Source organism: Triticum aestivum, chromosome 3D (genome assembly GCF_018294505.1).
Source record: "Triticum aestivum cultivar Chinese Spring chromosome 3D, IWGSC CS RefSeq v2.1, whole genome shotgun sequence".
Classification (NCBI taxonomy): domain Eukaryota; kingdom Viridiplantae; phylum Streptophyta; class Magnoliopsida; order Poales; family Poaceae; genus Triticum; species Triticum aestivum.
Window position 1 is genome coordinate 510,084,003 of NC_057802.1, and position 72,089 is coordinate 510,156,091.

A 72,089-nucleotide genomic window follows, 5' to 3' on the forward strand; every position below is an offset into this window, starting at 1 on the left:
CTGCTGCCCATGAGCAAAGGATGAGTCTTAGGCACGCCCGCCAATCTCCACGCCAGGCCGTGGGGGAGGGGTGGCCAAGTCACGGGCTCGGTACGCCGCGAAGGCAGAGACGCTCCCCCAACCGACCCCTCTCCAGGGGCGGCAGGCGGGCCAGGAACGCTCAAGGCTGATGATGAAGTTGGAGAAGGAGGAGGCTGCTTCTCAGGAGTCGCAACAGCTTCGATGGGAGGAGCCCTGGAGAACCAATGTCAGGATAAGGAAACGGCATGGAGGAAGCCATGACAATAAGATACTTACACGTCAATGGCGATGTACTTTCGCCGCTTCAATGGCCCGAAGAGATTGCTGCTGCCAGGGGATCCTTTCCTCTTACGGAGCTCCACGAAGTCCACGCAAAGACGACCGAAGCGCTAGACGTGACGACCGGTGCGTAGAGGGGCCGAAGAAGAGCTCGGAAGGATATCTTCAGGGGTGCCCAATTGCGGCAAACAGCCGGGCACCGCTTCACCACGAACTCCCGAGGCTACTGGAGCCTTGGCCTCGGGAGTCGCATGCGGCGTCTCCTCAACAACCGACGCCTCAGGAGGGGGGTGGCAGGCTCCTGAGGACGATGCCCCAGGATCCCCACTCGGCACTTGCTCCTCAGCACTCAAGCCACCGGCCTCCGCCGGAGCTCGCCCACCTGCACCGTCGCTTGGGGCGAGCTCAGCACCAGGGGCAAGGAAGGGAACCACAACGACGGGGTTCTCGCGAGGCCCCTCCAGGCCGATCGGCCGCGGCCCCCACTCGTCAAAAGGAGGCATGTTCTCTGCAAATTCATCCTTGTTCTTGCAGCGGTACAGTAAGCAATTCTTCCCAGGCAGTTCGGCCGGCAAAGGGACACCCGTCAGGACCTTGAGCACTGTCTGCCGCGTCTCGAGAAGGAGCCCAAACTCCTGAAACCTCATGTGGTCCTGGCTGTGAAGCAAGTTCCACATTGGGCGAGAATGGCGCTGAAGCGGAGCAACCCGGCGCTTGACGAATTCCTTCACCACCATCGGCGCGGTCACGCCGCGATCCTTCAGCAACCTCAACCTGAGCCAGACGTGGGCAAGGCCGGGGCTCGTGAGCCGCTGATGGCTCCAGCCGGGGTTAGGAACAGCGGGCCCCGACGGAGCCTGAAGCAGAGGGCTGAGCACGCCGGCATCGACGAACACCCATCGTGTCCGAAACTCGCTCGAGGATGGAGGAAGCTCGAAGTCGATCCCCTCGCCCGCCATCGCAGCCACGGCGCGGAAGCTCACGCATCCCGAGCTTTGTTGGGGGTCGATCAGATGCAATGAGAAGAAATGGCGAAGGAGGGCCACAGAAGGGGCTATGCCAGCCATGGCTTCACACACGAAGGCGAAGACGGCGAGAAGAGTCACAGACTGAGGATCGAGATGCAGCATGTGGATCTGATAATGCTCAAGCACCGCGTTGAAGAAGGCGGAAAAGTGGGGAATCAGGCCAGCCCAGAGGGCATCTATGAAGATTGGGACTTCGGTGGCCGCCTGAGCCGTGCGGTGCGAGACGCGGGCCAAGCCACCGTCTCCCCCCACTCGTTGAAGCTGGAGGCAAGCATTGGGCGCACCTTGTCCATGGCCTCGTCGTTGAGCACCCGAGACCGGCCGAGCGCCGGCGCAAAGGATGGAGGCGCAGCTGGCAGAGGCAGAGGCCCCTTCCCTTTTCAGCTTGTTTCGGCGCCATGGCGATGGAGCAGGCGGAGCGCAAGACAGATTGGAGAAGAGGAACAGAGTCTCGAGGAAGCAGAGGGATTGGGGAAGCAAGGCGCAGGCGACGGGGAATAACTGTGTAGGCCGCGGGGGCCGCACAGCTAGGCGGATTCAAAGGCAGCGTGGGGAAGCGGAGACGCCCACGTCCAATCAACCGCCACGCGTCAACCGAGGCCGCAGGCTTTTGGGGCCCGCGGTGCTCCGAACTTGACCCTTGGCTTCGCCGTGAAGCCAAGCCCGAGCGCACCTTGGGCCCGGGGGCTACTGTCGGCGTTCTGGGAATGGGGGTCCCCAGACTTGCCTGCCTGCGGCCCACAGCGTGGCTGAGCCAGCAGGCCGTACGGCCCATCTTCATCAACAAGGCATCCAAGACCCTCGCGAGGGTCCAAGCCTCGCGAGGTGGACGACGCAAGACCTCCTCTGGAGTAGCCTAACCAGGCAGGCTCACGAGGAGCGGAGATATCAAGGCGGGGCAAAACCTCACGAGGCCCTCGTGACGTGAGCCATAACGAACGACACCAGGCGGGCGCCAGCGCGCGCAGCGTCCTTATTTCCTCTTTGGTGCTAAGGAGGCCAGCGCAGGCGAAGAGTACCGAGGCATCAGGCAAAGGTTGCTATATTGGTGCAACGAGACCAAGACCAGGAGGACGGCAAGACGGAGGTCATCGTGGAGCCCAAGACGGCGTCACCACCAGAGCTTTTCGCAGGCGAAGACCGCTTTTGTCAGGATAGCTTGTACTAGCTGTCCCCCTTCAAATTCGCCCGCCATTGTTGGCTCCCTTCCCGCTCGATATTTGGGAAGAGGACCAGGGCCTCTATAAATAGGTCTAGCCACCACAGTAGGAGGCATCGAATCCTCACCCGCACAAGTTCGACAAGCACAAGAACACCTCAACCTCAGGAGGTTGTTCTTCCTTTGTACTGTTCATCATCAGCCCAAGAGGCAATCCACCACCACCACACTGGAGTAGGGTATTACACCACAACGGTGGCCCGAACCAGTATAAACCTCGTGTCTCTCTCTGTTGCGAGTTCGTCGAGTTTGTCCGCGAGATCTTTGCGAGCTAGGGCGTAGATCGATAGGAGGGAAAGACTTCGCGCGCACCCCAGTGTTCGAACCTCAAGGGTTTGCCGGAACCCCACATCCGACACTACCCTGCATGGCGCCTCCTAGCTAATAAAAAAGGGGGATGCGTGGCGGCACCTAAATGGTAAATAGAATGCCCACGATTTCAATAATACTTTTGTTTCCGATTGCAACGTGACATCACTTGTTCCAAAATGACTTTGTTGATTGTTAATGTGTGCGCCTTCGCAAATCGGACAGCAAAATTACCACAGCATGTTGGTGCCATGTCATGACACCAAGCCATGTTTCATGATTTTCATGCATGTTTCGGATTTACAGGAATTAAAAAACCAAGTTTCTCAATGTTTCCAGCCGAGCCATGATGCCCAGATGTTTGAATTTCATTCCCATTTCTGGCATGGGACCTAGAAATTTACCCGAGGACGGACATGTGATTTTTCAACCAGCTTTGCTGCACTGGAGCATGTGCTTGTATTTAAAATTTGAATTATGCACACAAAGGTGACACGTCCCCTCTCAGAACCATGAGCCTTCTTGAGAGAAGGTCCGGTTTGCAAGAAACTTTTACCAAAACTTGTTCCTATTCTGCAAATCTTTTTACCACAACATGGTAGTACCATGACATGACACCATGCCATGTTTCATGATTTTCAGGCGTGTTTTGGATTTACAACAATTTTAAAACCAAGCTTATCAATGTTCTCGGCCGAACCACGATGCCCAGATGTTTGAATTTCATTCCCATTTCTTGCATGGGACCTAGAAATTCACCCGAGGACACACATGTGATTTTTCAATCAACTTTGGTGCACTGGAGCATGTGCTTGTAGTTAAAATTTGAATTATGCACATTAAATGACCAGAAACTCAATTAATGTATAAAAAGGCCAAACGAACCCGGAATAATTCCAAAATTTAACAGGGCACTCATATAGTTCTATGTTGCCTCTGTAAAGAAAATCTGGGGGGAGGCAGCGTATATTGTTTCGCACACAAAGGTATAAAGAAATAAAGAAATTAGCATACCTATTTAATTCTTGGGTTCTTATTATTTATGCCACTAGTTGTGTATCACTACTCAGTTTTGCCATTAGAAGTTACAACTACTCAAAAAATGCCATCGATCCATGTGATGCCTCCTCAAAAATGCAATTAGATATCTAAAAATGCCATCGTTAAGTTAGATGTTTGCTCAGAAATGCCATTAGACATTGTTATTTTCACGTCAAACCCGTTGACCATGTTACATGACAAAAATAAGCCGATTCTCACAATGATAAGTTAATGGTGTCCAGCACAACACACCCCTCAAATAAAACTAAGCACCCTGGAATTCTTTGACAAAACTAAGCACCCTGGAATTCTTTGACAACTAAACTGCTGGCTATATGATGTTGGCCATATATAGTGTACGTATATAAGGTGAAGAAACGAGTGGTAGTACTATAACAACTAAAAGATGAAATGTACGAAATATAACGAGAAGAAACATAACATAGTTCTGCTGGGGGCTCAGCACAACACACCCCTCAAATAAAACTAAGCACACCAGAAATTAAACTAAGCAACTAATCCGGTAGACACTGCATTAGAACCACCATGAGCAATGACACTACCACCTTACTATGAGTCCTCCTCCACGTCCACGTCCTCGACTTTGTCCTTGTCCCTCTTCCTCTTGGGTGATACTTCTTTGCTTGAACCGCACACTTGGCTCTTGCTCTTCATCCATTGCAGCGTAGTGGATGTGGTCTATATCTAGTACAGTCCACTGCCATGCATGATGAAACATGTGCAGAGGTTTCTTCAGTTCACCGTACGAAGGATGAACCATGGCTCCTGCCAGGGTCAGCATTGAAGGCTGATCAAGGGAGGGCACCGACCCTTCCTTCTGGAGGTCGAAGGGGTCGCCTACAACGAGGCCTATCCGACCCAGGATTTCCTTGTCGTCCCTAAAGTCTACAGTAACGAATTTGACTCGGCCGCCCTTGAGGAGCTTCTTAAATTCCTTGCACTCAACATCGACATGGCATATGTGGTAGACCAAGCATAAGTCATGCACGCAAACCTGGATCACGGCGGGCTTCTTCTACTCTGCCTCCTTTAGTTTCTTCTCGCTACCGAGGACTATGGTGTACTCAACATCTAGCCCAGTGACCCACTCATCATTTGAGTTTTCGAACATGCGTTTGAAGCGAGCAAGGCATTCTTTCACCGTTGCAGAAGAACGGGTGTAGATGACGTCGAACTCATCGCCGGTGATGGTTCTAACCTTGTACTCACCGCCGATCATGGAGATTTGGGACGCCATGGATTTGGGAGGAGGGTTCGAATTAGTGGAACTGCCATAATGTGAAAGGACAGGACGGCTAGGAGCGGTTTATCGATTGTAAAAATGTCAAGTGGGGGGGGGGGCATGTGAATGGCAAGGTAGTGGCTTTCCTGGTGGATAAATGGATTCATGCAAGGTACTATGGGGGCTGATGACCCACAAGTATAGGGGATCTATCATAGTCCTTTCGATAAGTAAGAGTGTCGAACCAACGAGGAGCAGAAGGAAATGATAAGCGGTTTTCAGCAAGGTATTCTCTGCAAGCACTAAAATTATAGGTAACAGATAGTTTTGTGATAAGATAATTTGTAACGAGCAACAAGTAACAAAAGTAAATAAAGTGCAGCAAGGTGGCCCAATCCTTTTTGTAGCAAAGGACAAGCCTGGACAAACTCTTATATAGAGAAAAGCGCTCCCCAGGACACATGGGAATTATCATTAAGCTAGTTTTCATCACCCTCATATGATTCGCGTTCGGTACTTTGATAATTTGATATGAGGGTGGACCGGTGCTCGGGTGCTGTCCTTACTTGGACAAGCAACCCACTTATGATTAGCTCCTATTGGAAGCATCCGCAACTACAAAAGAAGTATTAAGCTAAACCTAACCATAGCATGAAACATATGGAACCAAATCAGCCCCTTACGAAGCAACGCATAAACTAGGGTTTAAGCTTCTGTCACTCTAGCAACCCATCATCTACTTATTACTTCCCAATGCCTTCCTCTAGGCCCAAATAATGGTGAAGTGCCATGTAGTCGACGTTCACATAACACCACTAGAAGAAAGACAACATACATCTCATCAAAATATCGAACGAATACCAAATTCACATGACTACTAATAGCAAGACTTCTCCCATGTCCTCAGGAACAAACGTAACTAATCACAAAGCATATTCATGTTCATAATCAGAGGAGTATTAATATGCATAAAGGATCTGAACATATGATCTTCCACCAAATAAACCAACTAGCATCAACTACAAGGAGTAATCAACACTACTAGCAACCTACAGGTACCAATCCCAGACTTGGAGACAAGAATGGGATACAAGAGATGAACTAGGGTTTGAGAGGAGATGCTGCTGGTGAAGATGTTGATGGAGATTGGCCCTCTCCCGATGAGAGGAGCGTTGGTGATGACGATGGCGATGATTTCCCCCTCCCGGAGGGAAGTGTCCCCGGCAGAACAGCTCCGCCAGAGCCCTACATTGGTTCCGCCAAGGTTCCGCCTCGTGGCGGCGGAGTCTCGTCCCAAAAGCTTGCTTATGATTTTTCTTCGGACGAAAGACTTCATATAGCAGAGGATGGGCATCGGAGGGCCGCCAGGGAGCCCACGAGGCAGGGGGCGCGCCCAGGGGGGTAGGGCGCGCCCCCTGTGACACCCCAAAGTTTTGACCTTGTTTTATTGATTTAAAATTTTGCCAGGAAATAAAACTTTTCCATTTGTCAAGATTTGCCCTTTTGTTATTGTGGATTTTTTTACTTCAAGTGGAAAACTTTCAAAAGGTATTGTGGGACCTGAATACTCTCTATGACAAAACAATTCTTATTCAATGGATTTAAATTACAAGATTTGTTTTCTCAGAGCTTTACTCTTTTAAAATGATTCCTTTTGAATTTGGAGCCTGATTTACACTACAACCATTTGACAAATGCATTTAAAATTTCCACCAAAATTTGGGGATGTCATGTGATGTTTCCACATCACTTTTATGCAAAAATACCTTTTGGCCATTGGAGATTTTGAGCTCTACACCAACTTTTCCAATCTGGTCCAGTAGGCACTTTTGTACTACAACCCATTTAAATATTTCTTGAAAAAAATTTCCAAGTGTTTGGAGATGTCAGTGGATGCATACAATTCATCTTCATGCAAAAACCCAGTGATGTTCTTTGAAAAATTTGAGTAAAACAACCTCTTTTGCAATCTGGGCCAATTTGGTGATTAGTACGGCAACCTCATTTTATTTTACTCTAGTGACCCTGAGCTTTTTCCTACTTGTAGCCCTCCCTTCAAAACCCTTAAGCCCAGGAGAGTGGACTCATTGGAAGTTTTTAAGTGCATGCTTTAAACCCTTTTTCTTTCTGTCCAAAACTGGAGTTTTGCAAAACTTGCACTGAAAAGTTTCTGGTTTTTCCCTTATGACCTTACCATCTTCTCCTACACCTAAAGAGACCCTGATCTGGAGATCTTGGCCACTCCAAGAGTTGCCTAAGTGCACTTGGCATTCTGTCGAGCACTTGGCGTGCACAGTCAGCTTTGGGCATGTTTCCTAGTTTGCACTGTGAACTTGCTCCAATGACCCAGCAACCTTGTCCACTGAACTCCTAGATGCCTCTATCCCAGTCCTGTTAACTGCCAGCCCCGCCCTCGCGCTCTAGGCCGCGCTGGCATTTCGTCGAGCGGGTACCGTGTGTGCTCTGGGCGCGCCCAGAGCGCACGTTTTGCACGCGCGCGCACTGAGCCGCTGCGCCGCACCGCGGCACTCGACGTGACCCGTCCCTGGCCCCTGCTCCACCGCTGAACCACGCACTAGCTCACCCCCTCTCCACGTCATCTCTGGCGCCCTGCAGCGCCGCTGGCAGCGCCCTTGGCGGCACGCCGGTGTCGGCAGCGGCCTCTGCCACGTTCGGCACCGCCTAAACCACACCAGCGCGCCAGCTGCCCCTGTGAATAGCTCGATCTTATCCCGAAGCTCGTCCGCACGCGCTCGTCGCCACCACGTCGCCCTGCGTCTACAGCGCGCCTGTCGCCGGCGATCTTATCCTCAGCCGCCACGGCCCAACCTCGAGCGCCTATTTAAAGGGTCCCCGAACTCGTTCAAGACCTCGCGCAACCTCAGACTTCCCTCCTAGCGCTCCCCAAGAAGTGGATCGACCCGTAGTGGCCATCTTCCCCAACTCCGGCTGGTTCGGCCGCCGCCAAGCTCCAGTGAAATACATCGCAGCCAGCCACTCTTTCGCCCAACCAGCGCCACCAGTAACTTCCGCTGGTCCTTGCGGAGCTGCCCAACTACCCAACCCCGATTGGAGACCACCGTAGGCCCCTCCGCCGCGGAGCTCGCCGCCGGCGACTCCTTCCACCTCCGACGACCCAGCGACCACCAAGAAGACTGCCTCGGTCTGGCCGTTCCATCCCTGCCCTTGGATGCCCGTGACGCGCTGCCGTTCATCGACGGCGATCGCCGGAGCCCTGCTCCCGTCGGGTAGAAGAGAGGAGGAGGAGGGAAGAACGGTCAAACCTGACCAGTGGGCCCTCTGGACCCACTATCAGTGACCCACGCGCCGTCTCCCCCGTTTAAATGAAGGCCCAGACGTCCCGTTTACGTTTCCTCTGCTGCGAAAGCGTATTTCTCCCGAAACGTTTTCTTTTCTGGTTTTATTTAAAAAACAGAGATTTGACCAAACTTTGACTGGCTATAACTTCTAAAATAAAACTCCAAATGAGTTGATTCTTTTTCCTACATCTCTCGAATTTCATCTAGTTTATTTTAAGATTTATTTCAAAAAAAATTGAGACAACTTTTGTACTGTGTTTGAAATAATTGTTATTTGGATATTTTGCAAATAGGGATAATGGAGAGAAGAGAAAGCTTTCAAAAAGTGCATCCTTTGCATGCTCTTGAAGGCAAGCATTTCTGAACTCTGGCATAATATTTTGTTGTGGTGTTTTGATACGATTCCAACACCATTTGACTTGGAGTATGCGTCATCTTTGTGTAACGATAAAGTCTTGTGCCTGAGTGCACTTTGGAGTTGTTTTGTGGTCAGCATTGGATACGCTAGTGTTTTGGATCGTCCTCGTAAGCTCCTCATGCATACCGGAAGGAAGCCGGGAAAGTCGTGGTCTTGGGTAGGCGGAATTAGTCCCGATGGACTAAGTAAATCCGTTACTCGTGGGAAAATAATACTCCCTCTGCAGAGGATATATCCTGTTGGATAGCCATGTTCTTGAGTAAGGACCACAGTCAGAGTTGAATCTAGTAACGGTTTTCGGATGGAGACATGGCTAACTGGATCATAGTAATGGTATTCGGATGGAGAACGAATTAGCTAGAACTCAGTGACGGTATTCGGATGGAGAAACGGCTAGACTAGTCTTATGTTTATGACCTGTGGCATCTGAGGATCATGTTTTAATTTTGTTATTATTATGATGGACTAACCATTTACATTATGTATTTTATTCAGTATCCCTGGGATGGTTTTACCTCCTGGATACTCACTGTTATTTATCTTTTATAAGCCCTTTATGTGGTGTCGCTCAGACGCCCGACTGTGGCATGGTTACTCTTGCCTTTTTCCTCTCGAGGAGTCCTTCAGACCCTCGTTTGGCACCGGCATTACCATTCTTGCAGTTTCCTCTCGAGGAGTCATTCAGACCCTCGCTTGGCACCCAGTATTTTTATTTTGGTTATTTTTAACCACATGTGTGCATCCTGGTTTTTCGTGACAGACGTTGTGATCATAAAATAATCCGGAGCATGTTTGATATATTATCCCCGTGTTCTTAATGTTTGCGAGTACATTCAAACGTACTCACCGGCTTGTCCCTGGCTATTGTCTTGGCCAGATTTCTGCGCATGGAGATAAGCATCGCGGTGACAACCTCGGAGCCTACGTGTAGGCGATAGCAGCCTCGCGAAGATAGGAGTTATCCTGGTCAGCTATTCCTGTGGGAAATGGAGTCCCATAGACGCAGATGTATCCAACTGCTTCCACCCTCAACCATTAGAAACCAAGTGTTGTACCCCTAGGCCTCAATGGTCTTGTACTACAAATTCTTGTACCTTGCTTGGAATTCTTGTATCAAGTTGGTGCCTCAACAGCTAACAGTAATCCTGGGGCTGGTGAGCACAAAGGCCGTTTTCTGGGAAATTATATCCCGAAAATCCGGTCGTGACAGACTTGGTATCAGAGCCATGCTGACCATTGGCTAATCCTATCTTAGCCAGGTCAATAAACTTAGGTTAACCAAACAACCAGACCTTAGCCTAACCCCGGGCAAGCTTCCCGCGTAAGATAGCTCCACAGTGACCCGACGCCTTTCGGCGGACGGTGCCCAACCTATCAGCTTAGCCCGTCGATCACGCGCCAGTGACCGACGCCCAACCCGTCCCTATCGCAAGCGTGCGGAGGAAGACTTCGTCCCCTTTCCCTATAAAAAGGGCACGCTAGCCACAGCACATCACAACCTCCTTCCCCAAACCAAGCCACGATGCCTGGCCCCATTGTTCACAATGAGACCACAGCAACCAACCTTGGAGGTTTTGTGACCGTGCTCGCAAACCTCACCCGCCGTGCCTATGCGTTAGAGGAGCCTCCTGAATATGTTGTGTACCAGGGACCCATGTACGGTGAGAGCCGCCAGTACTGGGCCACTGTGCACATCTACGGTAGGGGTCTGCCGCCAGAACGCCCCTACAGGTTCACTGGAAGGACAACTTCCTTTGAGCCACAAGCCATCCAGCTGGCAGCCCGAGAAGCTATAGTTCATCTCCGGCACTTGTCGCCCAGAGTTAACTGTCGCTCGTTCTACTACTACCCCAGCCGTGACGGGTATGGCAGGCCGCCCCAGGTTGCCAACGGAGACCACGAGACAGATCCTGCGCTGTTACATCTGGTGCGCTATGTAAGCGCACTAGAGCAACTATTCGATCAGGTCACCCTCGATCTGATCGCAGCTCGTGGAGAACTGGTTCGCCGAGACCCGGCGAGAAGAGAAGCGGAGCCCGACGCCGACAACCCAGTCGTGCTGTTCGGACACCCGATCGATCCCTTGAGGTCTGCGCCAGCCATCAACCAGAGTGCTTTGGTGACCCCAGAAGCGCTTCGTCGCCTTTTGGGAACCCATTCCAACGGGATTGCGGTCAACAACCCCCGCGATGGTCATCACCTCTACCCCGACTCTGCAGCCCCTCAGCCTCAACCAGCAAATCCCGACGGCGAAACCCGTGGAGAAACCTCGGCACCCGCCAGGCCAGCTCACTTAGACATTAACATAGTATACTAAGTCAATCGAATGGTATCGAGCCTTAGTTTTCCTACGCTTTGTAGTGGTGTGGTCTTGTATCACTTTTATTGCATGCTGTCTGCTTGAGCGCCCCTGTTTTGGAGTGGTAGCTATGCATGTGTACGTTAGCGTACAGTTGCATTTTTTAAATTTCAGGCGCAGCTACCAAGACCAACCCCGAAGGCACCTACAGTAATGCGTCACATTTATGTGATGCGTATACCTGTGGCTTTGACCCAAGTACAGGATCGGCAACCAGTCACCTTTTCCCCAGTGACTAATCCCAGCCCCGGTGTTATATAAAGGACACTTCGTGACCTTGCCGAGTGCCCCTTGCTTTGTGCACTACTCTCTCAGCCATTCCTTTGCCATGCCGACCCCCAGTATTTATCTGAGAACCCCAGACGCAACCCCAGGCAGTTTTGTTAAATTATTGTGGGACTTTACCTGCAGTACCATGAGTGCCACCCGTCCACCCCAGTACGAGTTGCTCAAATCGAGGATCACCCCTTCCACCTCTAAATATTGGGCAGTGGTGCACATCCCTCCCGCTTACCCAAACCAAGACCCAACGGAAGTGTCCTTCGTGGGGAAATCCATGCCGACTCCGCATATGGCCATAGAAGCTGCGGCCTATGAGGCGCTCACTCGTCTTCGATTCGCGGTACCCTATGCCAGCGAGCGAGGATACTATTATTTTCCGTGCAGCACCCGGAGAAGTTGCATCTTTTCCCGGTGGACGTATTGAGAGAGATCCAGTACTGGCCAACCTTGCCCTGTACGTTATTGCCCAGCAGCGTTTGACTCAGCGGGTAATGGGTTATCTCCAGAGCCTCGCTGATTTAAATCCCCGGATCGCTATTGGCAGACCACTGAGGCCTGACCAGGAGAGGCGCATTCATCGACTGGTCAACCCGCTTCCCCCGATAGAAGAGGAGTGTGCCCCAGTGCCAGAGGCGTTTTCTCAGGACCCTGTCTTTTTGCCGTTTTCCTTGTAAACGCCTCCGCTTTGTTTATTATCCCAGTATTTAATTATGTGTTGTAACTTGTGCGTGGTACCCAAAATTTGTGCTACGGATCAGATTTTTGTTCCTATTATGTGGGCAATTTTGATGCTATTGATTTTGTTTTAACAGAATTTTCTTTCACTCGCGATAAAATTTTCATAATGAGTTTTCTTTCCCCGAGTTGCTGCAGCGTATATATCTTCGCGACATAGATTTTTATTCGCACATCACCGTAACAGCCGGCTCACAACTACAACCACTCGACCTCGGGCACTGCTACAAATCCTTGAGCACTTTGTCGCGCCTAACTATCCACACTCGAGGACACCACAGTCTCAGTAAGAGAGATTTGTGAGTGTTTGTTCGAGCGCGAGTTGCCCCAGCACAACGACAACAGTCCACCCCGATGCCGCGCCTAATCCACGTGATCGCCGCCGCCGCGGAGAGCCAACACTCGAGCGGCAGCATCACGACGATCATCCAGGATCATCGCGCACAAGAGTACGGAGAACCCCAGCAGCACCGCCAAACCTCCACACACCAGGACCACATACCAGTCCGGCATCGCCTCCGCCATTAGAGCCTCGTCTCGAGCTCCTGCTAGCAGCAATGGAGGAGAAGGAAGGAGGAGTAGGAGCGAGGCCAGATGTGAGGAAGAAGAGAGGAGCACCGCGATCGTTTTATAGCCCGAGATCGGTGTAAGGTGGGCGAGGTCCACCGGCGCCACTCGTCGCTCAACCGCCGGTGTTCGGAGGCGAGTCCGCGAGCAGTGCCGACAGCGCACTGGCCCGCGAGGTGAGTGCACGCTGCACCGGCAGCTAGCACGCCGCGCACTACCACGGTACGGCCTCGATGCCCTACAAGCTAGGCATCGCCGGTGGAAGAAGCGCGGGAGAGCGCGCGAGAGAGAAGAGAGAGCCAGAGGTAGAAGAAGAGGCCGACAGTGGGCCCTGGGTCCATCTGTCAGCCAGAGAGAGCACTGTGCTCTCGGGTACGACCAGCGTATTTTAGTAATTTAGAATTTATTCTAAATTACTGTATCTGCGTAGTAATATCTCGTTTTCCCCTGACCGTGGATTTTTCCACACTACGCCAGTGCAACACACTGTGGTTTTACACCACTTATTGCCTCCTCACTGTAGCCGCCTTGTTTTTGTGCAGTTGAATGTTTTCTTTTGATAAAAACAGTTTTTGTTCAAAACAGCTTTTAACAAATCTCGAGGACGAGATTTTTCTTAAGGGGGGTAGTGTTGTGACACCCCAAAGTTTTGACCTTGTTTTATTGATTTAAAATTTTGCCAGGAAATAAAACTTTTCCATTTGTCAAGATTTGCCCTTTTGTTATTGTGGATTTTTTTACTTCAAGTGGAAAACTTTCAAAAGGTATTGTTGGACTTGAATACTCTCTATGACAAAACAATTCTTATTCAGTGGATTTAAATTACAAGATTTGTTTTCTCAGAGCTTTACTCTTTTAAAATGATTCCTTTTGAATTTGGAGCCTGATTTACACTACAACCATTTGACAAATGCATTTAAAATTTCCACCAAAATTTGGGGATGTCATATGATGTTTCCACATCACTTTTATGCAAAAATACCTTTTGGCCATTGGAGATTTTGAGCTCTACACCAACTTTTCCAATCTGGTCCAGTAGGCACTTTTGTACTACAACCCATTTAAATATTTCTTTAAAAAAAATTCCAAGTGTTTCGAGATGTCAGTGGATGCATACAATTCATCTTCATGCAAAAACCGAGTGATGTTCTTTGAAAAATTTGAGTAAAACAACCTCTTTTGCAATCTGGGCCAATTTGGTGATTAGTACTGCAACCTCATTTTATTTTACTCTAGTGACCCTGAGCTTTTTCCTACTTGTAGCCCTCCCTTCAAAACCCTTAAGCCCAGGAGAGTGGACTCATTGGAAGTTTTTAAGTGCATGCTTTAAACCCTTTTTCTTTCTGTCCAAAACTGGAGTTTTGCAAAACTTGCACTGACAAGTTTCGGGTTTTCCCTTCTGACCTTACCATCTTCTCCTACACCAAAAGAGACCCTGATCTGGAGATCTTGGCCACTCCAAGAGTTGCCTAAGTGCACTTGGCATTCTGTCGAGCACTTGGCGTGCACAGTCAGCTTTGGGCATGTTTCCTAGTTTGCACTGTGAACTTGCTCCAATGACCCAGCAACCTTGTCCACTGAACTCCTAGCTGCCTCTATCCTAGTCCTGTTAACTGCCAGCCCCGCCCTCGCGCTCTAGGCCGCCCTGGCATTTCATCGAGCGGGTACCGTGCGTGCTCTGGGCGCACCCAGAGCGCACATTTTGCACGCGCGCGCACTGAGCCGCCGCGCCGCACCGCCGCACTCGACGTGACCCGTCCCTGGCCCCTGCTCCACCGCTGAACCACGCACTAGCTCACCCCCCTCTCCACGCCATCTCTGGCGCCCTGCAGCGCTGCTGGCAGCGCCCTTGGCGGCACGCCGGCGTCGGCAGCGGCCTCTGCCATGTTCGGCACCGCCCAAACCACACCAGCGCGCCAGCTGCCCCTGTGAATAGCTCGATCTTATCCCGAAGCTCGTCGGCACGCGCTCGTCGCCGCCACGTCGCCCTGCGGCTACAGCGCGGCTGTCGCCGGTGATCTTATCCTCAGCCGCCGCGGCCCAACCTCGAGCGCCTATTTAAAGGGTCCCCGAACTCGTTCAAGACCTCGGGCAACCTCAGACTTCCCTCCTAGCGCTCCCCAAGAAGTGGATCGACCCGTAGTGGCCATCTTCCCCAACTCCGGCCGGTTCGGCCGCCGCCAAGCTCCGGTGAAATACATCGCAGCCAGCCACTCTTTCGCCCAACCAGCGCCACCAGTAACTTCCCCTGGTCCTTGCGGAGCTGCCCAACTACCCAACCCCGATCGGAGACCACCGGAGCCCAAAAACCACTTCACCACCGTAGCCCCCTCCGCCGCGGAGCTCGCCGCCGGCGACTCCTTCCACCTCCGACGACCCAGCGACCACCAAGAAGACCGCCTCGGTCTGGCCGTTCCATCCCCGCCCTTGGATGCCTGTGAGGCGCTGCCGTTCATCGACGGCGATCGCCGGAGCCCCGCTCCCGTCGGGTAGAAGAGAGGAGGAGGAGGGAAGAACGGTCAAACCTGACCAGTGGGCCCTCTGGACCCACTGTCAGTGACCCACGCGCCGTCTCCCCCGTTTAAGTGAAGGCGCAGACGTCCCGTGTATGTTTCCTCTGCTGCGAAAGCGTATTTGTCCCGAAACGTTTTCTTTTCTGGTTTTATTTAAAAAACAGAGATTTGACCAAACTTTGACTGGCTATAACTTTTAAAATAAAACTCCAAATGAGTTGATTCTTTTTCCTACATCTCTCAAATTTCATCTAGTTTATTTTAAGATTTATTTCAAAAAAATTTGAGACAACATTTTTACTGTGTTTGAAATAATTGTTATTTGGATATTTTGCAAATAGGGATAATGGAGAGAAGAGAAAGCTTTCAAAAAGTGCATCCTTTGCATGCTCTTGAAGGCAAGCATTTCTGAACTCTGGCATAATATTTTGTTGTGGTGTTTTGATACGATTGCAACACCATTTGACTTGGAGTATGCGTCATCTTTGTGTAACGATAAAGTCTCGTGCCTGAGTGCACTTTGGAGTTGTTTTGTGGTCAGCATTGGATACGCTAGTGTTTTGGATCGTCCTCGTAAGCTCCTCATGCATACCGGAAGGAAGCCGGGAAAGTCGTGGTCTTGGGTAGACACGAGCTTGTCCCTAGTCCCTCGTCGAGACGAGTATGTCCGGTATGGCATGGTGAAGCTTGATGAGTGGTGATCTGTCCCATTAAGGGTAATAGTGTTGGAGGATACTTGGACCACCTGAGTCGGTCGTAGGTCGAGTCTTGGTCAGTAGGTTCCCTATAGGTTGGTACCACCACTTGTCCCTGTCGCAGACGGGGTATGGTTCAGTAAGTTGTCAACCCCTTACCAAAGCACACACCGTACAGAGAGGCCATAGTGGAAGATACCGGAGGCCTCCGGTAGGCATGCCACTTGCTCCGGGGGCATGGGTGTTTCCAGTTGGGACCGAGAGGGGGGCACCCCTTAGAGCGCGCGTACAGAAATTTCGATCCCATGCTACGTCGAGGTTGTAGCCTCCCCACTTAGAGTTTTGCTTGGCAGGTGTCGTGGGTGATTCCAGACATCGGTGAGTTAAGCTGGTGTGTGCAGGTCAGGCGTGTTTTCAATTAAAAGGCCGTAGGCGGAATTAGTCCCGATGGACTAAGTAAATCCGTTACTCGTGGGAAAATAGTACTCCCTCTGCAGAGGATGTATCCTGTTGGATAGCCATGTTCTTGAGTAAGGACCACAGTCTGAGTTGAATCTAGTAACGGTTTTCGGATGGAGACACGGCTAACTGGATCATAGTAACGGTATTCAGATGGAGAACAAATTAGCTAGAACTCAGTGACGGTATTCGGATGGAGAAACGGCTAGACTAGTCTTATGTTTATGACCTGTGGCATCTGAGGATCATGTTTTAATTTTGTTATTATTATGATGGACTAACCATTTACATTATGTATTTTATTGAGTATCCCTGGGATGGTTTTACCTCCTGGATACTCACTGTGATTATTCTTTTATAAGCCATTTATGTGGTGTCGCTCAGACGCCCGACTGCGGCATGCTTGTTATTTATTTATCTTTTATAAGCCCTTTATGTGGTGTCGCTCAGACGCCCGACTGTGGCATGGTTACTCTTGCATTTTTCCTCTCGAGGAGTCCTTCAGACCCTCGTTTGGCACCGGCATTACCATTCTTGCAGTTTCCTCTCGAGGAGTCATTCAGACCCTCGCTTGGCACCCAGTATTTTTATTTTGGTTATTTTTAACCACATGTGTGCATCCTGGTTTTTCGTGACAGACGTTCTGATCATAAAAGAATCCGGAGCATGTTTGATATATTATCCCCGTGTTCTTAATGTTTGCGAGTACATTCAAACGTACTCACCGGCTTGTCCCTGGCTATTGTCTTGGCCAGATTTCTGCGCATGGAGATAAGCATCACGGTGACAACCTCGGAGCCTACGTGTAGGCGATAGCAGCCTCGCGAAGATAGGAGTTATCCTGGTCAGCTGTTCTTGTGGGAAATGGAGTCCCATAGACGCAGATGTATCCAACCGCTTCCGCCCTCAACCATTAGAAACCAAGTGTTGTACCCCTAGGCCTCAATGGTCTTGTACTACATATTCTTGTACCTTGCTTGGAATTCTTGTATCAAGTTGGTGCCTCAACAGCTAACAGTAATCCTGGGGCTGGTGAGCACAAAGGCCGTTTTCTGGGAAATTATATCCCGAAAATCCGGTCGTGACACCCCCCACCCTCGTGCCTGGTGGGTGGCCCCCCTCTGGTATTTCTTCCACTCAATATTTTTTATATATTCTGAAAATAACTTCCGTGGAGTTTCAGGAATTTTGGAGATGTGCAAAATAGGTCTCTAATATTTGCTCCTTTTCCAGCCCAGAATTCCAGCTGCCGGCATTCTCCCTCTTCATGTAAACCTTGTAAAATAAGAGAGAATAGGCATAAGTATTGTGACATAATGTGTAATAACAGCCCATAATGGAATAAATATCGATCTAAAAGCATGATGCAAAATGGACGTATCAGGGGCCCAATTAGATGTCATGTCTACTCGACGCCCAATTAAATGGCTTCCGATGTCATGTCAAGTGTCGGGAAAATTACAGGTGATTAGAAGCTTTCCATTCTCCCATCATACGGGCTTCCGAGAGCCCTTGGATCTGAGATCGAACGGTTGCATGGCGTGATTCTAGACCTATGGGTGAATATCCTATCCTGGAGGGTTATTCTGCAAATTTTCAGCAACTTAGCATGCGACCGTTCGATCTCAGATCCAAGGGCTGCCAGCAGCCCGTATCATAGTCGCGCCTACCACGACCGTCGCCTCGCTCGCGTGGTCGTGCCCTTGGAGATTTAACAAGGTGCGTTAGGCTATCTGATGTTGGCATGTCATACATAGTCATGACTTAGTCACTCATACAACAAGGTTAGCTATAAGAGTATTTTTTGTTTACTTCTCTCTATCTCTTTCTTCGTAGTATTTATTGCATTTGCCAAGGAGTGACCTCTTCCAATGAAATGGTGCTTAGATGAGATGCTATGGGCATTAAATGGCTTGGCAACTCAAGTCCCCAATGCATAGGTGCTTAGTTTTTTGTTGCTAAGTTTGGTTCATCTAGGTACATGTGCTTATCACCGTTTCTTCCTGGGCTCACCAAACTAGTCTCTCTCTTCTTAATTAACTTTCCACATCAGACTTTATGCCTATGTGGCAGGCTTAGCACCTGTAGGATTAGGTACAATAGTGGGCTATAAGCCCGCTTTACATGGCATTTTTGCATATGTGGGGGGAAGAGGCAAGGAAGAAGTGGAGGAGTGGGCTCTCAAGCAAGAGCCAGCCTCTACATGGTGGAGCATCGGGAGAGGGACCTGTATGGAGGTGGTCAGGAATCGGGAGACTCACGCCAGTCGTAGCGCCGCAGTTAAAATGATAATGGCAAGTCAAATCACCGGGCCCCACCTGTCCAGCAGTAACTCACTGTCAAATCACACAGCCCTACATTTACAGCAGCCTACTCCCTCATCTTCTTGCGTCTCTGTCGAACCGACTAGGCGGAACTGCCCCGCCTACCGTGCGGGAAAAGCCCCGCCCTCGACTTTTAAATAGTACAGTATACTAATTTTGTATCCATGGATTGCGCCATGGAGCAAAGCCTCAAGAAACTGGCGGTACACATGTACGGAGTATACAGCACGCCCGTCCCGTTCGCTTCACACCCCAGACGGTCAGTTGGTCTGGCGCGCCGCTCTCCGAATGGAACGCGCGTCATATTGCGTTTGCACACACATGCGGGACCGCAATTGAGAACCGACCATAGGCACACTCCCCGGCCCCGCAAATCGGGTGAGTTAATGGAAGAGAGAGACGAGTGATAGTACTACTAGAGAAGTGTTGTAGGAGTACATACGTTGGTACCTGGACGATCCCTGCAAGACACGGAAGGTCAGTTCATCCATGCATGTGACCAGACTCCAGCAGACACGCTTGGATTGGCTATCGTCTACATATCGTGCAGGCTGTGTTGTACAGTGCGGTAGTTCTGGTGAGAAATCTAAAAAAAGGTTTCTTGTCATCTCGCAAAATTAGGTGTCATGTGCTTCAGATCACTTCGAGGGTTAAACAGCGACAACTGAGTTGGGCTAGTCATTGGAGGCACATGCACGAAGACTACTCGGCTGCCATCTAGGTCAAGCCGGCTATGTTAATTAGGACATCTATCGACGGACCCCTTTTCTACGAGTTCATCTTTAATTTGAGCTTTGATCCTCGTCTACTTTGTCCGTCGGGATTATTCTTGTCTCCTTTGGGCAGTGAGGTTATGATTTCTTGTCATGTGGCATTTTTTCGTGTTATATGTTATAATCCGGTGCTTCAGATCAAAATGACGACAACTGCGTCTCTGGGGCACGTGCATGAAGACTTCTCGACAGTCATTGCCGAGGTCAAGCCGGCTCCGGCCGGTAGACAAAAGAAAACTAGTACTCCACTATATAGGCAGGAGCCTCCACGCTTGCTTGCTAATGTTGCTCTCTTCACACTGTCTCGTCCACTCTAGATCTAAACACGATAGCGGTGGCCACACACTCTCTCTCTACTCACCGCTGGTCACAGATCCAGTCGGATCCTCTCCGCCGGGGAAGGTGAGAAGGTGCAACATTCTCGCGGTCGTCCTCGGCGATGGCTCTTACCCACTGTCGGCGCGTCCCGATCAGCGTGCCTTGCCGTTCTCTCCCAAGCATCGCTGGTGAGGGAGGGCCTCCCACCCCTTCTTCCTCGCTGCCGTAGTGTGAGCAAACCCAACCTCCCGCCGCCCACCTAGCGACATCCCGGCGACCCTCAGGTATAACTTCCTTCGAAACCGGCCTTGCTCTACTTCCAGAGCTCCTGACGTCGCTGCATTTGTATCTTTTACCATTTCTCAGGCCCCCTCGTCGATAGGATCGATCGGCTGTTCGAAACCACCTAATTTTTTTACTGTTAAGAGGTAAAACTAGTTCATGCACTCGAATCTAGTAGTACTTGGTTCAAACAAGGAAGAAATGGAGTGGGGGTGGGGGAAGATTTGTTACCTGAATCTAGGACTTGGTCGAAAGAGGAAATAATGGGGGCGAAAAGTAGCAGAGACTGGCTATCCAACTGGTCTCTAGGTTTAATAGCGAAATAAAGGGAATGCAGTACACACTCAATATAAACCCGATCTATTGGTTGAAAAAAGAAAGAAAGTGGGAACCGGGGGGACAAGTCAACAGAGTAAGTCCGGCACTAGATTTGCTAGCCTCACACAGTATAAGGTGGCTATATACCGAACAAAAATGGGACCAACCCAGATATCCTCTTCTGATGTTTGTTGCCCCAAGCCGCTCTTATATAATGCCACAGGTAAAATGTAGCAGTCGCACTGTTAAAAGTAAGGACATGTTAAACCAATGTTGTTTTCAATGTAATGCCTTCAGTAATATGAATCAATGGCACTTTTTTCATGTCCTGCTAAATTTCCCATTAAGATAAGTTGCTTCTTTTCGTTAAAGATGCAATTGTCCTGGTCCGCCTACTCTCCCGTGCCCAAATACCGACTCTATAGCAGCTGTTAATGTAATGTTGCTGGTAAAATGAAGCAATGGCACCATTAAAGTAATGCCGTATTTAACGGTTGTCATTGTTAATCCTAATGCCCACACTAATATCTAGCAATGCTGCTAGAAATTGCTACTGTCCTTGTATGATTGCCATTCAGATAAGGAACATGCTTTTTTTCATTTGATGCATGTTTCATCACTTATTAGTCACCCTCCTTTCCACCTTTTTTGTGCAAACAGAGATATACATTTCACGCTTGATCATAGTTGAACTGCACAAATGATATCCAAATTATAGTTGAACATTCCAGGAGCTTCACGACCAACCTTGATGTTGCTCAATTTTATTGCAACTAATGAAGAAGAAGCTCTGTGGGTTTCGTTTTCTGATGGAAATGGAACCGGGGCTGGAGCCCTTTTCTTAGAAACAAGAAGAAGAAGAAGCTGCTAGCTCATGGGACATTGCTTCATTTTAGGTGAACTGCACCAAAAGGTCCCATGAATTGAATCATCCATGTTGGTGACTAGTGTCATTCCTTCTACGATGGCGTTGACTACAGATATGGTTCCCATCATGAGGTATGTTCCTTTTTGGTCTGACCGTTTGCCAAAGATCCTGCATGTTGATCCTGCTCTTGTGCTACTGTTTTGGCACTGCCATGTTAAAGCAGTAATGTTATTATTTTGCACCTTAATCTAGTGGCACTATTAATTTGAGGCAATGTTTTGGCACCGCTAGTGCCACTATTTTTTTTATATATCGAAAGAGGGGGTTCCCTCCGATTTCATTAAAGAAACCCTACCATAGAGAACCATTATCCGACAACATCTCGCTGTAAACGGGCAGTTATGCAACTACTACTAGAATGGACTAAATACTAGCAGGAGACAAAAATAGAGATTTGAATGTCTCAAGGCCCCTCCTTGTACTATCGTTGTACACTGATGTTCATCACTTGCAGAAGGTGTATCGGGGAGACTTGGGACGATTTCCAGTGTGAGGCGTGGCGTACCGTATGAGGCGTCGCAGGGCCCATCTCGCCCTCGTAGCATGGCATACTATGATACTATCGCAATATTTTCTTATATTTATTTTGCGTGTTTCATCAGCTAGTACCACTATAATGTAATCACGCTTTTTCATTATCTGTGCAAACAGGGTTATTCAGCTGCATTTTGGTGGAACTGCACAAATGTACGGATGGAACCGGCATATATGCAGAGTGCGAGGTGTGCCAAGTAAAAATTACCGACACCAACCATGCTCCATGCACGCATTGGCATCCACCACCACCAGTGGGATGTGTGGCGCTCTCTGTGGACAGATCTTTCTCGGCAACAAATCCTCTAACCAAATACTAGTAGCTTATATGGCAGTTTTATAGGGAGTACTCTTTTCTGAAAGAAGAACCAACCTATTTTTCTTTATTTGTACACAGTGTCAAAACTTTGACCCAAAGGTCCAGAGCTATTTAAGGGTGATTGGCATAGTACTCGGAGACTGATAGTAACCATGATTTTCATTAGCTGTCACGCTGATTGTAAGCATGAGCAGGTGGAAGATTAGGTTAGTGCGAAGCTTACCTTAAACCCTACCGCCGCCGTTGAAACGAGGTGAGCGTCGAGGGAACCATGGAGAACGGCGGGGAAGCGACGTCGCGCCATCCGGCCTCCTCTTGCGGTGGGAGAACGAATACTCCTGTGGCTCCGGCTGGCTCTGCACCCTCACGAACGGCACACCGTACTCGATCGATTCGTTATCCTCTAGGTGCTTGACCTTCGACCTGTACGCCCACCACCTCCGCCTGACCTTCGCCTCGGGCGAATCTGTCTGCTCCATCGCCCAGAGGAGATACTCGATGAACTCGAAGGATTGTGGCGTGACTGCCGCCGAGGAGTACCTGTACATCGCCGCCCTCATCGCCGTCGTCTCGCTCTTTTGCATACATTGCCACATGGCCCTCACTGTCCTTGAAATCTCCCACTCATTGTCAAACCAAGTAATGATCTCCTTCAACCTGGCTAACTTTGCCTGGTCGCCGTCGGCGATCTGCCTGATTCACTGCTGCATCCTCTCCATAAATGTCCTTCTGAGTGGTCCGGTGCTAGCTTTGGAAGATGGGAGGAGAGACGGTGGTCTTGTAATAGAGAAGAGGGAGAGGCGAGACGGTGGTTTTGGAATGGAAATGATGGAGAGGAGAGGAGGTGGTTTTGCAATGGAGAAGAGGGAGAGGCGACACGGTGGTTTTGGAATGGAGATGATGGAGAGGAGAGGAGGTGGTTTTACAATGGAGAAGAGGGAGAGGCGAGATAGTGGTTTTTGAATTGAGATGATGGCGAGGAGAGGAGAGGAGGTGGTTTTGCAATGGAGAAGAGGGAGAGGAGCGTGCAGCAGCGATTTAGGATTGGACGAGAGGGTCGGCGCGCTGTGACTGGATCAAAATCAAAATCATTTTACCCTTCAATTAAGAAAGCGACCCCACATTAACTAGTCTCCCTTTTATTCTCGATCATAATTGACCATGATTTTCGCAAATAAAATATATGTTATACGTTGCAAAAATAATATAATTTGAAAGTACATTCAGATACGAACCAAACGATACAATTTTTGGTGACATGCATTCACATTTTGCTTGTCAAATACAGTACGTGGTCAATCTTTGACCCAAAATACGCAAAACAAAAAAATACTTCCAAGACCATCGCCGTTCGTCCGCTCCTCTCCTCTTAAACCACCGCCGCTCCTCTCCTGTTCCAATCTAAGTCCAGCGCCGCTCCTCTCCTCTTCCATTTCAAAACCACCGCCCCTCCTCCCCTGTTCCAATCGAAAACCAGCATCACTCCTCTCCCGTTCTAATCCAAAACCAGCGCTGCTCCTCTCCTCTTCCATTCAAAAACCACCGCCGGCGAGTGAAGGTGCTATGGAGAAGTAGATCGATGCAGGAGTACAACTGATACGTGAGTCTTGCAGACGGCGACCCTGTGAAGCTAGCTAGGATGTTGGAGATACAGTCTTGGTTTGACAACAAGGACCAACTAGCGGCGACGGCGACATCCATGGCCAAATGTCTGCAACAGAGCGAAAAGGCGGTGATACTCCCGGAGGGAGTCGCACGGGAGTACATAGAGTTGCTCCTCTGGGCCATGGAGCAAACAGATTCACCGAATCCGATCGTGAGGGAGTGGTGGTGGGAGTATCGTTCCCAGATGGAGCATCCACTAGAGATTGAAGGATCGAGCATCTACAGGGTGCCATTTGTGAGGGTGTCGTGCCAGAGCGAGCCGGTGGAGTCTTCGTCAACCGAACCCAACTGCAAGAGGAGAAAAACAGTTGGCCCGACGACGCTTCCCCACTATCCTCTCCCTCGCCGTTCACATCGTCTCACGGGGCGGTTGTCTGCTGCCGAGGAATAGGAGGGACTGCCCCCCAGCCCAATAGTCGGGCAGGTTGTGAATTGTCAGGAGGAGCTTAGGGTTGTCAGTATTTGCAGGTTGTGAATTGTGTTTTGTGTTGTGTATTTTGAGAGTACTTTCAGATATGAATGTCTTTTGAATTTCAGATTTGCAGTATTGAGCATATGAAGTATTTTATGAATTCTAGAGATCTATTTTTAGCACTTAAAAATGTAGTTTCATAGGAGTATAAAAGTGCAGACAATGTGATTCTCAGAGAAGAAACTGCAAGTTTCAGTTTCAGATAAGAAACTCCAAGTTCAGTTTCAGATAAGAAACTGCAACTTTCGGAGGTAGAGCATTTATATTAACACGGCCTTTTCAAATAGTGTTAACATCATGTTGGAAGTTTTATTCATGGTCAAAACTGGAACTACCAGCCAGTTAACATCATGCTGATCAACATTCATGCATAGCACATCTTCATATGATGCACAGTCAAAAAGATATGCTATTTTCATAATGCCCACACAATGTCGAGTGTGCGAAAAACAGAGAAAACGAGGGACGAAGTTTTGGCAAGTGTTGGACGTGGTGTGCGTAGATGACAATTGGGATCCACATGTCAATAAAGGCAGAGGCAAAATTTTTGGAGATATCGGGTTCAATTAACAGCCATCGGTCGATCGCTTGGGTTCAGCAACGCGTAGCCTGCAGTGCAATCGCTCGGGTTCAGTTAGAGCCCAACGCCTTGCTCGGGTTCAGTTAGAGCCCAACGCCTCGCACCCACGCGCATGCGTGTACGAGAGAAACGCGCATCGTTCGGGCCCGACCAGCCACCGTAATCGGGAACACCCCGATATTTTCCTCGCCCTCGCTTCTACCACGGTTTTTTCCGTCATGGACGGCCCAAAGAATGTCATGCAGCTGCGTCTCCGGCCCGCCGAGGACGAAAAGCCCATTTTCTGTCATGATTTTTTGTCATAGAAGTAGGAGCCCACCACATCTATGATGATACCATGTTTTGTCACAATTATCGTCATAGAAGTGTCATAAGTATGACAAAAAAATTTCATTCGGCCCAAAATGTCACGGATGTGTCTTTTTTTGTAGTGTAGATACTACTGGGGTGTTCGGAATTGCACATGAAGACACTTAACCCAACGTCTTGGTCCGTGAAGGAGGTGTCAGTGCGGTGAACCAGGCAATCAGACTATGCGGTTTTATTGCTCTCACTTAGCCATAGGAGTTTGACGATGGGTCTACAAAGTAGCCGCTGGTATGTATGTGGCTATCCTAATTCGGATGCGTTGCATAGGTGACCGGAGAATGGTCCATCGTGTAATACGGAAGAAATCGCTAAATATTTTGATAAGTTGCTGAGTGGCTGACCAGCTCCCGCCGCATCATGACAGTCAGTTTTCGGCCTTCTCTACTGAGGTGCTTAATCGGACAAACCAGAAACACAATCGCAGTAGTTCTCTGTTTACTACCCTAGCCGATCAGACGGATTGTAAGGTAGAAAACACAGGAACTGGGCAACCCAACTATTGACCAAGGACATGATTCGAAGCCGATGCATATAAAGTCGAGCTCAGGACGCTGAATTACGCTATAAAGTTGTGTCGGAATTTTTGGTTGGCAACACATGTGTTGCCGTATAGAGCCCCTGGCAGTTTTTGCCGAGGTGTGTGCGTGATACAGCTGAGGGGACGGAATAAAGTCTATAAGTGAAGACGATACCACAGAAGAATTTGCTTCACTAAAATCTGATTGATACATCAAAACGTAGTATTACAGAGAGTACCATAATCACCAAGGCTATTTTACATGCCGGGGGTCTTAAGGCTAAAAAGCACTATACAGGTTCTTTGAGTGAAGTTATGGTTTACAAGATCCCTTGCACTTTCCTGCCGCACGTCTGCGCCGCTTTCGCCTGAGTAAGAGAGATTCCTTAAGAGGGATGGTCTTCGACTATTTGGACGGGACCGGGCTCGGAAGGAGTCCTTGTGAGTCCGTAGGATGAGGAGGTTTTAATTCACCAGTGGTAAAAGATAGGAAATAAGTAAAAACGAGGGGGAGACCATATAGGGTCAAACCATACTATAGGCCTGTCCTCATTTTGCCTCCGCTGATGCCCAAGGTACTTTGAGTACGTAATTGTGCACGCATGGTACGAATCTTGCTGATGTACGTGGTAGTCAACTGATGTGAAACTGCTAATCCGACCCTAGGATTTCCTGGCTGCCCACATGCCGCACTGTCCGCCCTTGCGTAATAAAGTCCGGGGGCTTCATAGCCGATGAGGTGTGTGTCGGCGTCCTGGGAACGGGGGTCCCCAGACTTGCCTTCCTGTGGCCCACGGTGTGGCTCCACCAGCGGCCCTGTACGGTCCATCTTCATCAGCAAACACTCAAGACCCTCACGAGGGGCCAAGCCTCGCGAGGCGGATGATGCAAGACCTCCTCGGGGGCGGCCTCACCAGGCTGGCTCGCGAGGGGCGGAGAGATCAAGGCAAGGGGCACCTCGCGAAGTTTCTATGATGCAAGCCATGACGACCGGGGTCAGGCGGGCGCCAGCGCGCACACTGTCCTCGTTTCCTCTTTGGTGCTAAAGAGGCAAGCGCAGGCGAGGAGTCCCGAGGCATCAGGCAAAGGTTTCCATATCAGTGCAATGAGACCAAGACCAGCAGGACGGCAGGACGGAGGTCACCGTGGAGCCCAAGACGGCGTCACCACCAGAGCCTTTGGCAGGCGAAGACCACCTTTAGTCAGGATAACTTGTACTAGTTGTCTCCCTTCAAATTTGGCCGTTGTGGCATCCCTTCCCGCCAGCATTTCGGAAGAGGACCAGGGCCTCTATAAATAGGGCTAGCCACCACAGTAGGAGGCAACTGAGCCTGAGATATTCAGATCATCCTCGTCCACACAAACTCACCAGGCACAAGAACACCTCTCCTCGGGAGGCTGTTCTTCCCTTGTAACTGTTCATCCTCAGCCTAGAGGCTATCCACCACACCACACTAGAGTAGGGTATTACACAACATCGGTGGCCCGAACTAGTATAAACCTTGTGTCCCTTTGTCCCGCGAGTTCGACGCGCTGAGCCTTGAGATCGCGGTGAGGGTGAGTGCTAGGGGGAGGAGAGATCTTCGTGCGCACCCCAGTGTTCGAACCTCAAGGGTTTTGCCGCAACCCGAAATCCGACATTCGGCGCACCAGGTAGGGGTGCGCCGAAGCCTCTCTTCCATCAGCAGACCCGCCAGTAATCTACAGCGCCGATGACCAGCGACCTGAGGGCCAACGCCGACCACTGGGCGGCCCGCCAGCACGGGCGGCGTCAACGCCCAAGAAGACCTCAACTCCGCGCATCGGACGACACGCGCGCCGCCAAACGCTGCGGGGCGCGGGCGGCACGACCCGACGCCATCCACCCTTACCCCGCGGCGCGCGTGGGCCGCCGCAAGGGCCTCAAGCTATGCCGCGGCAATGGCGCCGCACACCCGACGGGAACAAGCGAACATAAGGGCCGCACTCACGGTGGCGCGGGAGTTGTTTGCGGTGCCGACTGATGGAGAACGGCCGAGATGCATTGCTGGAGCGCGTCACTGAGCTATTGGACGCTGCAGCCAGGGGTGCGCTGCCTTTCTGCTCCTTGCTTACGCCTCAGGCTACGGCCGGATCGCACGGCGGGCCTCACCGCGCCCGCACGCCCTCGGGCGCACCAGGAGGTTTCATCAACATCGGCGCAACCTGCGACGCAGGACGCCCAACCGCACCTGTGCCTCCCCGATGGGCGCAGGCACAAGTGTTGCCACCCACGGTCCCAGCAGGATGCCGCCCAACCATCCTCAGGGCGGCGCGCCGGGCCGGGCGACATGGAGCGCGGGGCACTTCGGCTAGGTTTTCAGGGCGACGGCTCCGGAGGCCTTCGTGCCCCGCATGATGGACCAGGAGTACACGCCGGAAGATGATCCTGGCTCGTTCCTCGAGCCTGGTTGGGGAGAGGAGGCGCTAAAAGTTGAGGCCTTCTAGGAGCCACCCGGGAGAATCGCCGACTATGCCGGCGATAACAGCTATAGGGTATCGCTAATCTCTCAGGAGTAGGCTTGCGCTAACCATGGGTCACAAGTGAATCAGGTCACACCGATGGACGATGGCCCCGGCACGACAGTCCCCCTTCCACCAGGGGGAGCGCACTGGGGGCTGCCAGGAAGGAACGGGAGCAAGGCCCCTCCCCGCATCGCACGGAGCAAGGCGTCGCCTGGAGGTAGGCCCTCTGCCGGGGAGGCGCTGGCGAGCCTTCCCCCCGGCAGAGGGCCCGTGGTCGCTGAGGGCGCCGCTAGCGTCCCCTTTGCCCCTTGGCATCGTCCTGGTTTCCGGACGCCCCAACGGTGGTCGAGGGTGGCGCAAGGCGGGGCCCTTGTCTGGCGATATGAAGCAAGACTCACGCCTGTGAAGGTCTTCGCTCGTGACACTCTCACGTAATAATGAGTGGAGCTGTACACCCCTCGGAGTCTCCGGAGTGCCGCCCTCGGGCTTCAGGGGCTCCCACCCACGTCCTAGTGGAAGCACCATGCTCCGTGCTGGCCGCCTACACTGTCCCCCAATGACTATGCTCACGGCCTATGAAAGCACTTAGCTCCGTGCTGGTGAGAAGACTCGAAGACAAGAAGACTAGCTAGGTGCCAGACGCAGCTATTTTTCTTCTGACCTCTCTTTTTCGAAGCTCGAATTTGCAGCCTTTTGATCTTGGATTTAATGTTGCGTTTCGATTTCGTGGGGAGCATCCTTTCTTGCTTGTATTAACTCAGTGAGTTTCCGGATTCACGTTTTGTTTTGAGATTTTGCGTCCGTTGTCCCCCCCCTCCGAGCGCCTCGCGAGCGGGGGCTGGCAGCGGCGTATGCGCACCATGCGCGCATCCTGCCCTCACTGGCACTCGCTCTTAGCGAGGCCCTCTCGGGTTGGCTGGCGGACCCCTCTGAAAACTAAAACTTCACGAGCTCGCAAGGGGACTCCCCCCCAGGAGAAGTTCGCAGCTGCCAAGTCAGCCTGAAGCCCGACCGGACCAAAGTTACAGCGGTAAACCCACAAGGGGCTCGCAAGCACACAAGTGCGTGTATTTTAACCTGGCCTAAGGAGTAAAATGGTAGTCTATTTTACATAAGGGGCTCCCCCTTCCCAAAATGCTCTTACAATGTGGAGGGTCGGACCCTAGGATTCGCGTGCAGGTTCAAAGCAAAGGAGCGCGAGCTCAGTCGGACATGGCGCTCGCCTCATCTCCCGAACCGCTCCCGGATAGACTGCTGGCGCCGTTGCTGACGTCATCTTCACCATCATTAACCACGCCGCCCTCGTCTGCCGCAACCACCACCGCGTCATCGTCAGAAGCAAAGGCCCTAACCAGAGCGTCCACCTTGTCGTCCACCCAGCGCGCTAGGTTGCCCCGTATGGCCTCAGGCACTGGGGCAATAGCGGCGTCAAAGTCAAAGTCAGGATTGGTGTTTAGGAGTTGGCTGAAGACGCGGGAGAATGCGCGCCCGAGAAGGCCTCGGCTCTTTTCGTCCGCAAGCTCACGAGCCCTCTCAGCACGGCTCTCCAGGCGCGTCACAACATCGGTGAAAAAGCGGAGATGGCTGGCGTAATCCTTGGCGTGGGGATGAGGGGCGTGCTCATCACAGATGGTACCAAGCGCCTGGTTGGCCTTTGTCCTGAGGTCCCGAAGCATGGGAGGGTGCTCGCGCAGTAGCGTCTTCCGGCGAAGTGCCTCCTCCCTGCTCTGCTGCGTGAAGGACTCGGCGCTAGCAACCCACTGCTGAAGAGAGAGCAACTCAGCACGGGCGGACGCCAGCTCGGCCTGCACAGAGGTCAGGGCGGCCGCGGCGGCTTTCTCGCGCTGTTCCGCTTCTGCCAGCGCTGACTTGAGGGCAGTGGTCCTACCCACAGCTTCGGCCTCCACGAGCGTTAGCTTCAGGTCGTGCCTGTCAGCAAGGACCGCACGAGCCTCGGCCACCCGGCGGTCGACCTCCTCCTGAGCCTTGGCCTCACGCGCACCGACGGCATCCTCTGCTTGGGCGACCTGGCGCTCCCTCGTCTCCAACCGCTCGAGCTCGAGGCTGCGCTCCGTGGCCTCCAGCAACAGTGCTTCTTCGCGCCTCAAGATCTCCTCCTCGTCGGCTGGTGTGTCCTTCATCGATGCTAAGGTGGCTTTGCGCGCCTCCACCTGCTGCTCCAAGGAGGCGTTCAAGGCCTGGAGCTCCCGCCTGCGCTCCTCGGCAATCGTGCAGCGATAGTCTGCCTCCCTGGCCTCCTCCAAGGCTCGGGCGTTGGCCTCGCGCGAGGTTGCCAGGGATGCCTCGGCCTTCGCATTGGCGTGCTCACGCTGAAGGCGCCCGAGGTTGATAGCCACCTTCAGTTGATGCCACTCCTCCATCAGCCGGAGACCCTCGGCCTCAAGGCGCGCGTCAACATCCACGAGTTCTCCGCCAAGCCGGCTCATCGCGCCCATTGCCTCCTGGAAGAGCTTGTGGCGGACGACACTTCGCTCATGTGCAAACTTAAGCGCGCGACCGGGTCCGTCCCCCGTGGCGGGGGTTGCCGACGGGATCCGAAGCGGCTCACCCCCTTCCAGTAGGGGGCTGGGGGCTGGTGTTTCCCCGGCCGCCGACCGGGCTTCGGCAGGGGCCCGGATGGGTTGAAGCCCATTGCTCGAAGAAGAAGCTAGGATCAAAGTCATCCATCCGCCGTCCATAACTAGAGGAGGGGCCCTTGGCACACTTCCCGCACCCCAGGCAAGGCCACGAAGGAGGGACGGCAGGGGTGCGGGCTCGAGGCACTAGGCTGGCGTGTTTGCCTCTCCGGCCGACCTCGCGCCAGGTGCAGCATGCTGGCGTGGGGCACTCAAGGCCAACGGGGGGACTCGAGGAAGGAGGAGGTGCTTCCCGGGAGACTTCGCCGCCTTATCAGAAGGGTCCCTGAGGAGCCACAGTCAAGAGGAGAAGCATCACTTGAGAAATTTCAAAGATAAGGGACTCACTCGTCTATGGCGATATACTTCCTCTGCTTCAACGGCCGGAAGGCATCACTGCTGCAGCTTGGAGACCCTTTCCTCTTGCGGAGCACATCGAAGTCCAGACGGAGCCGGCCGAAGCCTTGGGCACGGCACCCAGCGCAGGGCGCGGCTGGTGAGGCGCCCGAGGAGACGACCTCAGGAGTGCTGGGCTGAGGGGAGCCCTCGGGCTCCGCCTCATGACGACCTGCCGAGACCTCGGAGGCTTCGGCCTCAAGAGCAGAGGATCGCGTCGCCACCTCAACCGTCACCCCAGGGCAAGAGTCACAGGCTTCCGGGGATGACACCTCAGGAGCCTCGAGCGGTGTCGACGCCTCAGCAGCCGCGCCTCCGGCCTCCAGTAACGCTCGCCCCCCTGCATCGACTCTTGGGGTAAGTTCGGCGCTGGCTGCAAGGAGGGGAACCACGGAGACAGTGTTCTCGCGGGGCCCTTCGAGGCCGACGAGACGCAGCCCCCAGTCGTTGAATGGGGGCATCTGCCCCACGAACTCCACCCTGTTCGAGCAGCAGTACAAAAGACATCCCTCCTGCGGCATATCGGCTGGCGAAGGGTCGCCCGCCAGGACCTCAGGCACCGTTCTTCGCGCCTCGGACGGAAGCCCTGACTCCTGAAGCCTCATGCGATCCTGGCCACCGGATAGGGCCCACATCGGCCGCGAATGGCACTGGAGTGGGGCGACACAGCGTCGGAGGAACTCCTTCACCACCATGGGCGCAGTCACGCTGAGATCTTTCAGCCTCTTCAACCGGAGCGAGACGAAGGCAAGGCGGGGGTCAGCGAGCTTCTCGTGGCCCCAGCCGGTAGATGCCAAAGGAGGCGAGAGCAGGGGGCTGAGCACACCGACGTCCACAAACACCCACCGTGTCCGAAACTCGCTTGTGGATGGTGGAAGCTCAAAATCAATCCCCGAGCCGACCGTCGCAGCCACGGCCTGGAAGCTCAAGCATCTCGAGCATTGCCAAGGGCAGGCCAGGTGCAGCGAGAATGGCCACGGAAGGGGGAATGCCCACCATGGCTTTGCAGCCGAAAGCGAAAACAGGGAGAAGGGAGACTGATTGGGGATCCAGGTGCAGCATATGGATCTGATAGTGGGAGAGCACGGCGTTGAAGAAGGCGGAGAAGGGAGGAACCAGGCCAACCCATAGGGCGTTAATGACGAATTGGACCTCGGTGGCTGTCCTGTCAACGGAGGCGCGGGATGCGGGCCAGGCCATCGTCCTCCCCCATTCGTTGAAGTCAGCGGCGAGCGCAGGGTGCACCTTGTCCATGGCTTCGTGGTTGAGCACCAATGACAGGCCCACGGCGGGTTCAACGGTCGGGGGTGGCCCGGCTGAAGACTGAGACTTCTTCTTCCCCTTCTCCATTCACTTGGGCACCATGGCGACAAGGGGGACCGAGCTCGGGACAGATTGGAAGAGGAGGTTATTGTTTCAGAAAGGCGGAAGAGTTGAAGGGGCGCGTCACGAGCAATGGGGGAATAATTGTGTAGGTCACGGTGGCCGCCTAGCTAGGCGGTATCAAGGCTGCATGGGGAAGCGGGGCAGCCCACGTCCCGTCAATCGCCATGCGTCGACCGAGGCCGTAGGTTGTTGGGGCCCACGGCGCTTCACACTTGCCCTTTGGCTTCGCCTCGAAGCCAAGCCCGTGCGCACCTTGGGCCCGGGGGCTACTGTCGGCGTCCTCGCAACGGGGGTCCCCGGACTTGCCTGCCTGCGACCCATGGCATGGCTCCACCTGCGGCCCTGTACGGCCCATCTTCATCAGCAAACACTCAAGACCCTCACGAGGGGCCAAGCCTCGCAAGGCGGACGACGCAAGACCTCCTCGGGGGTGGCCTCACCAGGCAGGCTCGTGAGGGGTGGAGAGATCAAGGCAAGGGGCACCTCGCGAGGTTTCTGTGATGCAAGCCATGACAACCGGAGTCAGGCGGGCGCTAGCGCGCATAGTGTCCTTGTTTCCTCTTTGGTTCTAAAGAGGCAAGTGCAGGCGAGGAGTCCCGAGGCATCAGGCAAAGGTTTCCATATCAGTGCAACGAGACCAAGACCAGCAGGACGGCAGAACGGAGGTCACCGTGGAGCCCAAGATGGCGTCACCACCAGAGCCTTTGGCAGGCGAAGACCACCTTTAGTCATGATAACTTGTACTAGTTGTCTCCCTACAAATTTGGCCGTTGTGGCATCCCTTCCCGCCAGCATTTGGGAAGAGGACCAAGGCCTCTATAAATAGGGCTAGCCACCACAGTAGGAGGCAACTGATCCTGGGCTATTCAGATCATCCTCATCCACACAAACTCACCAAGCACAAGAACACCCCTCCTCAGGAGGCTATTCTTCCCTTGTAACTGTTCATCCTCAGCCCTAGAGGCAATCCACCACACCACACTAGAGTAGGGTATTACACCACATCGGTGGCCCGAACCAGTATAAACCTTGTGTCCCTTTGTCCTGCAAGTTCGATGTGCTGAGCCTTGAGATCACGGTGAGGGTGAGTGCTAGGGGGAGGAGAGATCTTCATGCGCACCCCAGTGTTCGAATCTGAAGGGTTTTGCCAAAACCCGAAATCCGACAGTGTGCGGCTTGACAGGGTTGCTTTGTACCTCGGCCGCGATTGCCGCGGGGTGCTACTCGGTACGGAGGGAGCGTTCCATGTTTCCGTTGATTGTAATGACACCACGGGGATCGGGCATCTTAAGATTTAGATAGGCATGGTGCGGGACCGCATTAAAGCGGGCGAAAGCGGTTTGTGCGAGCAGTGCATGATAACCACTCCGGAATGGGACAATTGAAAGTGCATTATATCAACTAGTGCGGGGGTGAATAGGCGATTTTTATGTATTCTTCACTGAGGAATTTGCGGGTGAGGAAATTCCTAAGCAAAGAACTACTTGCAGCGGAATAAGTACTCAGATGTAAACATAACAGAACACTAGCATGGTCATCATGATGAAATGAAGACAAGCACAGAGTACAGAAAGCGTAAACACAGGATAGCACAGGATGGAGACAAACAGACTGAAGAAATTGAACTGAGGAAATTGAGAAAGTCTTCAGTCAAAGTCTTCGAATAGATATGAACAGGCACCCAACACAGTAATGTTGAAATGGAAGAGTTGAGGAAATAGAACCAGTGAGCTTGATGCAGACAATGATTTGGTAGACCAGTTCTAACTATTGTGTCAGTTGTACGTCTGGTTGGAGCGGCTAGGTATTTAAACCTGAGGACACACAGTCCCGGACATACATTCCTCACCATATTCTCCTTGGGCTAAGCTCACACAGACCTCGCCCAATCACTCGTGGTAAATCTTCAGGTGACTTCCAAACCTTCCAAACTCGGTCACTCAGCAATCCACAATTTCCTCTTGGATGCTCATACCATGACGCCTAAGCGTCTGGAAGAAGCACAGTCTTCAAAGGTAACAAGCGTCGGATCTATGCAAGATCAATCTCTTCAGTGATGCTCAATCACTTTGGGTTTGTAGGTGTTTGGGTTTGGGTTTTCCTCACTTGACGATTTTCGCTCAAAGTCCTCGGAGGATGGGATGTTCTTAAATGACAAGTGTCAGTTTCTCTCGGAGCCGCCAACCAACTAGTGGTTGTAGGGGCGGCTATTTATATCCTAGGGAGCAGCCCGACATGATAAGACATATATGACCTTCAATGATATGACCGTTAGGTGGGAAGATATTTTGGGACAGCTGGCGCATAGCACAGCAACGGTCGTAATTTTGAGTATCAAATACCTCAGGGCTATCATGTTCGTCACTATGTAGGCAATCCGCACTGGCGAATTCCTAACTCCTCAGTCAGAACAAATTCATCAGAGACCAGAAGAACTTCATCTCTGTCACTGAAGAATTGACTAAACTGTATGAGATTTCCAATGGCTTCACTCGAAGGGATTGGTAGGTGTAGGATTTTGAGTTGAGCATCACATGGAAATTTTTCCGTAGTATTTCCTCGACCCCCTTTAACAGTACGGTGTTTCCTATGACTCAATAAAGAGAAAATGAAACTACGAAAACAAAAGTCGTCGTGCTTCATGTTCCTCGAATGAATACCAAGTCTTCAAGGTCACACCAATTTCTTCACTTTCAAAGTCTTCAGAAAGTCTTTAGAAATCCAAAATCTTCAGTCGAAGATATTCATTTTTAGGGGTCGACTTTCTCTGTAAATATCAAACTCCTCATAGACTTATAGACCCGTGTACACTCATAAACACAGTAGTCCCTTAACCTATAAGTCTTCAATGCACCAAAATCACTAAGGGGCACTAGATGCACTTACAATCTCCCCCTTTTTGGTGATTGATGACAATATAGGTTAAGTTTTCAAATGGGGATAAACATATAAAGTGTAAATACTGATATTGAGGATTTTGATTGCAAGATATAGAAGAACTCCCCCTGAAGGTGTGCATAGTGAGGAATTTGCTTTCGAAGCAATGCACACTTGAAGAGTAGAATCATGGAGATCTCCCCCTATATCTTGTAAATCATACACGCATTTGATATATAATATGAAGAATTTCAAATGCATGATGAAATATGGTGACTGATGTAATTCAGCATGCGTGCATTAACTTTAACGAGGAATAAGCATGTAGAAAATCTCAGCAAAAGTATCAGACCACCATAGAGTTTAAGTTTACAACTCGATCGAATAAAGTCTCAGAACAATGAGAGTTGTAACTTAGCAAAAAAAACCATATAAGTAGACCCGCTTGAAGACTAACTCAAATTTCTCCCCCTTTGTTATCGAATGACCAAAAGGATCGAAAAATGAGGACTAACGCCCCTGGAAAATATCAAGTTGAAGAAGGAGCGCCAGCGTTGTTGGGGTCGTTTGTTGTTGTAGGGCCTGCCGTAGTGTCGTCCAAGTCTTCATACTCGTCTGTGTCACGTGATGAAGAATATGAGCTGGCCACCAAGGAAGGAACCTTGACCTTCTTGAATTTCTTCGGTGGAGGTGCAGACCAGTCTAAGTCCTCCTTGAGACCCATTTGCTTTAGATCTTCTTCACCATACAGATGTGATAAGACAGCCCAGGTGCGACCGAAGATTTCATGGAGGTAGTAATGGTTTTTCTTCACTGCATTGTGTGTAGCAGTCATGTTGTGAAGAATGGAACCAAACTGATGCTTAACCCATTTGTGGTTTCGATCCACCTTCTGGTGAAGACTAAGAAGCAGCTCACGGTCAATCATCGCCCTGGGAGCTGTGGCTTGAGGATTTGGCTTGGATGCATTGGCAGCAGAGTCATGAGTGGCAAAGTCATCATTGGTGGAATAAGATGCAGCTTTGCGAAACTGACCATCCAATGGACAAATGCCTTCATCAATAATAGCTAGAGCCTTGCCCTTGTCATCACCTGAGGAATTTGTCCGCTTGAGGACTTCAATTGGGGGCAAGTAGCTGAGGTGATTCTGAAAATGAGCCTTGTAGTTGAGTGAAGATCTTATTCTGAGGAATCTCATAATCCAAGGTGCGCAAGGCTTCAACTTGAACGGAGAGAGTGCAACATTTGCCAGAGTCCTCATGAAGAAATCATGATAATTGACAGGAATGCCATGCATGATGTTGAATAGCAGATTCTTCATGATGCCAATGATTTCCTCATCAGATGAGTCGTGACCTTTGATAGGACTGAAAGTCTTCGTCAAAATGCGATAGAATGTTCTTGGCACATACATCAATTCCTTCACGGGGAATTTGGTCCTTGGGGCTTGACCGGGCTTCAGAGTCTTCATTAGCACTTGCATGTAGTGAGCAGTAAGTTCAGGCTCTTGGTACAGACAACGAGCACCTTCAAGGGGAGGACTGATTGGCAGGGCATGAAGTAATTCAGAGGCCGGTGCTTTATAATGAGTATCTTCGGTCATCCAGTCCAACACCCAAGTGTCGGTATCAGCAGCATCTCCGATGACGTGCAGCGTTGCGTAGAACTGAAGAATAAGCTCTTCATTCCAATCAACAATGTCAGAGCAAAAGTTGAGCAGTCCTGCATCATGAAGGACACTGAGGACTGGGGTAAAGCAAGGCAGTGATTCCATATCTACGTGAGGAATATGCTCGTGGTCGAAGACTTTGTCTTTGTTGAAGAGCAGTGAAGAATAAAAATTTGCTTGGCTGGCAGTCCGGAAGCGTTTCCTTCTAAGACGAGCAGAGTCATATGGATTGAAGTCAGTGAAGAACACATGCTCGCCGAATAAGTCATCAGCCTTGAATTTCTGCTTCTTCGAGAAGGGATCCTTTGGCTTGGGCCGAGGGGTATCGGTCAATTGCATCACCACCTCAGGAATCGCAATCTCAGGATCCACATGCTAAGGAATTTTAGCTTCTTCTTCAGTGCCAGCCTGGGTCTTCAATTCTTCATTAACATTTTCTTCAGCACTAGTGGCTATGTTATTTCAATAAGACATAATTGCTTGGTTGGTATGCTTGAAGTATTATTGTTTTTATGTCAAAGGATAGACTATTGCTTTGAATCACTCGTGTCTTAATATTCATGCCATGATTAGACATATGATCAAGATTATGCTAGGTAGCATTCCACATAAAAAATTATCTTTTTTATCATTTACCTACTCGAGGACGAGCAGGAATTAAGCTTGGGGATGCTGATACATCTCCGTCGTATCTATAATTTTTGATTGTTCCATGCCAATATTATTCAACTTTCATCTACCTTTTGGCAACTTTTTATACTATTTTTGGGACTAACATATTGATCCAGTGCCCAGTGCCAGTTCCTGTTTGTTGCATGTTTTATGTTTCGCAGAAACCCCATATCAAACGGAATCCAAACGGGATAAAAACGGATGGAGCTTATTTTTGGAATATTTGGAAAATCTGGGAGAAAGATCAACGCGAAACGGTGTCCGAGGTGGGCACGAGGCAGGGGGACGCGCCCCACCCCCTGGGCGTGCCCCTGACCCTCGTGGTCCACCCGTAAGGCGGTTGACGCCCTTCTTCGGCCGCAAGAAAGCTAATTTTTGGTAAAAATTCACGACGAAGGTTTCAGTCCAATCGGAGTTACGGATCTCCATATATATATGAAACGGTGAAAGGGCAGCAGAACAGAACACAGAAACAGAGAGAGACAGAGAGACAGATCCAATCTCGGAGGGGCTCTCGCCCCTCCCACGCCATGGAGACCATGGACCAGAGGGGAAACCCTTCTCCCATCTAGGGAGGAGGTCAAAGAAGAAGAAGAAGAAGAAGAAGAAGAAGAAGGAAGGGGGCTCTCTCCCCCTCGCTTCCGGTGGCGCCGGAGTGCCACCGGGGGCCATCATCATCACCGCAATCTTCACCAACAACTTCACAGCCATCATCGCCAACTCTTCCCCCCTCTATGCAGCGGTGTAACCTCTCTCTTACCCATTGTAATCTCTACTTAAACATGGTGCTCAACGCTATATATTATTTCCCAATGATGTATGGCTATCCTATGATGTTTGAGTAGATCCGTTTTGTCCTATGGGCTATTTGATGATCATGATTGGTTTGAGTTGCATGTTTTATTATTGGTGTTGTCCTATGGTGCTCTCCGTGTCGCGCAAGCGTGAGGGATTCCCGCTGTAGGGTTTGCAATATGTTCATGATTTGCTTATGGTGGGTGGCGTGAGTGACAGAAGCACAGACCCGAGTAAGTAGGTTGTTTGCGTATGGGATAAAGAGGACTTGATACTTTAATGCTATGGTTGGGGTTTACCTTAATGATCTTTAGTAGTTGCGGATGCTTGCTAGAGTTCCAATCATAAGTGCATATGATTGAAGTAGAGAAAGTATGTTAGCTTATGCCTCTCCCTCAAATAAAATTGCAATAATGATTACCGGTCTAGTTATCGATTGCCTAGGGACAAATAACTTTCTCGTAACAAAAAGCTCTCTACTAAAACTAATTTAGTCGTGTCTTCATCTAAACAGCCCCTAGCTTTTATTTACGCGCTCTTTATATTCTTGCAAGCCTATCCAAAAACACCTACAAAGTACTTCTAGTTTCATACTTGTTCTAGGTAAAGCGAACGTTAAGCGTGCGTAGAGTTGTATCGGTGGTCGATAGAACTTGAGGGAATATTTGTTCTACCTTTAGCTCCTCATTGGGTTCGACACTCTTACTTATCGAAAGAGGCTACAATTGCTCCCCTATACCTGTGGGTTATGACACAGCTGCACGGTCTGCAGCCTTGGTCTTCTTCACATCTGATGCAGACGGAAGAATCGGAGTTGGGGTAGGTGCAGGAGGAGCAGAGGAAATAGGTTCATTTACTTCAGGCTCAGCGACAGAAGTTTCAGCTAGCTTGTTCTTCAGGCGCAACACTAGTGGATGCCCTGGCAATTTCTTCAGCGGCCAGAATGCAGTCATCAGCCCTGGTACTCTGAGTTTCTTCAGCAGCCTAATTTTCATCAGCGGTGTTGGCATGATCTTCAGTAGGCTGAGCAGATGCCTCAGCCTGAGGATTTTCTTGTTGCATTGAGGCTGCAACATTGGAAGTGAACTTCGCAGTTATCTTCACGAATCTAACTTTGGCTCCAAGACAGTCAGCATAGTAGTGATCAAATTCATCACTCAATTGCTTGATATCTGCTTGCAGAGCAACGAGTTCTTTAGATGAAAGCTTCAGAACGTTTTGCTTCAGAAAGTGCTCTTTCTTGTATTGCGCTTTCTTCACTCTCCTTCCTTGTTCAAATTTCCATTTTTCCTCGTCAATGAAGGCAGTCAAAACATGACTTTGACCAGGAGTGAGATTCATCTCCGGCAAAGGTGTGTTGGGATCCTTGTGCCATAGGTAGATGAAGTCTAGGATCAACTTCGGATCCAGTATCAATGACACATTGCTGCCTTTGGCTCTAGTGGCCTTGACATGCCTGTCTCTGATGCTTTCAGCAAGTTCTTCATCATCAGCTTCGTCTTCATCAGACGGCACTTGAAAGGCGACCTGCTTCTTGTGAGGACTTGGTCGAGAGCCTCGTCCAGCAGTGACCTTTTTTTCAGCAGAGAGGGGCCAGTTGATGAATTTAGTGGAGCTGAAGAACTAGCAGAAGCTCCTGAGGCAATAGAGATGTCTGTTGTCCTTTGGCACGTGGCGAGATGCACAAGTGCTGAGGATTTTGTCGGTGGAGCTAAGGACTTTGGCGGAGGAGCTGAGGACTTTGGAGGAGCTTGAGCAGCTTGAGGAGTTGGCCGTGAGGGCTTTGTAGAATCTGGTCGTGAGGGCATTGCTGAAGAACTTGTCCGTGAGGGCATTTGGGTTGAAGCACTTGGCTTATGAGCAGGCTTCTTTGCCATGGCCTTCTCTGGCTTGCTTGCAGAGGCCTCAGTAGTGGTAGTAGCAACAGCAGAGTCTTCATTAAATTTCCTCACTGCTTCCTTAGCTATTTTGGCTAGCTTGGCCTGGCGCTTGGCCCATTCATCAGGATAATCCTCACCACGCTTGAGGCTGGTGGGATCAGCTTCTTGGCCAGGTGCCAATGGAGGTCTTGGGCATGGAGGATTTAGAGTGAATTTCTCCATATACTTGGGAGTAACATATCTGTATTCCCCCCATTCCCGTGCCCATATCCTCTCCATCCTTTGAATGCGCACCTTGCGCTCATTCTTGTTTTCCTCACAGGGTGTGCAGTATCCTGCATAGATGTCATCAGGGATTTCAAAAGCGGTATTGATCTCAGGCCTCTTTCCTCCCTTCTGTGGCTTTTTACCATCAGCCATTTTCTTTAGCTGAGGAATATGAACAACAGAATTTTCTGAAGAGGTGTGCAACTTTTCTCCGAGGAATGTTACAAATGAGTTAAGTTGATGAGAACCTAGTGATTCAGTAGCGGACATGAGTACCTGTGAACAGAGTATAGTTGCGAGGAATTTGGAGAGGTCATATGCGTTCTCAGAATGTTTTGCAAAACGAACAAGTTTGAGGAATTTGAACAGATGAGTCTTGAAGAATTTCACCAAGCGTTCTTTGTCTTAGGTTCCAGAGTTGTGCAGATTGAAAATCCACACAATTGAGGAATCTTGAAGGAAAATGTTGCTTAGGGAAACATATCAAGAACATATGTTATGAGAGGTGTTCAGTGTGTGATGATTTGAGGAATAAACACCTTTGAAGATTTTATAGAAAACATTTGAATCAAAGAGGGCAGTAAGTAACTTTTAATTACCCTTGATGAAGAACACGACGAACCGGGAAGTGTAGATGTGAAGCTCGCCAGTTCAGATCTTCCACGCCCTAACTTGGCTGAGGAAGACAGCTATGGCGGCGGCGGAGTGAAGAAATCCGCAGCCGGTGCGAGTACGACGGCGAGGAGGTCGAGGCAGTGAAGCTCTTCCTCACCGGCGACGATGGAAGTAGCGGCGATGCTAGGGTTTGAGAAGCTCGAGCGGGAGAGAGGTCGAGCAGAGTAGAAACAAAGTGAGGAAGGGGAGGGGTATTTATAGCCGAGGTGAAAAACCACTCGTCTGAAGAAATTGCACGAACGTGCCCCTAACCCTTCTCATTTGATTGACATGTGTCACCCACGTACTGAGAGGTGACGATCATGTGAGATCATGGGTGAATAGATAAGTATTATCGTGGAATCGAAATGGTTTGAGTGGCAAACTACTAAAATTCAGATAAGATAAGTTTTAAAGTTCCATTCGCAAATTCTTCAGCTGACAAGGACACGGTGAAGATTTTGAATGAGTTTCAAATAGAACGCACATGAAGAATTTGTGAATAGACTGGGTTGAGTTTAGCATAGAGGGGGAAGGGTCCGATCACATTCACTTAGCAAAAAAAACAACTTGACACAATAGCAATAAGTGAATGCTGTAGAGGACATAAACTCACATATATATATATATATATATATATATATATATAAAAATAGACAATGAAGAAAAATGACGGAAATGGTGAAGACATTGCAACGTTGAAGAATATGAACACCTGAGGAAATTCAACCACTGAGGAAAAACTCAAATTGAAAATTTTCAACTTTTGGTGGTGGCGTGACCCACCGTATAAGAATGATGATTTCAGACACCGCGTACAATTGTCGTAGGGTTCTGAGAATCAATTCTTCGTTAATTTCTTCACACTCAGAGTGTTAGTCTTCATTGTTTGAAGAAAAATGTTTCTTCATGTGTTGCACATCTAAGTCATCAATTTTGCATAAGTATTAGGATGAGTGTCCTTTTCAAAGAACATTCGAAGAGTCTAGGATATTTAGCTCACACCTCAACTTGCTAAATATCTTCTCATCCAAGGGCTTTGTGAAGATATCGGCTAGCTGTTCTTCAGTCCTAACATGCTCAATGGAGATGTCGCCCTTCCACACATGATCACGAAGAAAATGATGACGAATCTAAATGTGCTTTGTCTTCGAGTGCTGAACAGGGTTATGAGCAATCTTGATGGCACTCTCATTATCACAGTAGAGAGGCACATTCTTCATGTTGACGCCATAGTCCTTGAGAGTTTGCTTCATCCACAACAATTGAGCACAGCAAGAACCAGCAGCAATGTACTCAGCTTCAGCAGTAGACAGTGATACGCAGTTCTGTTTCTTTGAGGACCAATAGACCAAAGATCGTCCGAGGAAATGACATGTGCCAGATGTTGACTTGCGATCCACACGATCACCAACATAGTCATAGTCTGAATATCCAATGAGATCAAAAGCTGAGCCCTAGGGGTACCATAATCCAAGTGTTGGTGTGTGAGCTAGATATCGAAGAATATGCTTCACAGCCTTATGGTGTGATTCCTTCGGTGTAGCTTGAAATCGGGCACACATGCAAACACTAAGCATAATATCCGGCCTAGATGCACATAAGTACAATAAAGAACCAATCATGGAGCGGTATACCTTTTGATCAAAGTTAGTACCATTTTCATTAGTGCATAGATGGCCATTTGTGGGCATAGGAATTTTGACCCCTTTGCAATCTTGCATGCCGAATTTCGTCAATACGTCCTTGAGGTATTTCTCCTGAGATATGAATATGCCATTGCGCTGTTGACGAATTTGAAGACCTAAGAAGAATTTCAATTCTCCCATCATAGACATTTGATATTCTTCACTCATCATATAGGCAAATTCATCACTGTAACGTTGGTCAGTACAGCCAAATATGATATCATCAACATATATTTGGCACACAAACAATTCACCATCATAAGATTTAGTGAAAAGGGTAGGGTCAAGTGAACCGGGTTTGAAGCCTTTCTTCATGAGGAATTCCTTCAAAGTATCATACCACGCCCGAGGGGCCTGCTTGAGGCCATAGAGGGCTTTATTGAGTCTGAAGACTTTGTCAGGATGCTTTGGATCTTCAAAACCTGGGGGTTGAGCAACATATAATTCTTCCTCAAGCTTACCATTGAGGAATGCACTTTTCACATCCATTTGATATAAAGTGATATCATGATGGTTAGCATAAGCAAGTAATATGCGAATAGCCTCAAGTCTAGCAACAAGTGCAAAAGTTTCATCGAAATCAATTCCTTCAACCTGTGTGTAGCCTTGAGCTACAAGTCGTGCCTTATTCCTCACCACAAGGCCATTTTCATCTTGCTTGTTGTGGTAGATCCACTTTGTGCCAATGATATTGTGCTTGCGAGGATCTAGACGTTTGACCAGTTCCCAGACGTTGTTGAGCTTGAACTGATGTAATTCTTCTTGCATAGCTTGAATCCACTCAGGCTCCAGAAATGCTTCATCTACCTTTGTGGGCTCTGTGATAGAGACAAAAGCAAAGTGCCCGCAAAAGTTAGACAAATGTGAAGCTTTTAAGCGTGTGAGAGGACCTGGAATGTTGATGTCGCTGATGATTTTCTCAATATGCACTTCATTTGCAACGCGAGGATGAGCGGGTTGTCGTTGAGGAATTTGATCAACATTTTCTTCAGCACCATTCTCTTCAGGTGCATCAGCATGACATTCTTCATGTTCTGGAATGATTTCTTCAACAGATTCTTCGATAGGAATGACATCCTCAATAGCCTTGAACTTGATAGTTTCCTCAGGTGACTGTTCGTCTAACACAGAAGGTAGGTGCTCTCTTTGCGAGCCATTAGTTTCATCGAACCGCACATCTACAGTTTCAACAACTTTGTGAAGAATGTTGTTGAAGACTCTGTAGGTGTGTGAGTCCTTTCCGTAACCAAGCATAAAACCCTCGTGTGCTTTCGGTGCAAATTTTGAGTTGTGATGGGGATCTCTAATCCAACATTTAGCACCGAAGACTTTGAAATAACTCATATTGGGTTTCTTGTCAGTAAGGAGTTCATAAACAGTCTTCTTGAAGAATTTTTGAAGATATACCATGTTGATGATGTGGCATGCAGTATCAATTGGCTCAATCCAGAAACGACGAGGCGTCTTGTATTCATCAAGCATAGTGCATGCCATCTCAACAAGAGTCATGTTCTTGCGCTCCACTATGCCATTCTGCTGAGGAGTATAAGGAGCAGATAACTCATGAGTAATACCAAATTCATCAAGATAGTCATCAAGACCAGAATTCTTGAACTCAGTTCCATTGTCACTTCTGATGTGCTTGATCTTCACACCAAAGTTGGTTGAAGCCCTCGAGGAAAATCGTTTGAAGACTTCCTACACCTCATGTTTGTAAGTGACAATATGCACCCATGTGTAACGAGAGTAATCATCAACAATAACAAAGCCATATAGAGATGCGTCATTTGTAACTGCAGAATAATGATTAGGGCCAAAGAGATCCATGTGAAGCAATTCAAAAGGTCGAGTAGTAGTCATGATAGTCTTCGTTGGATGCTTGGCCTTGGTCATCTTTCCAGCTTCACAGGCTCCGCATAACTGATCCTTGAGGAATTTAACATTCTCAATGCCAATGACATGCTTCTTCTTCGCGAGTGTGTGCAAATTCCTCATGCCTGCATGACCAACTCGTCGATGCCATAGCCAGCCTTCTGAAGCTTTTGCAAGTAGACATACAGCTGGTTGAGGTCATGTAGATAAATCAACAATCTACAAGTCTCCTCTCCTAAAGCCTTCGAAGACTTTGGAATTGTCAGCTTCCATGATCACAACACAGCGATACTTGCCAAAGACAACAACCATATCAAGATCACAAAGCATTGAGATAGACATGAGGTTGTATCCTAAGGACTCGACAAGCATGACTTTGTCCATGTGTCGATCCTTTGAGATCGCAACCTTACCTAGACCCAATACCTGACTTTTGCCTTTGTCAGCGAAGATGATATGCTTCAGATGCGATGGAGATACGGGAGCATCCATCAATAGATTCTTGTCACCAGTCATGTGATTTGTACATCCACTATCGAGGACCCACTCATTTGCTTTGGGTTGATCATCCTGCAGATGAATTAGTGCAGCTTACGAACTCATATACTTCATCAGTGAAGAATATGACATCAATTTCATTAGATCAATTTCATCAAGCAATAAAATAGATAAATCAGTATTAGGACGTGAGAAATGAGGATTCATTTCTTCATGATTAGCCTACGTCCTTTCAGGCAATTTTAGGTCTCCAGCAATTTCTTCAGACGATTAAGCACGTCTGGAGACCTCACCCTGTAGAAGAAATCAGTTCTTTTTCTTCACCACCCACATCCGAAGGGGTGGCAAAGAGTTCATCACTCTGTGAGCTCCATACGAGAAAGGTGGCATAGAAGCCAGTCCACTTCGTTTCTCATAAGAAGAGTTAGGGTAAGCATATGAATAAGCAGAGAAATTCTTTGAGGACTTATGAACGTAATGATTAGAAGAATAATGCTCATATTCATAGCCCTTAAATCTTCCCTCTGAAACAAAGGAGTTAGCACGATGATGTTCATATGAGGACTTTGATCCTCTTGAGGAATTTGATCCACGTGAGGAATTTGGTCCGTATGAGGACTTGGATCCATATGAAGAATTTGATCCATATGAAGAATTTGGTCTGGGGTTCCTATTCTTCACAGGTGGTGTCATGATGACATTCAACTGAAGATTTTCAAGGCACCTTTTGGGAACCCAGATTTTCATCATAGGGGAGCCGTTCCTGCAGTTAGTGCCAACATATCTAGCAAATACTTCATCATTCTGATTTTTGAACAGTTTATAGTTGGAGTCAAATGACTCATCAGAAGAATGAGGAGATTCACATGTAAAGCTAGATAGATTAGATGGATCTACTGGCGGTCCCTTTGCAGCAACCCATGAGGTTTTGGGGTACTGCTCAGGCTTCCAATATGTTCCATCAGCATTGATTTTCCTCTCAAAGGCAATACCCTCTTTCCTAGGGTTCCTGTTGAGGATCTTCTTTTTAAACACATCACAAAGAGTCTGATGCCCTTTGAGGCTTTTGTACATGCCTGTCATGTACAATTCCTTCAGCCCTACATCATCAGTGATACTAGCAATGTCCTCAGATGAGGAATTAGTGATAGCAGAGATAGGTGAAGAATCTATAGCATTAGAAGCATTTGAATATTCAAGTGAAGAATTAGCAGATTCACATTCAATGCACTTCAAACATGGAGGAACAAATTCTTCCTGAGCAACGCTGATTTGTTGAGCAAGTAATGAATCGCACTCCTTCTAAAGATCTTCATAACTCACTCTTATCTTTTCAAGATCTTGCTTTCTTTGAAGAAATTCATAAGAAAGCATCTCATGATCAGATAAGAGAGTGTTATGATGACCTTGAAGGTTGTCAAACCTAGACTGAAGTCTCTGAAGACTTTCAGTCAAGGTTTTAGTGCGATCCATTTCTTCACCCAACATATCATCACTTTTGTCTAGCATGTTTTGAACCTTTTCAAAAGCATTTTGTTGTTTTACAGCAATCTTAGCAAGTTTAGAGTAGCTAGGCTTGAGGTTTTCATCAGATTCATCCTCACTTGATTCAGAGTACGGGTATTTGAGTACCTTGGCACCCTTTGCCATGAAGCAATAGGTGGGAGCGTAGTCATCATTGCCTCCATCAGCATTGTTGGTGAAGCCATTTTCTTCAGAGTTGAAGATGGACTTGCTGACGAATACAGTAGCGAGAGCTAGGCTCGCTACCCCAGATTCGGACTCCTCAGATGCCTCCTCTTCCTCATGTTCCTCAGATTCAGCCTCAGAGTCCATTTCCTTGCCAATGAATGTCCGAGCCTTCTTGGAGCTGCTCTTCTTGTGAGATGAAGACTTTGAGGATCTTGATGATGAAGACTTTGAAGATTTCTTCTTCTTCTTCGCATCATCAGAACTGTAATCCTTGTACTTCTTCTTCTTTGATTCCTTTTCCCACTAAGGACAATCTTGAATGTAGTGACCAGGTTTCTTGCATTTGTGGCCTAACCTCTTCTTATAGTCACTGGATGAGGAATCATTACTCCTTGAGGATTTTCCAAAGCGACCACTGAAGGAAATATGCCCTAGAGGCAATAATAAAGTATTATATATTTCCTTATATCATGATAAATGTTTATTATTCATGATATAATTGTATTAACCGGAAACATAATACATGTGTGAATACATAGACAAACAAAGTGTCACTAGTATGCCTCTGCTTGACTAGCCCGTTAATCAAAGATGGTTATGTTTCCTAGCCATAGACATGAGTTGTCATTTGATTAACAGGATCACCTCATTAGAAGAATGACGTGATTGACATGACCCATTACGTTAGCTTAGCACCCGATCGTTTAGTATGTTGCTATTGCTTTCTTCATAACTTATACATGTTCCTATGACTATGAGATTATGCAACTCCCGTTTACCGGAGGAACACTTTGTGTGCTACCAAACGTCACAACGTAACTGGGTGATTATAAAGGTGCTCTACAGGTGTCTCCAAAGGTACTTGTTGGGTTGGCGTATTTCGAGATTAGGATTTGTCACTCCGATTGTCGGAGAGGTATCTCTGGGCCCACTCGGTAATGCACATCACTATAAGCCTTGCAAGCATTGTGACTAATGAGTTAGTTGCAGGATGATGTATTACGGAACGAGTAAAGAGACTTGCCGGTAACGAGATTGAACTAGGTATCGAGATACCGACGATCGAATCTCGGGCAAGTAACATACCGATGACAAAGGGAACAACGTATGTTGTTATGCGGTCTGACCGATAAAGATCTTCGTAGAATATGTGGGAGCCAATATGGGCATCCAGGTCCCGCTGTTGGTTATTGACCGGAGAGATGTCTCGGTCATGTCTACATTGTTCTCGAACCCAAAGGGTCCGCACGCTTAACGTTACGATGACAGTTTTATTGAGTTTTGATGTACCGAAGGAGTTCGGAGTCCCGGATGAGATCGGGGACATGACGAGGAGTCTCGAAATGGCCGAGACGTAAAGATCGATATATTGGACGACTATATTCGGACTTCGGAAAGGTTCCGAGTGATTCGGGTATTTTTCGGAGTACCGGAGAGTTACGGGAATTCGTATTGGGCCTTAATGGGCCATACGGGAAAGGAGGGAAAGACCTCAAAGGGTGGCCGCACCCCTCCCCATGGGCTAGTCCGAATTGGACTAGGAAGGGGGGGCGCCCCCTTCCTTCTTTCTCCTTCCCCCTTCCCTTCTCCTACTCCCACAAGGAAGGGAGGAGTCCTACTCCCGGTGGGAGTAGGACTCCCCCCTTGGGCGCGCCACCTCCCCTTGGCCGGCCCTCTTCCCCTTGCTCCTTTATATACGGGGGCAGGGGGGCAACTCTAGACACACTTGATATACGATATTTTAGCCGTGTGCGGTGCCCCCCTCCACCAGATTACACCTCGATAATACCCTCGCGGAGCTTAGGCGAAGCCCTGCGTCGGTGGAACATCATCATCATCACCACGCCGTCGTGCTGACGAAACTCTCCCTCAACACTCGGCTGGATCGGAGTTCGAGGGACGTTATCGAGCTGAACGTGTGTAGAACTTCGGAGGTGCCGTGCGTTCGGTACTTGATCGGTCGGATTGTGAAGACGTATGACTACATCAACCGCGTTGTGATAACGCTTCCGCTGTCGGTCTACGAGGGTACGTGGACAACACTCTCCCCTCTCGTTGCTATGCATCACCATGATCTTGCGTTTGTGTAGGAAATTTTTTAAAATTACTACGTTCCCCTACAGTGGCATCCGAGCCTAGTTTTATGCGTTGATGCTATGCACGAGTAGAACACAAGTGAGTTGTGGGCGATATAAGTCATACTGCTTACCAGCATGTCATACTTTGGTTCAGCGGTATTGTGAGATGAAGCGGCCCGGACCGACATTACGCGTACGCTTACGCGAGACTGGTTTCATCGTTCGGAGCACTCGTTGCTTAAAGGTGACTGGCGGGTGTCTGTCTCTCTCACTTTAGTTGAACCGAGTGTGGCTACGCCCGGTCCTTGCGAAGGTTAAAACAGCACCAACTTGACAAACTATCGTTGTGGTTTTGATGCGTAGGTAAGAACGGTTCTTGCTAAGCCCGTAGCAGCCACGTAAAACTATGCAACAACAAAGTAGAGACGTCTAACTTGTTTTTGCAGGGCATGTTGTGATGTGATATGGTCAAGACATGATGTGATATAATGTGTTGTATGAGATGATCATGTTTTGTAACCGAGTTATCGGCAACTGGCAGGAGCCATATGGTTGTCGCTTTATTGTATGAGATGCAATCGCCATGTAATAGTTTTACTTTATCACTAAGCGGTAGCGATAGTCGTAAAAGCAATAAGTTGGCGAGACGACAACGATACTACGATGGAGATCAAGGTGTCGAGCCGGTGACGATGGTGATCATGATGGTGCTTCGGAGATGGTGATCACAAGCACGGTGCTTCGGAGATGGAGATCACAAGCACAAGATGATGATGGCCATATCATATCACTTATATTGATTGCATGTGATGTTAATCCTTTATGCATCTTATCTTGCTTTGATTGACGGTAGCATTATAAGATGATCTCTCACTAAAATTTCAAGATAAAAGTGTTCTCCCTGAGTATACACCGTTGCAAAAGTTCTTCGTGCTGAGACACCATGTGTTAATCGGGTGTGATAGGCTCTACGTTCAAATACAACGGGTGCAAAACAGTTGCACACGCGGAATACTCAGGTTAAACTTGACGAGCCTAGCATATGTACAGATATGGCCTCGGAACACAGAGACCGAAAGGTCGAGCGTGAATCATATAGTAGATATGATCAACATAGTGATGTTCACCATTGAAACTACTCCATCTCACGTGTTAATCGGTCATGGTTTAGTTGCTTTGGATCACGTAATCACTTAGATGATTAGAGAGATGTCTATCTAAGTGGGAGTTCTTAAGTAATATGATTAATTGAACTTAAATTTATCATGAACTTAGTCCTGATAGTATTTTGCAAATTATGTTGTAGATCAATAGCTCGCGTTGTTGCTTCCCTGTTTATTTCTGATATGTTCCTAGAGAAAAATTATGTTGAAAGATGTTAGAAGCAAAGATGCGGATTGGATCCGTGATCTGAGGATTATCCTCATTGCTGCACAGAAAAAAATTGTGTCCTTGATGCACCGCTAGGTGACAGACCTATTGCAGGAGCAGATGCAGACGTTATGAACGTTTGGCTAGCTCAATATGATGACTACTTGATAGTTTAGTGCACCATGCTTAACGGCTTAGAATCGGGACTTCAAAGACGTTTTGAACATCATGGACCATATGAGATGTTCCAGGAGTTGAAGTTAATATTTCAAGCAAATACCTGAGTTGAGATATATGAAGTCTCCAACAAGTTCTATAGCTAAAAGATGGAGGAGAATCGCTCAACTAGTGAGCATGTGCTCAGATTGTCTGGGTACTACAATCGCTTGAATCAAGTGGGAGTTAATCTTCCAGATAAAATAGTGATTGACAGAATTCTCTAGTCACCATCACCAAGTTAGTAGAACTTCGTGATGAACTATAGTATGCAAGGGATGACGAAAGTAATTCCCAAGCTCTTCGTGATGCTGAAATCGACGAAGGTAGAAATCAAGAAAAACATCAAGTGTTGATGGTTAACAAGACCACTAGTTTCAAGAAAAGGGCAAAGGGATAGAAGGGGAACTTCAAAAGAACGGCAAGCAAGTTGCTACTCAAGTGAAGAAGCCCAAGTCTGTACCTAAGCCTGAGACTAAGTGCTTCTACTGCAAAGGGACTGGTCACTGGAAGCGGAACTACCCCAAATATTTGGTGGATAAGAAGGATGGCAAAGTGAACAAAGGTATATTGGATATACATGTTATTGATGTGTACTTACTAGTGTTTATAGCAACCCCTCAGTATTTGATACTGGTTCAGTTGCTAAAGAGTAGTAACTCGAAAACGGGAGTTGCAGAATAAACAGAGACTAGTAAAAGGCGAGGTGACGATGTGTGTTGGAAGTAGTTCCAAGATTGATATGATCATCATCGCACACTCCCTATACTTTCGGGATTAGTGTTGAAACTAAATAAGTGTTATTTGGTGTTTGCGTTGAGCATGAATATGATTTGATCATGTTTATTGCAATACGGTTATTCATTTAAGTTAGAGAACAATTGTTGTTCTGTTTACATGAATAAAACCTTCTATGGTCATACACACCAACGAAAATGGTTTGTTGGATCTCGATCGTAGTGATACACATAATCATAATAATGAAGCCAAAAGATGCAAAGTTAATAATGATAGTGCAACTTATTTGTGGCACTGCCGTTTGGGTCATATCGGTGTAAAGCGCATGAAGAAACTCCATACTGATGGATTTTGGAATCACTTGATTTTGAATCACTTGGTACTTGCGAACCGTGCCTTATGGGCAAGATGACAAAAACCACCGTTCTCCGGTACTATGGAGAGAGCAACAGATTTATTGGAAATCATACATACAGATGTATGTGGCCCGATGAATATTGAAGCTCGTGGCGGATATCGTTATTTTCTCACCTTCACAGATGATTTGAGCAGATATGGGTATATCTCCTTAATGAAACAGAAGTCTGAAACATTTGAAAAGTTCATATAATTTCAGAGTGAAGCGGAAAATCATCGTGACAAGAAAATAAAGTTTCTACGATCTGATCGTGGAGAAGAGGATTTGAGTTACGAGTTTGGCCTTCAGTTAAAACAATGTGAAATTGTTTCACTACTCACGCCACCTGAAACACCACAGTGTAATGGTGTGTCCGAACATCGTAACCGTACTTTATTAGATATGGTGCGATATATGATGTATCTTACCGATCTACCACTATCGTTTTGGGGTTATGCATTAACGACAGCTGCATTCACGTTAAATAGGGCACCATCAAAATCCGTTGAGACGACGCCTTATGAACTGAGGTTTAGCAAGAAACCAAAGTTGTCGTTTCTTAAAAGTTTGGGGTTGCGATGCTTATGTATTTGTCCTGATAATCTCAAACCCAAATCGGAGAAATGTGTCTTCATAGGATACCCAAGGAGACAGTTGGGTACACCTTCTATCACAGATCCGAAGGCAAGACATTCGTTGCTAAGAATGGATCCTTTCTAGAGAAGGAGTTTCTCTCGAAAGAAGTGAGTGGGAGGAAAGTAGAACTTGATGAGGTAACTGTACCTGCTCCCTTATTGGAAAGTAGTTCATCACAAGAAACGGTTCCTGTGACGTCTATACCAATGAGTGAGGAAGTTAATGATGATGATCATGAAACTTCAGATCAAGTTGTTACTAAACCTTGTAGGTCAACCTGAGTAAGATCCGCACCAAGAGTGGTACGGTAATCCTGTTCTGGAGGTCATGTTATTTGACCATGACGAACCTACGTACTATGAAGAAGCGATGGTGAGCCCAGATTCCGCAAAATGGCTTGAAGCCATGAAATCCGAGATGGGATCCATGTATGAGAACAAAGTATGGACTTTGGTTGACTTGCCCGATGGTCGGCAAGCCATTGAAAATAAATGGATCTACAAGAGGAAGACGGACGCTGATAGTAGTGTTACTATCTGCAAAGCTAGAATTGTCGAAAAAAGGTTTTCGACAAGTTCAAGATGTTGACTACGATGAGAGTTTCTCACTCGTATCTATGCTTAAGTCTGTCCGAATCATGTTAGCAATTGCCGCATTTTATGAAATATGGCAAAGGGATAAACAAAACTGCATTCCTTAATGGATTTATTAAAGGAGAGTTGTATATGATGCAACCAGGAGGTTTTGTCAATCCTAAAGGTGCTAACAAAATATGCAAGCTCCAGCGATCTATCAATGGACTGGTGCAAGCATCTCGGAGTTGGAATATACACTTTGATAAGTTGATCAAAGGATATAGTTTTATACAGACTTGCGGTGAAGCCTGTATTTACAAGAAAGTGAGTGGGAGCACTACAGCATTTCTGATAAGTATATGTGAATGACATATTGTTGATCGGAAATAATGTAGAATTATTCTGTAAAGCATAAAGGAGTGTTTTGAAATGAGTTTTTCAAAGAAAGACCTCGGTGAAGCTGCTTACATATTGAGCATCAAGATCTATAGAGATAGATGAAGACGCTTGATGAGTTTTTTCAATGAGTACATACCTTAACAAGATTTTGAAGTAGTTCAAAATAGAACAGTCAAAGAAAGAGTTCTTGCCTGTGTTACAAGGTGTGAAATTGAGTAAGACTCAAAGCCCGACCACGGCAGAAGATAGAAAGAGAATGAAAGTCATTCCCTATGCCTTGACCATAGGTTCTATAAAGTATGCCATGCTGTGTACCAGATCTATTGTATACCCTACACTGATTTTGGCAAGGGAGTACAATAGTGATCTAGGAGTAGATCACTGGACAGCGGTCAAAATTATCCTTAGTGGAATAAGGATATGTTTCTCGATTATGGAAGTGACAAAAGGTTCGTCGTAAAGGGTTACGTCGATGCAAGTTTTGACACTAAATCTAGATGACTCTAAGTCTCGGTCTAGATACATATTGAAAGTGGGAGCAATTAGCTAGAGTAGCTCCGTGCAGAGCATTGTAGACATAGAAATTTGCAAAATACTTACGGATCTGAATGTGACAGACCCGTTGACTAAAATTATCTCACAATCAAAACATGATCCACCTTAGTACTCTTTGGGTGTTAATCACATAGCGATGTGAACTAGATTATTGACTCTAGTAAACCCTTTGAGTGTTGGTCACATAGAGATGTGAACTATGGGTGTTAATCACATGGTGATGTGAATTATTGATGTTAAATCACATGGCGATGTGAACTAGATTATTGACTCTAGTGCAAGTGGGAGACTGAAGGAAATATGCCCTAGAGGCAATAATAAAGTATTATATATTTCCTTATATCATGATAAATGTTTATTATTCATGCTAGAATTGTATTAACCGGAAACATAATACATGTGTGAATACATAGACAAACAGAGTGTCACTAGTATGCCTCTACTTGACTAGCTCGTTAATCAAAGATGGTTATGTTTCCTAGCCATAGACATGAGTTGTCATTTGATTAACAGGATCACCTCATTAGGAGAATGACGTGATTGACATGACCCATTACGTTAGCTTAGCACCCGATCGTTTAGTATGTTGCTATTGCTTTCTTCATGACTTATACATGTTCCTATGACTATGAGATTATGCAACTCCCGTTTACCGGAGGAACACTTTGTGTGCTACCAAACGTCACAACATAACTGGGTGATTATAAAGGTGCTCTACAGGTGTCTCCAAAGGTACTTGTTGGGTTGGCGTATTTCGAGATTAGGATTTGTCACTCCGATTGTCGGAGAGGTATCTCTGGGCCCACTCGGTAATGCACATCACTATAAGCCTTGCAAGCATTGTGACTAATGAGTTATTTGCAGGATGATGTATTACGGAACGAGTAAAGAGACTTGCCGGTAACGAGATTGAACTAGGTATCGAGATACCGACGATCGAATCTCGGGCAAGTAACATACCGATGACAAAGGGAACAACGTATGTTGTTATGCGGTCTGACCGATAAAGATCTTCGTAGAATATGTGGGAGCCAATATGGGCATCCAGGTCCCGCTATTGGTTATTGACCGGAGAGATGTCTCGGTCATGTCTACATTGTTCTCGAACCCAAAGGGTCCGCACGCTTAACGTTACGATGACAGTTTTATTGAGTTTTGATGTACCGAAGGAGTTTGGAGTCCCGGATGAGATCGGGGACATGACGAGGAGTCTCGAAATGGCCGAGACGTAAAGATCGATATATTGGACGACTATATTCGGACTTCGGAAAGGTTCCGAGTGATTCGGGTATTTTTCGGAGTACCGGAGAGTTACGGGAATTCGTATTGGGCCTTAATGGGCCATACGGGAAAGGAGGGAAAGACCTCAAAGGGTGGCCGCACCCCTCCCCATGGGCTAGTCCGAATTGGACTAGGAAGGGGGGGCGCCCCCTTCCTTCTTTCTCCTTCCCCCTTCCCTTCTCCTACTCCCACAAGGAAGGGAGGAGTCCTACTCCCGGTGGGAGTAGGACTCCCCCCTTGGGCGCGCCACCTCCCCTTGGCCGGCCCTCTTCCCCTTGCTCCTTTATATACGGGGGCAGGGGGGCACCTCTAGACACACTTGATATACGATATTTTAGCCGTGTGCGGTGCCCCCCTCCACCAGATTACACCTCGATAATACCATCGCGGAGCTTAGGCGAAGCCCTGCGTCGGTGGAACATCATCATCGTCACCACGCCGTCGTGCTGACGAAACTCTCCCTCAACAGTCGGCTGGATCGGAGTTCGAGGGACGTTATCGAGCTGAACGTGTGTAGAACTTCGGAGGTGCCGTGCGTTCGGTACTTGATCGGTCAGATCGTGAAGACGTACGACTACATCAACCGCGTTGTGATAACGCTTCCGCTGTCGGTCTACGAGGGTACGTGGACAACACTCTCCCCTCTCGTTGCTATGCATCACCATGATCTTGCGTGTGCGTAGGAATTTTTTTTAAATTACTACGTTCCCCTACAGTGGCATCCGAGCCTAGTTTTATGCGTTGATGCTATGCACGAGTAGAACACAAGTGAGTTGTGGGCGATATAAGTCATACTGCTTACCAGCATGTCATACTTTGGTTCAGCGGTATTGTGAGATGAAGCGGCCCGGACCGACATTACGCGTACGCTTACGCGAGACTGGTTTCACCGTTCGGAGCACTCGTTGCTTAAAGGTGACTGGCGGGTGTCTGTCTCTCTCACTTTAGTTGAACCGAGTGTGGCTACGCCCGGTCCTTGCGAAGGTTAAAACAGCACCAACTTGACAAACTATCGTTGTGGTTTTGATGCGTAGGTAAGAACGGTTCTTGCTAAGCCCGTAGCAGCCACGTAAAATATGCAACAACAAACTAGAGATCGTCTAACTTGTTTTTGCAGGGCATGTTGTGATGTGATATGGTCAAGACATGATGTGATATAATGTGTTGTATGAGATGATCATGTTTTGTAACCGAGTTATCGGCAACTGGCAGGAGCCATATGGTTGTCGCTTTATTGTATGAGATGCAATCGCCATGTAATAGTTTTACTTTATCACTAAGCGGTAGCGATAGTCGTAAAAGCAATAAGTTGGCGAGACGACAACGATACTACGATGGAGATCAAGGTGTCGAGCCGGTGACGATGGTGATCATGATGGTGCTTCGGAGATGGTGATCACAAGCACGGTGCTTCGGAGATGGAGATCACAAGCACAAGATGATGATGGCCATATCATATCACTTATATTGATTGCATGTGATGTTAATCCTTTATGCATCTTATCTTGCTTTGATTGACGGTAGCATTATAAGATGATCTCTCACTAAAATTTCAAGATAAAAGTGTTCTCCCTGAGTATGCACCGTTGCAAAAGTTCTTCGTGCTGAGACACCACGTGTTAATCGGGTGTGATAGGCTCTACGTTCAAATACAACGGGTGCAAAACAGTTGCACACGCGGAATACTCAGGTTAAACTTGACGAGCCTAGCATATGTACAGATATGGCCTCGGAACACAGAGACCGAAAGGTCGAGCGTGAATCATATAGTAGATATGATCAACATAGTGATGTTCACCATTGAAACTACTCCATCTCACGTGTTAATCGGACATGGTTTAGTTGCTTTGGATCACGTAATCACTTAGATGATTAGAGGGATGTCTATCTAAGTGGGAGTTCTTAAGTAATATGATTAATTGAACTTAAATTTATCATGAACTTAGTCCTGATAGTATTTTGCAAATTATGTTGTAGATCAATAGCTCGCGTTGTTGCTTCCCTGTTTATTTTTGATATGTTCCTAGAGAAAAATTATGTTGAAAGATGTTAGAAGCAAAGATGCGGATTGGATCCGTGATCTGAGGATTATCCTCATTGCTGCACAGAAAAAATTATGTCCTTGATGCACCGCTAGGTGACAGACCTATTGCAGGAGCAGATGCAGACGTTATGAACGTTTGGCTAGCTCAATATGATGACTACTTGATAGTTTAGTGCACCATGCTTAACGGCTTAGAATCGGGACTTCAAAGACGTTTTGAACGTCATGGACCATATGAGATGTTCCAGGAGTTGAAGTTAATATTTCAAGCAAATACCCGAGTTGAGAGATATGAAGTCTCCAACAAGTTCTATAGCTAAAAGATGGAGGAGAATCGCTCAACTAGTGAGCATGTGCTCAGATTGTCTGGGTACTACAATCGCTTGAATCAAGTGGGAGTTAATCTTCCAGATAAAATAGTGATTGACAGAATTCTCTAGTCACCATCACCAAGTTAGTAGAACTTCGTGATGAACTATAGTATGCAAGGGATGACAAAGTAATTCCCAAGCTCTTCGTGATGCTGAAATCGACGAAGGTAGAAATCAAGAAAAACATCAAGTATTGATGGTTAACAAGACCACTAGTTTCAAGAAAAGGGCAAAGGGATAGAAGGGGAACTTCAAAAGAACGGCAAGCAAGTTGCTACTCAAGTGAAGAAGCCCAAGTCTGTACCTAAGCCTGAGACTAAGTGCTTCTACTGCAAAGGGACTGGTCACTGGAAGCGGAACTACCCCAAATATTTGGTGGATAAGAAGGATGGCAAAGTAAACAAAAGTATATTGGATATACATGTTATTGATGTGTACTTACTAGTGTTTATAGCAACCCCTCAGTATTTGATACTGGTTCAGTTGCTAAAGAGTAGTAACTCGAAAACGGGAGTTGCAGAATAAACAGAGACTAGTAAAAGGCGAGGTGATGATGTGTGTTGGAAGTAGTTCCAAGATTGATATGATCATCATCGCACACTCCCTATACTTTCGGGATTAGTGTTGAAACTAAATAAGTGTTATTTGGTGTTTGCGTTGAGCATGAATATGATTTGATCATGTTTATTGCAATACGGTTATTCATTTAAGTTGGAGAACAATTGTTGTTCTGTTTACATGAATAAGAACCTTCTATGGTCATACACACCAACGAAAATGGTTTGTTGGATCTCGATCGTAGTGATACACATAATCATAATAATGGAGCCAAAAGATGCAAAGTTAATAATGATAGTGCAACTTATTTGTGGCACTGCCGTTTGGGTCATATCGGTGTAAAGCGCATGAAGAAACTCCATACTGATGGAATTTTGGAATCACTTGATTTTGAATCACTTGGTACTTGCGAACCGTGCCTTATGGGCAAGATGACAAAAACCACCGTTCTCCGGTACTATGGAGAGAGCAACAGATTTATTGGAAATCATACATACAGATGTATGTGGCCCGATGAATATTGAAGCTCGTGGCGGATATCGTTATTTTCTCACCTTCACAGATGATTTGAGCAGATATGGGTATATCTCCTTAATGAAACAGAAGTCTGAAACATTTGAAAAGTTCATATAATTTCAGAGTGAAGCGGAAAATCATCGTGACAAGAAAATAAAGTTTCTACGATCTGATCGTGGAGAAGAGGATTTGAGTTACGAGTTTGGCCTTCAGTTAAAACAATGTGAAATTGTTTCACTACTCACGCCACCTGAAACACCACAGTGTAATGGTGTGTCCGAACATCGTAACCGTACTTTATTAGATATGGTGCGATATATGATGTATCTTACCGATCTACCACTATCGTTTTGGGGTTATGCATTAACGACAGCTGCATTCACGTTAAATAGGGCACCATCAAAATCCGTTGAGACGACGCCTTATGAACTGAGGTTTAGCAAGAAACCAAAGTTGTTGTTTCTTAAAAGTTTGGGGTTGCGATGCTTATGTTTTGTCCTGATAAGCTCAAACCCAAATCGGAGAAATGTGTCTTCATAGGATACCCAAGGAGACAGTTGGGTACACCTTCTATCACAGATCCGAAGGCAAGACATTCGTTGCTAAGAATGGATCCTTTCTAGAGAAGGAGTTTCTCTCGAAAGAAGTGAGTGGGAGGAAAGTAGAACTTGATGAGGTAACTGTACCTGCTCCCTTATTGGAAAGTAGTTCATCACAAGAAACGGTTCCTGTGACGTCTATACCAATGAGTGAGGAAGTTAATGATGATGATCATGAAACTTCAGATCAAGTTGTTACTAAACCTTGTAGGTCAACCTGAGTAAGATCCGCACCAAGAGTGGTACGGTAATCCTGTTCTGGAGGTCATGTTATTTGACCATGACGAACCTACGTACTATGAAGAAGCGATGGTGAGCCCAGATTCCGCAAAATGGCTTGAAGCCATGAAATCCGAGATGGGATCCATGTATGAGAACAAAGTATGGACTTTGGTTGACTTGCCCGATGGTCGGCAAGCCATTGAAAATAAATGGATCTACAAGAGGAAGACGGACGCTGATAGTAGTGTTACTATCTGCAAAGCTAGAATTGTCGAAAAAAAGGTTTTCGACAAGTTCAAGATGTTGACTACGATGAGAGTTTCTCACTCGTATCTATGCTTAAGTCTGTCCGAATCATGTTAGCAATTGCCGCATTTTATGAAATATGGCAAAGGGATAAACAAAACTGCATTCCTTAATGGATTTATTAAAGAAGAGTTGTATATGATGCAACCAGGAGGTTTTGTCAATCCTAAAGGTGCTAACAAAATATGCAAGCTCCAGCGATCTATCAATGGACTGGTGCAAGCATCTCGGAGTTGGAATATACACTTTGATAAGTTGATCAAAGGATATAGTTTTATACAGACTTGCGGTGAAGCCTGTATTTACAAGAAAGTGAGTGGGAACACTACAGCATTTCTGATAAGTATATGTGATTGACATATTGTTGATCGGAAATAATGTAGAATTATTCTGTAAAGCATAAAGGAGTGTTTTGAAATGAGTTTTTCAAAGAAAGACCTCGGTGAAGCTGCTTACATATTGAGCATCAAGATCTATAGAGATAGATGAAGACGCTTGATGAGTTTTTTCAATGAGTACATACCTTAACAAGATTTTGAAGTAGTTCAAAATAGAACAGTCAAAGAAAGAGTTCTTGCCTGTGTTACAAGGTGTGAAATTGAGTAAGACTCAAAGCCCGACCACGGTAGAAGATAGAAAGAGAATGAAAGTCATTCCCTATGCCTTGACCATAGGTTCTATAAAGTATGCCATGCTGTGTACCAGATCTATTGTATAGCCTACACTGATTTTGGCAAGGGAGTACAATAGTGATCTAGGAGTAGATCACTGGACAGCGGTCAAAATTATCCTTAGTGGAATAAGGATATGTTTCTCGATTATGGAAGTGACAAAAGGTTCATCGTAAAGGGTTACGTCGATGCAAGTTTTGACACTAAATCTAGATGACTCTAAGTCTCGGTCTAGATACATATTGAAAGTGGGAGCAATTAGCTAGAGTAACTCCGTGCAGAGCATTGTAGACATAGAAATTTGCAAAATACTTACGGATCTGAATGTGACAGACCCGTTGGCTAAAATTATCTCACAATCAAAACATGATCACACCTTAGTACTCTTTGGGTGTTAATCACATAGCGATGTGAACTAGATTATTGACTCTAGTAAACCCTTTGAGTGTTGGTCACATAGAGATGTGAACTATGGGTGTTAATCACATGGTGATGTGAATTATTGATGTTAAATCACATGGCGATGTGAACTAGATTATTGACTCTAGTGCAAGTGGGAGACTGAAGGAAATATGCCCTAGAGGCAATAATAAAGTATTATATATTTCCTTATATCATGATAAATGTTTATTATTCATGCTAGAATTGTATTAACCGGAAACATAATACATGTGTGAATACATAGACAAACAAAGTGTCACTGGTATGCCTCTGCTTGACTAGCCCGTTAATCAAAGATGGTTATGTTTCCTAGCCATAGACATGAGTAGTCATTTGATTAACAGGATCACCTCATTAGAAGAATGACATGATTGACATGACCCATTACGTTAGCTTAGCACCCGATCGTTTAGTATGTTGCTATTGCTTTCTTCATAACTTATACATGTTCCTATGACTATGAGATTATGCAACTCCCGTTTACCGGAGGAACACTTTGTGTGCTACCAAACGTCACAACATAACTGGGTGATTATAAAGGTGCTCTACAGGTGTCTCCAAAGGTACTTTTTGGGTTGGCGTATTTCGAGATTAGGATTTGTCACTCCGATTGTCGGAGAGGTATCTCTGGGCCCAATCGGTAATGCACATCACTATAAGCCTTGCAAGCATTGTGACTAATGAGTTAGTTGCAGGATGATGTATTACGGAACGAGTAAAGAGACTTGCCGGTAACGAGATTGAACTAGGTATCGAGATACCGACGATCGAATCTCGGGCAAGTAACATACCGATGACAAAGGGAACAACGTATGTTGTTATGCGGTCTGACCGATAAAGATCTTCGTAGAATATGTGGGAGCCAATATGGGCATCCAGGTCCCGCTGTTGGTTATTGACCGGAGAGATGTCTCGGTCATGTCTACATTGTTCTCGAACCCAAAGGGTCCGCACGCTTAACGTTACGATGATAGTTTTATTGAGTTTTGATGTACCGAAGGAGTTTGGAGTCCCGGATGAGATCGGGGACATGACGAGGAGTCTCGAAATGGCCGAGACGTAAAGATCAATATATTGGACGACTATATTCGGACTTCGGAAAGGTTCCGAGTGATTCGGGTATTTTTCGGAGTACCGGAGAGTTACGGGAATTCGTATTGGGCCTTAATGGGCCATACGGGAAAGGAGGGAAAGACCTCAAAGGGTGGCCGCACCCCTCCCCATGGGCTAGTCCGAATTGGACTAGGAAGGGGGGCGCCCCCTTCCTTCTTTCTCCTTCCCCCTTCCCTTCTCCTACTCCCACAAGGAAGGGAGGAGTCCTACTCCCGGTGGGAGTAGGACTCCCCCCTTGGGCGCGCCACCTCCCCTTGGCCGGCCCTCTTCCCCTTGCTCCTTTATATACGGGGGCAGGGGGGCACCTCTAGACACACTTGATATACGATATTTTAGCCGTGTGCGGTGCCCCCTCCACCAGATTACACCTCGATAATACCATCGCGGAGCTTAGGCGAAGCCCTGCGTCGGTGGAACATCATCATCGTCACCACGCCGTCGTGCTGACGAAACTCTCCCTCAACACTCGGCTGGATCGGAGTTCGAGGGACGTTATCGAGCTGAACGTGTGTAGAACTTCGGAGGTGCCGTGCGTTCGGTACTTGATCGGTCGGATCGTGAAGACGTACGACTACATCAACCGCGTTGTGATAACGCTTCCGCTGTCGGTCTACGAGGGTACGTGGACAACACTCTCCGCTCTCGTTGCTATGCATCACCATGATCTTGCCTGTGCGTAGGAATTTTTTTGAAATTACTACGTTCCCCTACAACCACGTCTTGAGAACTTCAGGAATTTCTTCACGAGCAGCGCTAGCTCCTGGCTTAGTTCTTCAGGATCACCAAGGCTGCTACCAGAATCTTCATCTTCAGATTCAGAGGCTGCCTTGGCCTTCAGGGCACGTGATCTGCCATAGCTCGAACCATAGAGATCTCTCTTCTCAGCAAGCTGGAACTCATGAGTATTTAGCCTCTCGAGGATATCAGCGGGATCAAGTGACTTGTAATCTCCACGTTCTTGTATCATCAGTGCCAGAGTATCAAATGAGGAATCAACCGATCTCAACAATTTCTTCACCACCTCATGGTCGGTGATGTCAGTGGCACCGAGTGCTTGAAGCTCATTTGAGATATCAGTGAGGCAATCGAAGGTTTGTTGAACATTTTCATTGTCCAGTCTTTTGAAGCGGTTGAAGAGATTGCGAAGAACATCAACTCAAGAGTCACGCTGAGTTGAGACTCCTTCCTTGACTTTGGACAGCCTATCCCAGATAAGCTTAGCAGTTTCCAAAGCACTCACTCTTCCATACTGCCCTTTGCTCAGATGGCCACATATGATGTTCTTCGCTTGAGAATCGAGTTTCTTGAATCTTTTCACATCAGCAGCATTTAAAGAAGGCGTGACTGAGGGAACACCATTTTTCACAACATACCAGAGATCGTTATCAATTGCCTCAAGATGCATTCGCATCTTATTCTTCCAGTGGGGGTAGTACGTCCCATCGAAGGTAGGACAACCAGCAAAGACCTTGATCATACCTGCGGCCGACATAACTAAAACTCCAGGCGGTTAAACCAAAATCACACAGTACAAGGGAGTACCTTGCTCTGATACCAATTGAAAGTGCGTTATATCGACTAGAGGGGGGTGAATAGGCGATTTTTATGAATTCTTCACTGAGGAATTTTGCGGGTGAGGAAATTCCTAAGCAAAGAGCTACTTGCAGCGGAATAAGTACTCAGATGTAAACATAATAGAACACAAGCATGGTCATCATGATGAAATGAAGACAAGCACAGAGTACAGAAAGCGTAAACACAGGATAGCACAGTATGAAGACAAACAGACTGAAGAAATTGAACTGAGGAAATTGAGAAAGTCTTCATTTAAAGTCTTCGAACAGATATGAACAGGCACACAACACAGTAATGAGGAAATGAAAGAGTTGAGGAAATAGAACCAGTGAGCTTGATGAAGACAATGATTTGGTAGACCAGTTCCAACTGATGTGTCAGTTGTACGTCTGGTTGGAGCGGCTAGGTATTTAAACCTGAGGACACACAGTCCTCACCGTATTCTCCTTGAGCTAAGGTTCCACAGACCTCGCCCAATCACTCGTGGAAAGTCTTCAGGTGACTTCCAAACCTTCACAAACTCGGTCACTCGGTGATCCACAATTTCCTCTTGGATGCTAAGACCATGACACCTAACCGTCTGGAAGAAGCACAATCTTCAAAGGTAATAAGCATCGGATCCACGCAAGGTCAATCTCTTCAATGATGCTCAATCACTTTGGGTTTGTAGGTGTTTGGGTTTGGGTTTTCCTCACTTGATGATTTTCGCTCAAAGTCCTCGGAGGATGGGATGCTCTTAAATGACAAGTGTCGGTTTCTCTCAGAGCATCCAACCAACTAGTGGTTGTAGGGGGCAGCTATTTATTGCCTAGGGAGCAGCCCGACATGATAAGACATAAATGCCCTTCAATGATATGACCGTTAGGTGGGTAGATATTTTGGGACAGCTGGCGTCTAGCACAGCAACGGTCGGAATTTTGAGTATCAAATACCTCAGGGCTATCATGTTCCTCACTGTGTAGGCAATCCGCACTGGGGAATTCCTAACTCCTCAGTCAGAACAAATTCATCAGAGACTAGAAGAACTTCGTCTCTGTCACTGAAGAATTGACTGAATTGTATGAGATTTCCAATGGCTTCACTCGAAGGGTTTGGTAGGTGTAGGATATTCAGTTGAGCATCACATGGAAATTTTTCCTTAGTATTTCCTCGACCCCCTTTAATAGTACGGTGTTTCCTATGACTCAAGAAAGAGAAAATTAAACTACGAAAACAAAAGTCTTCACGCTTCATGTTACTCGAATGTATACCAAGTCTTCAAGGTCACACCAATTTCTTCACTTTCCAAGTCTTCAGAATGTCTTCAGAAATCCAAAATCTTCAGTCGAAGATATTCATTTTTAGGGGTCGACTTTCTCTGTAAATATCAAACTCCTCATAGACTTATAGACCGGTGTACACTCATAAACACATTAGTCCCTTAACCTATAAGTCTTCAATGCACCAAAATCACTAAGGGGCACTAGATGCACTTACAACGATATCAAAGATTAAGTCTTCGCTTCGAAAGTTGTCCGGCGAACCGAAGACGAATTTCAATGTGATTGAGCTCGTGCAGCGGGCCTCTACACCAGGTATTACTCCTTTAAAGGTAGTTTTAGTGGGCTTGATTCTTGACGGATCGATGCCCATTTTGCGGACAGTGTCTTGGTAAAGTAGATTGAGATTGCTGCCTCCGTCCATGAGGACTCGCGTGAGGTGAAATCTGTCGATGATTGGGTTGAGGAAGGTATATGGTGGGTGTATGATACCGGCGAAAGGTGCGCGGTATTAGAGAAGCTAGCAATGGTGGAAGGGTGAGAGTGCGTATAATCCATGGAGTCAACATTAGTCATAAAGAACTCACATACTTATTGCAAAAATCTATTAGTTATCGAAACAAAGTAATATGCGCATGCTCCTAGGGGGATAGATTGGTAGGAAAAGACCATCGCTCGTCCCCGACCGCCACTCATAAGGAAGACAATCAATAAATAAATCATGCTCCGACTTCATCACATAACGGTTCACCATACGTGCATGCTACGGGAATCACAAACTTTAACACAAAGTATTTCTCAAATTCACAACTACTCAACTAGCATGACTCTAATATCACCATCTTCATATCTCAAAAAAATCATAAAGAATCAAACTTCTCATAGTATTCAATGCACTGTATATGATAGTTTTTATTATACCCATCTTGGATGCTCATCACTTTAGGACTAAAATTTTAACCAAAGCAAATTACCATGCTGTCCTAAAAGACTCTCAAAATAATTTAAGTGAAGCATGCGAGATCAATAATTTCTATAAAATAAACCACCACCGTGCTCTAAAAAGATATAAGCGAAGCACTAGAGCAAAATTATATAGCTCAAAAGATATAAGTGTAGCACACAAAGTATTCTAATAAATTCCGATTCATGTGTGTCTCTCCAAAAAGGTGTGTGCAGCAAGGATGATTGTGGTAAACTAAAAATCAAAGACTCAAATCATACAAGACCCTCCAAGCAAAACACATATCATGTTGTGAATAAAAATATAGACTCAAGTAAAGTTACCGATAGATGAAGACGAAAGAGGGGATGCCTTCCGGGGCATCCCCAATCTTAGGCTTTTGGTTGTCCTTGAATTTTACCTTGGGGTGCCTTGGGCATCCCCAAGCTTAGGCTCTTGCCACTCCTTATTCCATAATCCATCAAATCTTTACCCAAAAACATGAAAACTTCACAACACAAAATTGAACAGAAAATCTCATGAGCTCCGTTAGCGAAATAAAACAAACCACCACTTCAAGGTACTGTAATGAACTCATTATTTATTTATATTGGTGTTAAACCTACTATATTCCAACTTCTCTATGGTTCATACCCCCCGATACTAGCCATAGATTCATTAAAATAAGCAAACAACACACGAAAAACAGAATCTGTCAGAAACGGAACAATCTGTAGCAATCTGATTTGTTCGACTACATCTGGAACTCCAAAAATTCTGAAAATCTAGGACAACATGGAAAATTTGTATATTTAGCTACTGCAAAAAGAATTGGCAATTTATCACGTTCTTGTGAATTTTAACAATTATTTTCGTGAGCGCAAAGTTTCTGTCTTTTTCAGCAAGATCAAATAACTATCACCCAAGAAGATCCTATTGGTTCTACTTGGCACAAACACTAATTAAAACATAAAACCACATCTAACCAGAGGCTAGATGAATTATTTATTACTAAATAGGAACAAAAAGCAAGTAACAAAAATAAAATTGGGTTGCCTCCCAACAAGCGCTATCATTTAACGCCCCTAGCTAGGCATAAAAGCGAGAGTAGATCTAGGTATTACCATCTTTGGTAGGCAAATCATAAGTGGCTCTCATAATAGATTCAAAAGGTAATTTAATTTTCTTCATAGGAAAGTGCTCCATGCCTTTCCTTAACGGAAATTGGAATCTAACATTTCCTTCTTTCATATCAACTAGCAAAGTGGCCCGCTCGATGCACGGGCTAGAATGGTATGCAATTTAATAATGAGAACATATTATTTGAATTGTCTAAAGAAATTTTTGAACCAAATGTGATGACCTTTGAAGATATAAGACTCGTGCAAACATAGTTATATCTTAGGTAAGTTTGGTTTTATTGATATCTCAATATATATGTTATTCTTTTATCATTTACTTGCTAATTGCGCATAATGTACTAACATTATTTTCTATGATCATGCATGCTGAGCAAACTTTATTTGTTTCATGTTTCTTGAATTTTTGTGTCCACTATCTATAGAATGACAATGCTTTCATGGGACTTACCATGCTTCCTTCAATGTCCCCTTTCCGGAGTGTTCTTGTCTGCTCAGTAGCTCCCAGCAATGGATATAGACCATCCAGCTTGTATAGACAGTGAGAGAGGATCACTCTCAAGGTCACCTAGTTTTCCTTCTTGGAGGGCCTCAATTGCGCACGCTCTGCTGCTCGGCCGCATTACTGTCAACATGTACTACAAAAAATAAACACCAGAAGAATATTTAATGCAGATCCAAGATACTTATCATAGACCTACATTTTCTTCTATTCATCATGGGAATTTGAACGAATAATATCATTTATTTCTTGTTGAAAATCAGATGCATCTATGTACACCAACTTTATTTGATATAATTCCAACATTCTTTTGTTTTGTACATACATTTTCAAATTAAGGTCGAGAGCAAGCATGTGAGACAATTTGACAAAGAACATAAAATATACTTGATCATCAAGGGTAGAGGCAAACCCTTGACGATCGCCATTACACAATTTGGTAATTTCCTTTAGGTGTTTTCCTTCTAAAGCATTGTTGTACAAATTTGAAGTGAGAGACGTTATAGTATGTTTAGCCAAAAAGAACGTAGTCTATATAATAATCCAGGATGTGCAAATAAAAAAATCAAATGATTATGTAACGATGATATGTATCATGTACTTACTTGACCTCACTGTTGTATGTGGGGGCGTGGTCAGTTATGATGAAACAACCCACTTTCACATATTTGTATGCTCCAAAACTACTTAAACCTTCATGGCAACTATTTCATGTCTTCGATGTTGTTGTTGACCTTGCCTCCCTAGCCAAAGAATGTAGTAAACCACCAACAATTCTAATCATTAATCAAACTGAGATATTTTATATTGACCAAAATGAATTATCTTTGTGATTTATATGGATTAACAAAAAAGTTCACCGTTATAGGATAGTTCAGTAGTATTGCAGGCTTAGCGAGTCTAATTTGTTTTAGTCGCAAATCTACAGAACATGACTTTAAAGACTATTCTGTGCTGTAATATATTGAAATAGCCTAAAAGTACAAAAGTATTATCCCCACCATAAATTAGAAACATCAGAACTATTTTTTATTAATATTTTGTTAATATTTAGAAATCACTACCATATATGACAAATTTTATCTGAATAGCAATCCAATGGTGTGGATATTGGGGATTACATTACTCACATATTGTCAATTTTAATGTCGGTAGAAACTTTGAATTTGGAGCAACTAATAGGTCTTATATTTCCAAAAAAATAAATAGGTAATGTATTCTTCGAGAAAAATAATCATATTATTTTCATGTATGCTATTTAAATATTTAAGAGATGTTGTAACTCAAATTGTGGAACCTTGAACTTCATGTGTGTTATATTGTTGCCTTGCGGCTGGTAGTAAGAGGAAAGATATAACAATTGTTAAGTATGAGGATATAGGGAGTGAATATATAGTAGGAATGAAAAATGTTAAATAGCTTACACCAACCAAAATTGCATGTGTATTTAGTTTTTTTGTTTGCATGCATACGTCATACACCTCAGCCCATATACATGCATGCTCAATTGCACCTCCTTTTTTTTAATTTCGTCTCCTTTGTGCAACTCTTAAGATTCAATCCAATGAAAGATACCCACAAATGATAGTGGTACTTCTGGCTGTGTAAGTTCAATCATACATGAGGCACAACAGAAGCCTTATGCAACCAATGCGCATGCAGGACTGCAACCCATAGATATGATCTTTCGAGGATGTTAGCGGTGGCTGGCGCTTTAGAGTCGAACATGAGAGGAGGCGTACAAAAATCAGAGATAAAAGAGGTGAGTGACCTATAAGCTTAGGGTGTTGGTAGGTAATTTGTTAAACCATTGGGCGTGGCTCGCTAATCTGCTAAATCAAGGGTCAGATGTTCTATTTTGGGTGAGATTTTCCATGATTTCTCTATTATAATATCAAACTTAAGAATATAGAGACGCCAACTTGTATACATATGCGGTAGAATTATTGTATTGAAGCATTATGAATCACAGATAAGTTTTGCCAACATGTACAGATATCAGGCAAACTTATCTGTTGTCATTTCCAAATAGCACACTATATCCAGATCAGCCTAAATGTTGAGCTTAAGTAGAAAATCTGCATATAGTCTTTGTTTCATCATGTATGCGCGGTGGGATTCCTAAATCACAAAACCGAGTAATATTTTAGGAGGGCGCCCATGCGTTCCACTATCTAATAAGAAAACATATGGTTTGGTTCTGCCAGACGATTGTTCTTACACTAATCAAGGTGGTCCACAATAAAAATTGTACTGTATTCGCTCTTATAGGAATTCTAAATCCATGTCTGTAACTCCTTATACGAAAGTTATAAAAGTCTAATAATCTTATTTTAGCTCACTAAATAATTTCTAAAGTATTACAAGTCATGCTCAGAACGTTTGATAGGAAGGTATTCATGATCAAACATATTTATCAATGAAGACATCAGTAAAAGTAATATGCGGAAGCAACTTTATTTTACATGTAGAATATTAATTTACTCAGGGTTGTGGAAGTACGTATGGTACATATTGAAGAGAGACTAAACAAAGTACATTATGCATGTGTGTTCACCAAGGATCGATCAACACGTGTGTTTCTCAAGTATCAATGCATGTGTGGTGTTTAGCTAATTAGTAATTCGCTTCTCCACCGAGCCTCTCAAAGTGAGAGAAATACAATGAAGCGAGAACTTGCAATAAATAAATTTATTAGTTCCCTGGTCTATGTACAGAGAGAATGGTTTAAATGACGATACATCTACCAAAAAAGAATCATTCCCTTTCTCCAAGGTATAGCAACTGAACCCACAAGTAAAACTAAGGCGAGTGTAAATCCCACTACACAGCTGTAAAAGGACCTCTATTTGGTTTCCTCGGCTATACTCAGGCTTAGCAAAGATCATAGCGTGAACGCTAAATTTAATTATGTTCTTGTATTCTAGACTAAAATCGAACTGGAATTATTTTCCTTCCGCTTCAATCTTTCTGCTGCTCATATGGCATGTTAGCATCAGTCTCTCCTAAAGCAAAGTTTGTATAGCTAATTTTTTTATGAACATGTAATCCAGAACGACATGGTAAAAATAACAATGGAGAACAAATTAAATCTTTAAACATTAACAACTGAGTGTACAAACCTCATCGTGTCTACTGTAATCCAACAAACAATCTTTCAGCAGATCTCTCCTTTCCATGGTAAGATCGTTACCTTTTTTGCCATTGATAACATATCAATTTGTATGCTTAATTGGAGGTTGTCACTATCTTCGAATTGTATACATCATATATATGGGATTTTCTTTTTCCAAATAATCTGGCTTGACACTTCAACAACAACAATATCCAGCAACAAACTTAAGAATACACCACCTGATTGCCAAATCATGAACACATGACTTTGTGCCAAGGATTGGCTCGTGGAGAGCACATAGCTTCTAATCTTAAACCCAAAGCACAACATTGCTTACCTCGGCCATATATTGTGTCACCTTCCTTGCCAACTCCAAATCATCCCTTCTCAGCCTCCTGGATACTGCATGTCGTCACCCCCACCAGTACACCAGTATCATGGTAGGGCTAGCTCAGTCGAATTCGGCAAACATCTACAATGACCACTGCTAGTGCAAGGGTTATGTCATGATGCAAAGATTAATCAAATTAACAGCATCATGCCGAGCACTTGACGCCCTATTGTGGAGACTGGGGACACATCCCTCTTATCAAATATTTGATTAGCAACGTGCAAGTTTAGTTAAACTTGCTTTGATTGAAACATGCCTGACGGCGTGTAGCAGTCTGTGAGCACACGGACAAGCTTCAAAACATGGCATCCCATTCATCTTGGTCACGAACAGTGCTCAATTGAGCAGTTTCTTGGACGGACATTACATATGCAAGGGCCCCTACATAGGAAAGCTTCAGAACGAGGCAGGTTGTCCATCCTAAGCAGTTTCCACTTTCTGTAGATGGGCAGCACAGATTCATGAGCTTGCTGGATCAGATCATCATGTGTTCAAGCTGAAGGAAGAAGCCAAGATTGAAGATCACATGGCTGATGGCAGCAAGGCAAACGTGAGGGCGACGTTTTTTGCGCGAGGACGGCAGCGGCATGAGGAGAACATGACGGCAGTGTTTTCACATGGCCGGCGGCAGCGAGGTGAACGTGAGGATGACCGCCGCGGCGTGAGGCCAACGTGAGGGCGGCGATTATTTGGGACGATGTTGACGGCGGTGACGTTTGCCTGAG